The 71,305-nt window shown below is 45.5% G+C and overlaps 1 protein-coding gene across 1 annotated transcript; it reads right to left on the reverse strand.

Moving 5' to 3' along the window:
- Positions 1–39,767: 39,767 nt before the first annotated feature.
- LOC137332688 (TLR adapter interacting with SLC15A4 on the lysosome-like) lies at positions 39,768–45,904 on the reverse strand. The gene is made up of 2 exons (XM_067996635.1): positions 45,657–45,904; positions 39,768–42,376 (listed from the first exon to the last, which is right to left on the reverse strand). The coding sequence occupies exon 2, from the start codon at positions 42,366–42,368 to the stop codon at positions 41,448–41,450; it is 921 nt and encodes a 306-aa protein (XP_067852736.1). The 5' UTR covers positions 42,369–42,376; positions 45,657–45,904; the 3' UTR covers positions 39,768–41,447.
- Between the last annotated feature and the right edge of the window lie 25,401 nt (positions 45,905–71,305).

The raw sequence follows: 71,305 nt of genomic DNA on the forward strand, positions 1-71,305 counted from the left end.
TTTCCCCTCTCTCCCTCCCCCCCTCTCTCCCCCTCTCCCTCCTCTCTCTCTCACCTTCCCTCCCTCTCCCTCTTTCCCTCTCTCCCACTCCCTCTCCCACTCTCTCCCTCCTTCCCTCCCTCTACCTCCTCTCCCTCGCTCTCCCCTCCTCCCCCTCTCTGCCCTCTCTCTCCTCACCCACCCCCCTCCCCCTGTCCCTTGCTCCCTCTCCCCTCCCTCACTCCCTCTCCCCTCCCTCACCCCCTCCCTCTCCATCCCTCTCCCCTCCTCCCTCTCACCCTCCTTCCCTCCTCCCCTTCCTCTCCTTCCCTCTCTCTTCCTCCCCCTCTCCTGCCTTTCCCCGCTCTCCCTCGCCCTCCCCCTCCTCCGACCTTCCCCGCTCTCCCTCGCCCTCCCTCTCCTCCTCCCTTCGCCGCTCCCCCTCGCCCTCCCTCTCCCTCCCTCTCCTCCGCCCTTCCCCGCTCTCCCTCGCCCTCCCTCTCCCCCGCTCAGACCTCAGGTTGAAATTACAGATCGGGTCCTGACGATGTTATCAGACTCAATCTGCAATATTTAAAATGGGACCCCTCCTCCTTCCTGCGGGTGCCCTGCTCACCCACTCAAAAGAGCAGGTTAATATCAGGACACAGCGAGAAGGAAGCAGGATTGGGCGGAGTAAGTGATTGCCCTCGCCCCCCCCCTCCCGGTTTCCGCCAGGTGGGTGCAGTTAAAATCGGGGCCATTGGGTGAGGTAAATGCTGGTACTGTGATTTTAAATCAAACATTTCATTACAAATTGAGATAAAACAAAACATTTTAATACTGAAAATAAGCTTCAAGATGTGTCAAGTTAATGTAATGTGTGAACGAATCATATTGTTGGTGCAATACAATCAAAGGATTTTCTCAGCTTCCTTTTCCAAGTAAATCATTTGTATCAATGTTGCTGAATCCATTCTATATTAATTATTAAATGTAAAACTTAAAACGCACATTGCTTTTGATGCTATAGATGGTAGCCCAGTGCGAAAGTTCTTAGTTTGATCTTGTTCGGGAATCTGTATGGTCCAAGAAATAACTTTATTAAAGGTTTAACAAACACATTGTACAGCACAGTTCAGCTTCTACTGACAGAATTCCATTTTCAGTGCTCTGGCTAGAGCAGTCTGCAAAAAACTGATCATCAAATTGAAACACTATCAGCTACTGATTGCTCAGGGAATGTCTCTAAATTACCTGCCGATGTCCCACCTGGATCCCGCTGTCTTCCACTTTATCCTGCTCTTCTGAGCAGGCAGTGAGGCTATCCACCTGAAGACAACGAGGTTCTACTTTAAATAATTGTAAACAATTTTACAACACCAAGTTATAGTCCAATAATTTTTATTTGAAATCTACAAGCTTTCGGAGGCTTCCTCCTTCCTCAGGTAAATGTGAACAATTTTACAACACCAAGTTATAGTCCAGCAATTTTATTTTAAATTCACAAGCTTTCGGAGGCTACCTCCTTCCTCAGGTGAACATCGTTCACCTGAGGAAGGAGGTAGCCTCCGAAAGCTTGTGAATTTAAAATAAAATTGCTGGACTATAACTTGGTGTTGTAAAATTGTTTACAATTGTCAACCCCAGTCCATCACCGGCATCGCCACATCAGGTAAATATGAGGAAGCCTCCGAAAGCTTGTAGATTTCAAATAAAAATTGTTCGACTATAACTTGGTGTTGTAAAATTGTTTACAATTGTCAACCCCAGTCCATCACCGGCATCTCCACATCATGACTACTTTAAATATGCAGATCATGTTCCGATGACATCATCAGGTCACGACTGCAATTTTAACTCAGACCTCAGCAGGGTTGGCGGGAAAAGGATCTGAGACCACAAGGGGCCAATGAAGGTGAGTAGTTTTACTTTCTTTTGGGAACCCTCCAGGGCCAACAATTAAAATTTAGGCCTCCTCTTGTCCTGTTTGTGGTTTATGAGTACCGTTTTATGACTATGACATAATGGGTACGGTTCTATGGATATGGTAATGTGTTGAGACATGAATGAGGGAAAGAGAAACAGTGAAGGCTGATAGGGTTGAACAGCCACCCAACTAAAGACAAGTAGAGACATATCCTTGCCTAGTAATTGACTTCCTATTGTACAGATGCAATTTTTTTTTATTCATGGGACGTGGGCGTCGCTGGCAAGGCCAGCATTTATTGCCCATCCCTAATTGCCCTTGAGAAGGTGGTGGTGAGCCACCTTCTTGAACCGCTGCAGTCCACGTGGTGAAGGTTCTCCCACAGTGCTGTTAGGAAGGGAGTTCCAGGATTTTGACCCAGCGACGATGAAGGAACGGCGATATATTTCCAAGTCAGGATGGTGTGTGACTTGGAGGGGAACGTGCAGGTGGTGTTGTTCTCATGCGCCTTCCAGGTGGTAGAGGTCGCGGGTTTGGGAGGTGCTGTTGAAGAAGCCTTGGCGAGTTGCTGCAGTGCATCCTGTGGATGGTACTCACTGCAGCCACTGTGCACCGATGGCGGAGGGAGTGAATGTTTAAGGTGGAGGATGAGGTGCCAATCAAGCGGGCTGCTTTGTCCTGGATAGTGTCAAGCTCCTTGAGCGTTGTTGGAGCTGCACTCATCCAGGCAAGTGGAGAGTATTCCATCACACTCCTGACTTGGTCTTGTAGATGGTGGAAAGGCTTTGGGGAGTCAGGAGGTGAGGCGCTCACCACCGAATACCCAGCCTCTGACCTGCTCTTGTAGCCACAGTATTTATATGGCTGGTCCAGTTAAGTTTCTAGTCAATGGTGACCCCCAGGATGTTGATGGTGGGGGATTCGGCGATGGTAATGCCGTTGAATGTCAAGGGGAGGTGGTTAGACTCTCTCTTGTTAGAGATGAACATTGCCTGGCACTTATCTGGCGCGAATGTTACTTGCCACTTATCAGCCCAAGCCTGGATGTTGTGCACGTCTTGCCGCATGCGGGTTCGGACTGCTTCATTATCTGAGGGGTTGCGAATGCAACTGAACACTGTGCAATCATCAGTGAACATCCCCATTTCTGACCTTCTGATGGAGGGAAGGTCATTGATGAAGCAGCTGAAGATGGTTGGGCCTAGAACACTGCCGTGAGCAACTCCTGCAGCAATGTCCTGGGGCTGAGATGATTGGCCTCCAACAACCACTACCATCTTTCTTTGTGCTAGGTATGACTCCAGCCACTGGAGAGTTTTCCCCCTGATTCCCATTGATTTCAATTTTACTAGGGCTCTTTGGTGCCACACTCGGTCAAATGCTGCCTTGATGTCAAGGGCAGTCACTCTCACCTCACCTCTGGAATTCAGCTCTTTTGTCCATGTTTGGACCAAGGTTGTAATGAGGTCTGGAGCCGAGTGGTTCTGGCGGAACCCAAACTGAGCTTATTGGTGAGTAAGTGCCGCTTGATAGCACTGTCGATGGCACCTTCCATCACTTTGCTGATGATTGAGAGTAGACTGATGGGGCGGTAATTGGCCAGATTGCATTTGTCCTGTTTTTGTGAACAGGACATTCCTGGGCATTTTTCCACTTTGTCGGGTAGAGGCCAGTGTTGTAGATGTACTGGAACAGTTTGGCTAGAGGCCCATCTACTACTGGTGCACAAGACTTCAGCGCTACAGCCGGGATGTTGTAGGGGCCCATAGCCTTTGTTGTTTCCAGTGCACTCAGCCATTTCTTGATATCACATGGAGTGATTCGAATTGGCTGAAGACTGGTTTCTGTGATGGTGGGGATCTCGGGAGGAGGCCAAGATGGATCATCCACTCGGCACTTCTGGCTGAAGATGGTTGCAAACGCTTCAGCCTTGTCTTTTGCAATCACGTGCTGGGCTCTGCCATCATTGAGAATGGGGATGTTTGCAGAGCCTCCTCCTCCCATTAGTTGTTTAATTGTCCACCACCATTCACGACTGGATGAGGCAGGACTGCAGAGCTTTGATCTGATCCGTTGGTTGTGGAATCACTTAGTTCTGTCTATAGCATGTTGCTTCCGCTGTTTAGCATGCATGTAGTCCTGTGTTGTAGCTTCACCAGTTGGGCACTTCATTTTTAGGTACGCCTGGTGCTGCTCCTGGCATGCTCTTCTACACTCCTCATTGAACCAGGGTTGATCCCATGGCTTGTTGATAATGGTAGAGTGAGGAATATGCCAGGCCATGAGGTTACAGATTGTGCTGGAATACAATTCTGCTGCTGCTGATGGCCCACAGTGCCTCATGGATGCCCAGTTTTGAGCTGCTAGATCTGTTCTGAATCTATCCCATTTAGCACGGTGGTAGTGCCACACAACATGATGGACAGTGTCCTCAGTGTGAAGACAGGACTTTGTATCCCAAGGATTGTGTAGCGGTAATTGGGTATTACTCAAAGCCCTGAAAAAATATACATAAGATCATTAGTTTTGTAGTTGGTACTTGGTGAACGATAAACGGAGACAGTCAGTCTAGGAAACAAAGAGCAGTCAAATACAGGGAAGTTACACGTCACTAAACAGGACACACTAATCTGTCCAAGATCAAGTTTGATGGGAGAAAACCTAATTGAGGTGAACAAAGACAGAGCGATCTTTGTGTGGGAAATGGCTGTTCCAAAGCCAGTTGGTTTTAAGTGGTGTTTGAATGGCAGACAAAGATTTTTTTTCTCAGAAAATATACTTTATTCATAAAATTTGCAGCAAAACATACAATACAGTTGTCATATCACATTCCAAACGTACACAATACAGATTATACAATTTGCAGGTTACATCAAGTACAGTTCAATGAACACATTGTACATAATTACAGTTCATGACACTCTGGGGTGTCTCATTGCATAATACTCAATACAGATTACTGATTACAGATTCATTACAGGTACATTACAGATTCATTGCAGGTACATTACAGCAATTTGAATGTTACATTCTGCCCGGGGTTGGGGGGGGGGGTTTTCCCTGATTGCAGCCCCTCGGTATACAATGGCAGGAAGGCTCTAAACGGTTGCCTTTCCCCACAGAGCCTTTGCGGCGGCCGCACCCATCCTCAGTGCGTCCCTCAGCACGTAGTCCTGGACCTTGGAATGTGCCAGTCTGCAACACTCGGTCGAGGACAGCTCCTTGTGCTGGAAGACCAGCAAGTTTCGGGCAGACCAAAGGGCGTCTTTCACCGAGTTGATGGTCTTCCAGCAGCAGCTGATGTCCGTCTCAGTGTGCGTCCCCGGGAACAGCCCATAGAGCACAGAATCCTGTGTTATGGAACTGCTCGGGACGAACCTGGACAGATACCACTGCATCTCTCTCCAGACCTTCTTTGCAAAGGCGCATTCCAGAAGGAGATGGGCGACGGTCTCGACTGCACCGCAACCTCCTCTGGGACAGCGCGCGGTGGCGCTGAGAGTCCGGGAGTACATGAAGGATCTGACAGGAAGGGCCCTTCTCACCACCAGCCAAGCTAGGTCTTGGTGCTTGTTTGAAAGTTCTGGTGATGAGGCGTTCTGCCAAATGACATCGACAGTCTGCTCGGGGAACCAACCGACAGGATCCACCATCTCCTTTTCCCTCAGGGTCTCGAGGACGTTACGTGCGGACCACTTGCTGATCGCCTTGTGGTCAAAGGTGTTTTTCTGCATAAACTTTTCGACGAAGGACAGGTGGGGCGGAACGGTCCAACTGGACGGAGCGTTCCGTGGCAGCGTGGCCAGGCCCATCCTTCTCAGCACCGGGGATAGGTAGAACCTCAGCACGTAGTGACACTTCGTGTTTGTGTACCGAGGGTCTATGCACAGCTTGATGCAGCCGCACACAAAGGTGGCCATCAGGATGAGGGCCACGTTGGGCACGCCTTTCCCCCCTTTCTCTGGAGATTTGTACATCATGTCCCTGCGGATACGGTCCATTTTTGATCTCCAGATAAAGCGGAAGATGGCTCGGGTGACTGTCACGGCGCAGGAGCGAGGTATGGGCCAGACCTGCGCCACGTACAGCAACACCGAGAGCACCTCGCACCTGATGACCAGGTTTTTGCCCACGATCGAGAGGGATCGTCGATCCCACAGTCCCAGTTTCTGCTTCACCTTGGAAATACGCTCCTTCCAGTTTTTGTTGCATGCCCCGGCCCCCCCGAACCAGATCCCCAGCACCTTCAGGTAATCCGACCTGACGGTGAAGGGGACAAAGGATCGGTCGGTCCAGTTCCCAAAGAGCATGGCCTCGCTCTTGCTACGATTTACCCTGGCCCCCGAGGCCAGTTCGAAACGGTCGCAGATGCTCATCAATCTGTGGACCGAGAGCTGATCCGAGCAAAAGACGGCGACGTCATCCATGTACAGGGAGGCCTTGACCTGAGTGCCTCCGCTGCCTGGGATCGTCACCCCTCTTATGCCCGCATCCCTCGTGATGGACTCGGCAAAGGGTTCGATGCAGCACACGAGCAAGACGGAGGAGAGAGGGCAGCCCTGCCTGACTCCAGATTTGATCGGAAAGCTTTCTGATTCCCACCCATTGATTGAAACTGCGCGACTGATGTTTGTGTAGAGCAGTTGGATCCAATTGCGGATTCCCTCTCCAAACCCCATTTTGAAGAGTACGTCCATCTTGTACGTGTGGGATATTCTGTCAAAGGCCTTCTCCTGGTCCAGGCTGATCAGGCAGGTGTTCACCCCCTGTCCTGTACGTAGGCGATCGTATCCCTGAGTAGCACCAGGCTATCAGAGATCTTCCTGCCGGGTATGGTGCAGGTCTGATGGGGGTGGATCACCACCTCCAGGGCTGACTTGACCCGATTGGCGATGACCTTGGACAGAATTTTGTAGTCCACGTTAAGTAGTGAGATGGGTCGCCAATTTTTGATTTCTTCCCTCTCCCCCTTCCGCTTGTAGATGAGGGTGATGATGCCTTTCCTCATGGAGTCTGACATGCTGCCTGCCAGGAGCATACTCCCGTACACTTCCAGCAGGTCTGGGCCTATCCAGTCCCACAGAGCCGAGTACAACTCCACCGGTAAGCCGTCGCTTCCGGGAGTCTTACTCTTCTCAAACGAACGGACGGCCTTTGTCAGTTCGTCCAGAGTTAGCGGGTGATCCAGACTCTCCTGCTTGCTGTCGTCTAGAACCTCCGTGATAGACGACAAGAAGGACTGGGAGGCCGCGCTGTCTGTGGGCTTCGCGTCGTACAGTCCGGCATAGAAGGATTTGCAGATCCTCACTATGTCAGGCTGCGAGGACGTGACCGAGCCGTCCTCTTCCTTCAGGCTGCTGATCACAGAGCTCTCTCTGTGCACCTTTTGGAAGAAGAAACGCGAGCAAGACTCGTCCTGCTCCACGAAGCGGAAAATGATCTTGGAGGCCTCGGAGACAAAAAGCGAGGCTTGTTGGTCCTTCACCTCTCTGGGTTCCTCCCCGACATCGATCCCCATTGACTGCAGCAGGAGCAGATTCTGCATGCTTTTCTGGAGTCGGGATGTTTCCCTCTGCCTCTCTCTCGCCTTCTGAACGCCGATGTCACCCAGGCGGAACTACGACCCCCTCTCTGAGGCAGAACAGGACTAGTACCTTAACTCAGGGAATGTGGAACACTTTTCAAAGATCACCTGGACACAGAGACACGGCCAAGAGCTGGAAACAGCAAACGGACTGTTGGGTTAGACTTTAAACTGTTGTTAAAATGGGTCTGAAAGTCGCATCCATTAACGTGCGTAGCGTTAAATGCACTACACGATGTGTGTTGACCTTGGACTACCTGGCCAAGGCCAAGAGCGACCTGCTGTTCTTGCAGGAGTGCCGCACCTCAGCAATTACCGGCAATTGTCGCAGCGGTGGGCCCACGGGCCATCGATCTGGTCGGGAGGCAACGATTGCCGTGCCTCTGGCCTGGGGATTCTGCTGCGGGGAGGCAACTTCACCATCACCGAAGTAAAGGAGGTGGTGGGGGGGTCATCTCCTCGTAGCAGACGTAATGTACAAGAACACTCCACTCCGACTGATCAACGTGTACGCCCCGGCTCTAAACAGTGAACGACTGGTCGTCTTCCAGCAGCTCCTCACTGCTGGCGACGTCCAGGCCGGTCATTCTCAGCAGTGACTTCAGCTGCATCATTGATGCGGCTGGACGATCCGGCAGAGCCGACAACAAACTGGACACCACGTCCAAACTCCTGATGGAAGCGGTGAAAGACGCCAAGCTGGGCGACGTTTTCAGCAACCCTGCAGATGGAGCGGCGCGTCAATACACCTGGTCCAGACCAGACAGGTCCGTCCGTTCCAGGATAGACTTCCTATTTGTGTCCCCGAAGCTCAAGGTCAGATCCACCAAGGTTCTTCTCTGACCACTGCCTCCTCCTGGCTGTCTGTCACGTACAGGACGATCAGAGAGTGGGCAGGGGGACATGGAAGCTGAACGTGAAACTGTTGACCCCGGGAAACATTGAGGAACTGAAGAGGGATTACAAAGGTTGGAGAACCGTAAAGCCCCCCTTTGATTTCCCAATGCACTGGTGGGAAGCCATCAAGGTGAACATCAAGAGTGGCAGACAAAGATATCCAGTCTATGTGTATTTGGTGGGTTTCGGTGGGCGTGTACAAGGTATGAGCAAAGGTAGGATAAAGGGACCACACTTTGGCTGTTAGTGGGTACTGTCTGAAGAGCTCGTGCCTAGACTTGACTGTATCCTGCTTATCACACTGTAACATTGAAATAAATGCTGGACAAGAAACAAGGACCGAGTATGCCTAGCATTTTACCAGACGAATTTAACTTCTTCACTTGAAGAGTCATGCCAAAAACACAAAACTGGGGATGGTCGAGACCGGACTGAAGTGAAGCCTGAATCAGTGGAGCTGACTACAGACGGGGACAGATTCTGGACTTAGACTTCATCCAACCCATCAACCAACCCATGGACAGACAACCAACAAGACGCAGCAGTGAACCACGTACATTTGTGAGTATAATCCGGGAGTGATGGATAAGTAGTTATTATTTAGAAAGTTGTATACTGCTATAAAATGACAATGGCCAGGAAACCACTGTACCAGTTACACAGACCTCAACCTCTATAGGTACCATGGAAAGGGGAGGCTGTTGTAAGGGGTAATTAAAAAGGGGACTGATCACCTCCAAATAAGCCAAATCCAAGAAGGAACAGACTATTGTAGTTTTACGTTAAGCTGTTGTTGCACAGGAAAACTTTAAAAAGGTTAAGCCAAATCCAAGAAGGAACAGACTATTCTCTAGGATGGCAGAAAAAGAAAGGGAAATAATGATGGCTCGATGCCATGGGCAATGGAATGGGCTCAGAAGCATTGTGATGAGGTTGGCTTGTCTGGCCTTGGCTTTGTTTTCTGATTTATTTCTTTCCTGGCACTTCTCTGTAAATTGGTAATAAAGGTTTGCTTGTGTTGTTGGTAATATTAAAACAGCCGATGAAGAGTTGTGGGCTACCCACTCCGACAAAAAGGACAGGGAAGTAATGTGCAAATTAAGGGAAGTAATGTGCAAATTAAGGGAGGAAAGGAGGGCCAGGTAAAGCGAGCAAGAAAACAATAGAAAACTGCAAATCCGAGTAGTGGCACTATCACTTGGGAAAGAGGAGGTCGAATCGGAAACAGGAGGATGATAGTGATGTCCCTCAGTGGGTCCCGGGAGCACAGGAAAAGGCGAGGAGGCACGGCGGGAGAGCAAGGAGGATGAGGGTGCCTCACCCCAATCAAGAGAAACTTACACACCGGGCAACATGGCCGGCAGGACTCGATCTCGGAGTAGACGCAATGGGGAGGGGAGTGCGAATCCAGCACTGGTCACAACCAAATGCGTCCAGACATAGCGGGGCAGGCCAATAGACACCTGACCCTCACAGAGCTATGTGCGCTTAGTGAACAGATACCCCAGTATGACGGGATAGGGGACCCCATCCAAGTGCTAAATAAGGTCCGGGCACTGCAGCGGTCCCATGCCTTGACTAATAAGGATGCATGCCAGTTTCGCAGTTCTCGTACATCAAAGAGCACACTAAATCTGTCCAAACAGTAATCAAAAAGCAAGAACCACTGCTTCTATCAATGGAAACTAAACCACGTGAAAGTGGACTTGTGAAAAGAAAAGCTGTGTCAAAAAAGCAAAGAATAGAAGCAGTTTCAGTTCCAGTGGAGAATCTCCCAATGAAGTCCACAGTCTACATTCCTTTGGATAATGCTGAGCCTGTGGTCAGGCTGAAAAGAGGGATTCTGTGGTTGATGACCATTGCCAAGAAACAGAGGAATGAATATGGTAAAGAAAATGTCGATGTACAATTTACATACTTTCTCTCTTTGAAAACTATGACATTCACTGAGGAGGAGGCTAATTGGGAAGGTCCATATGAGATTATGGATAAAGTAGGAGAAACCAATCTGAAGTTGGCAATTCGAAAACGGGGAAGGAAAACACAATATACATGGTGCCTCGAAGACCATTGCAAACCCTACAAAAAGGGCAGGGTTGCTGCTTAGGGACAGATATAACATTTGGTCTTCCTTTGTTACATGTACACTATGGAGGCAGTTGTCATCCTCACCTTGGCAATGTAACGTGGACTGCAATGAGGAAGGAATAGGCTGTCTGACAACAGCAAAAGTGCAGCATCGGTGCAACATCTCAGAATTCCGACTGAGGAAAAAGATGAGACTGAACAGAATGTGACTGACCGGGATATGGAGACGACCTGCCCTGGAATAGGGAATAATCTGAGTAAAGATGGACTGGAAGTCACTGAGTCAGGCACTGTATTGTATAATGTGTTGTATTCTTGATCTTTACATTTACCCAATGGTTTTGTTTTGCCAACGGATGCTGTCAATAATGGGTTAACAGTTTTTAGAAAGGAACAACTGCTCTCAAAGGCAATTGTGTAAGAAGGTTTTTTGTTCATTTAAATCCAATTCGAAAAGGGGTTAAATGGTATTAGTAAACAATTGGATCCCAAATTTTATTAAAATAAATCTGGAAATTGGATGGGAATATGGTTTGGTGTAAGGTGTGTTATGCCAGAAAGACACAAGCGAAATTACATTATTTCAAGGATGATTCCTGAAGCAGGGGCAATGCTATCACTATCTGTTGATGAAGGACTGGTGAAAATATTCAAAGTGAACTTGATAGACTTTTTGGAAGAGGATATACAATGTTACAAGTTTGTGAACTAAACAAGGACATTAGTGGGAATGTGGGAGTCTAGAAAGCCCAGATAGCTTCTGCTGTTCTAGGAGTGGCTATTCGGCTGTGATGTGCTGTAGAGCTCATCGCTAGCAGGTGGCTTCATCCTGGATGAAGAATCTCCTAACTGCTCTCTACAGGTCGATTGATGGAACTCGGAGAATGGACATGGCATATTCGAAGAGAGGAAGATATTGGATTATCATCTATCTGGTTTGTCAATCAACATGACCTTTTGCTTCACACTAATGGGCATGACCAAAATTGGGGGTAGATTATTGGTGCCTGTTGGGCCCCACAATGTTACAAAAACCCTCAGACAGAAGTCTTGTAAACAGTTGTGGACTTTGCCCATCCAATTCCACACGTTTTCTTGAGTTTTAAATAATGGTACTAATTGTTTGAATTATTTTGTTTGTTGCTTTACATTGAATTAAAGTATTTGAGAGAAGAGAGGGCGTGATAAAAAAAAAGTGAGGTATGTTGAGGGAGAGAAAAACCGTGAAGACTGATATGGTTGAACAGCCACCCAACTAAAGACAAGTCAAGAAATGTCCTTGCCTAGCAATTTACTTCCTATTGTACAGATGCAAATTGGGTATTACTCAAAGTCTGGGAAAAATATACATAAGATAATTAGTTTTGAACTTGCTACTTGATGAACGACATACGGAGACAGTCAGCCTAGGAAACAAAGGTCAGTCAAATACAGGTGAGTCACACGTCACTCTAAACAGGACACAGTAATCTGTGCAAGGTCAAGTTTGACGGGAGAAAACTCACATGTAATTGAGGTGAACAAAGACAGAGCAATCTTTGTGTGGGAAATGGCTGTTCCAAAGCCAGTTGGTTTTAAGTGGTGTTTGAGAGGCAGACAAAGATATCCAGTCTATGTGTATTAGGTGAGTTTCGCTGAGCATGTACAAGGTATGAGCAAAGGTAGGATAAAGGGACCACACTTTGGCTGTTAGGGGGTACTGTCTGAAGAGCTCGTGCCTAGGCTTGACTGTATCCTGCTTATTGCACTGTAACATTGAAATAAAGACAAGTCAAGAAACAAGGACCGAATCTGCCTGTCATTTTACCCGACGGATTTAACTTCATTTAACTTCATAGTGTAGTGGTTATGTTACTGAATTAATAATCCAGAGACATGGACTAATAATCCAGAGAACGTGAGTTCAAATCCCACCATGGAATTTGAATTCTGTTCAAAAAAATCCAAAAATAATAAGCTGGTATCAGTAAAAGTGACCGTGAAGGTGTTGGCTTGTCATAAAAACCCAACTGGTTCACTAATGTCCTTTCGGGAAAGAAACCTGTCATCCTTACCCAGTCTAGCCCACATGGCTCTGGCCACAATCTTCCAATCCTCCTTGGATATGGGCATTGTGCAGGAGGACTGGAGGATTGCAAATGTTACATCCCTGTTCACCACGATGGAATACTTTCCACTTGCCTGGATGAATGCAACTCCAACAACACTCAAGAAGCTCAACACCATCCAGGACAAAGCAGCCCGCTTGATTGGCACCCCATCCACCACCCTAAACATTCACTCCCTTCATCACCGGCGCACAGTGGTTGCAGTGTGTACCATCCACAGGATGCACTGCAGCAACTCGCCAAGGCTTCTTCGACAGCACCTCCCAAACCCACAACCTCTACCACCTAGAAGGACAAGAGCAGCAGGAACATGGGAACAACTCCACCTGCACGTTCCCCTCCAAGTCACACACCATCATGACTTGGAAATATATCGCCGTTCCTTCATCGTCGCTGGGTCAAAATCCTGGAACTCCCTTCCTAACAGCACTGTGGGAGAACCTTCACCACACGGACTGCAGCGGTTCAAGAAGGCGGCTCACCACCACCTTCTCAAGGGCAATTAGGGATGGGCAATAAATGCCGGCCTCGCCAGCGACACCCACATCCCATGAACGAATAAAAAAATGGGGACAGGGTTAAACAATTAAAGGCCTAACGTCAGTGGTGGAGAAACTTTTAGAGACAGTAATCTGGGACAAAATTAATTGGCACTTGGAAAAGTGTGAGCTAATAAATGAAAGTCAGCATGGATTTGTTAAAGGAAAATCATGTTTGACTAACTTGATTGAGTTCTTTGATGAAGTAACGGAGAGGGTTGATGAGGGTAGTGTGGTTGATGTGTGTATGGACTTTCAAAAGGCAGTTGATAAAGTGCCACATAATAGATTTGTTAGCAAAATGAAAGCCCATGGGATTAAAGGGATAGTGGCAGTGTGGATACAAAATTGGCTTAGGGACAGAAAGCAGAGAGTAGTGGTGAATGGTTGTTTTTCAGACTAAAGAAAAGTATATGGTGTTTCCCCAGGGGTCAGTATTAGGACCATTGCTTCTTTTTGATATATATTAATGACCTGGACTTGAGTATAGAGGGTATAATTTCAAAGTTTTCAGATGCCACGAAACTCGGAAATGTAATAAACAATGTGGAGGATAGTAACAGATTTCAGGAGGACATAGACAGACTGGTGAAATGGGCAGGCACATGGCAGATGAAATTTAATGCATAGAAGTGTGAAGTGATGCATTTTGGTAGGAAGAATGAGGAGAGGCAATCTAAACTAAATGGTACAATTTTAAAGGTGGTGCAGGAACAGAGACACCTGGGATGCACACACACAAATCTTTGAAGGTGGCAGGATCAGTTGAGAAGGCTGTTAAAAAAACATATTGAATCCTTGGTTTTATTAATAGAGGTATAGAGTACAAAAGCAAGGAAGTTATGCTAAACCTTTACAAACATAAGAACATAAGAAATAGGAGCAGGAGTAGGCCAATCGGCCCCTCGAGCCTGCTCCGCCATTCAATAAGATCATGGCTGATCTGATCCTAACCTCAAATCTAAATTCATGTCCAATTTCCTGCCCGCTCCCCGTTACCCCTAATTCCCTTTACTTCTAGGAAACTGTCTATTTCTGTTTTAAATTTATTTAATGATGTAGCTTCCACAGCTTCCTGGGGCAGCAAATTCCACAGACCTACTACCCTCTGAGTGAAGAAGTTTCTCCTCATCTCAGTTTTGAAAGAGCAGCCCCTTATTCTAAGATTATGCCCCCTAGTTCTAGTTTCACCCATCCTTGGGAACATCCTTACCGCATCCACCCGATCAAGTCCCTTCACAATCTTATATGTTTCAATAAGATCGCCTCTCATTCTTCTGAACTCCAATGAGTAGAGTCCCAATCTACTCAACCTCTCCTCATATGTCCACCCCCTCATCCCCGGGATTAACCGAGTGAACCTTCTTTGTACTGCCTCGAGAGCAAGTATGTCTTTTCTTAAGTATGGACACCAAAACTGTGCACTTGAAACACTGGTTAGGCCTCAGCTGGAATATTGTGTTCAATTCTGGGCACCACACTTTAGGGAGGATGTCAAGGCCTTACAGAGGGTGCAGAAGAGATTTACTAGAATGGTACCAGGGATGAGGGACATTAGTTATGTGGAGAGACTGGAGAAGCTGGGATTGTTCTTCTTCGAACAGAGAAGGTTAAGGGGAGATTTGATAGAGGTGTTCAAAATCATGAACAGTTTTGATAGAGTAAATAAGGAGAAACTGTTTCTAGTGACAGAAGGGTCGGTAACCAGAGGACACAGATATAAGGTGATCAGCAAAAGAGCCAGAGGCGACATGAGGAAACATTTTTTTACACAGCGAGTTGTAATGATCTGGAATGCACTGCCTGAAAGGATGGTGGAAGCAGATTCAATAGTAACTTTCTGAAGGGAATTGTATAAATACTTGAAGGGAAAAAGTTTACAGGACTATGGGGAAACGCAGGAGAATGGCACTAATTGGATAGCTCTTTCAAAGAGCTGGCACAGGCATGATGGGCTGAATGGCCTCCTCCTGTGCTGCACCTACTATGAAAGTATGATGTGACACCAGTCCCACACCAATGTGGTTAAATCTTAACTGCCTTCTGAAAAGGCCCAGCCAAGCCATTCAGTGTATAAAGTCAGGGCAATTAGGGATGGGCAATGCTGGCCTTACCAATGACACTGACCACTCGAGAATTAATTTTTAAAAATTACATTTAGCCTCTGTTGCTATGCCGTCTAATATAAAATGCCCAAAAGTTGCCATTTATGTGCTTAAGTTATAGCTTCATGCATAGTGCAATAATCATCTCTATCCATCTACCGTTAGCACCTGCCTTTGATAAAACCCGTCTGGTCATTGCTTATGGCTTTAGTTAATATTTCATAGTGAACTTTATGCAAGGTGACATCAGACTTCCTGAAGTTACACTGGAAAGCCCCATGAGATGTTGTAATGTGACAGTCCCTGTTACAGTTTGATATGATGTCTGCCCCCAGCTGTTCTCAGTCATTGTCATGGAACATTTTGTGCTTTGTATCGCTGGCACTTCACTCCTGCTTTTATTGAGAGCAGCCTCCCCATCTCCTGAAATAGTCAGACCTCCCCAATGGGTTTGTGGAGCCCATGCCACTCAGGCACTTTGCTGCCCTCTCCCCTCCCACAAGTGTACTTCCCCTCCCCCTCACTGAGCTATTTTATTAATCCTTCTATTAAGGTGGCTCCAACTTCCCCACACTGAGGAATTTTCCTCCCCCCAACTGAGGTACCTTTCCTACTGACCTCCACTAAGATAGTTTCCTCCTGTCCCCTCACCCTCCTCCCTCTCCCCTCACCACCTCATCCCCTCCCCATTACTCCTCCTTTCAATCTCCTCCTCCCGTCTCATCCTTCTCTCACCCTCCTCCCTCTCCCCTCACCACCTCGTCCCCTCCCACCCGGACCCTCACCCTCCCCATTACTCCTTTCGATCTCCTCCTCCCGTCTCATCCTTCTCTCACCCTCTTCCCTCTCCCCTCACCACCTCATCCCCTCCCACCCACACCCTCACCCTCCCCATTACTCCTCCTTTCCGACTCCTCCTCCCGTCTCATCCTTCTCTCACCCTCTTCCCTCTCCCCTCACCACCTCAGCCCCTCCCACCCACACCCTCACCCTCCCCATTACTCCTCCTTTCCGACTCCTCCTCCCATCTCATCCTTCTCGCACCCTCTTCCCTCTCCCCTCACCACCTCAGCCCCTCCCACCCGCACACTCACCCTCCCCATTACCCCTCCTTTCGATCTCCTCCTCCCGTCTCATCCTTCTCTCACCCTCTTCCCTCTCCCCTCACCACCTCATCCCCTCCCATCCTCACCCTCATCCTTCCCTTCCCTCCTCCTACCAGTCACCTCCTTCCCCTTCCCCCTTCCTTCCCTCCTTCATTCCCTTCCCTCTTCCTGCTCCATCCTTGCCTCATCCCCCTTCCTCCACCTTTTCTCACCCCCTTCCGTTTCCCTCCTTCCCTTCCTCTGCCTTGATCCAATTGCCCCTCTCTTTCTCCCAGCACTTGTTCTTGATTGTCCATCAGCAACGCCATGGGAGATCAACTAGTTTGAGAAGAAAATGTTCCCTTTGTTTTATTTACATACACACAAAAACATTAAAAATACGCTGGTGTTGGGGATATAGTCTTGCCACTCGCACTTGTTACTTCCATTGACAATAATATTTACAGTGCATTGTCACTGCTTCTTCGTTCTGCTCCATTGTTTTTCACCAGAGAATAGGGAGTATGGCGGAGGGGGTAGAGGGTGGGTTAACATCACCACAGCGCCTTTACATCCACGTTCATGTTGCACTCCCGCCGGCTGCCATTTTTACTCCCGGGTTTCGGGAGGCGTGCGAGGCCTCATCAATATTCGATGGTTGAGGTCAGGCGATTTTAACCCCAAGCTGCATGAGTCACCGGCCGAGCTGGGGGAAATAGCCACGAATTGGAACCAGGGCCAGAAGAGGCCGGGTAAGTGATGTCTCTAATTTCTTTAAGGTTTCCGTGTGGAGATCGGGAGGAGCAGGAGTGCTTGTCCGGGCCCCACAAGGAACCTATGGGCCTCCCCTGCCTCAGGCTTCACTTCCCCCCACCCCCCACCGCCCGCCCCCCAGCACTTACCTTGCCCAGGACCACTTCATCGGGTCCCTGGCAGCGGCCTATTGCTGTCCAATTTCCCGTTCGTTCTGTCTTTCCCACCAGCTTTGGGCGGGAGCCTTATTCAAAAATTTAAAATGAGGCCTAGGAGACAAAGTGGTCTGTGCCTCACACCAGTGCGGCCATCTTGCTTACCGTCCCCCTCCCCCCCGTCCAGTCCCCCTCCCCTCCCGTCCAGTCCCCCTCCCCTCACACTCCGCACTCGTGGCCCAAATTAAATCAGGGCCTTAGTATTTAGTATTAATGTGAGTGTCACCTCAACGAGATGCATTATCTCACTCCTAATGTACAATATGTCACAAAGAGTCATGGTGCTGCTTCAGTCTTTTGAAAGGGAACATGACAAATCCAGGGAATTAGATATATACTTAAACAGGAACAATTTGCAGGGCTATGGGGAAAGAGCAGGGGGGTGGGACGAATTGGATAGCTCTTTCAAAGAGCCGGCACAGGCATGATGGGCCGAATAGCCAGTTGCAGTGCTGTATGATTCTAGGAAGAGGATATTTCCCATAATAGGGGGTAAGCTGCTAGTTAGTCGAGTTTGCAATGGGTCACGAGCAATCGTAGTCTCGGGAGCTTTGCTTGATCACCTTAGGGAGTCAGGGAGGAATTCGCCAGAGTTTTTCCTGAATTGTCCGCAGATCTTCTTTCCATCTCTTTTTTTTTGCCTCTCTCAGGAAATAATTCTGCGAGGATGGACAGAGTGTAGGGTTGCACCATTGACTGGTTGGGGCATGGCTATTTGAGCCTGATGGGGATTTTCATTCTCTTCACTTCTTCTCATATGTTCGGAAAAAGGTGGGTTTAAAGCAAATAAGTCGACGGAAAATCAGAATTTCTCACCCATCGGCTTGTGATATAAATTTGTCAGCGGTGAAATGACCATGCCAACCTTCAATTGGGACCCACAGTGTGTAAAGTTATGAGCCCAGGTGGTTAATTTGTAAAATTGATGCTCTACCTGTAGTTTTACTTGAAGCTCGTTACTTTTGACTTCTTCGTTCAATTGAGATTGTCCATATTTGTTTAGGGTTCCTAAATTCAGAATCTGCATTCTCATTCTAAAGTAAGAATGTGCAACACACTGCTCCAGAAAGCCATCAATGCCAATGCTGTTGGAATGCTTAGAAGGGTGACAGACACTTACTTGGTAAGTAAGAGCATGCCGGTTTAGTGTTGGGGGGTGGTGACACTGAGATCCGGTGCTCCCAGCGGGGAGCGGTACTCACAGGGGGGAGTGGTACTCACAGTGGGGAGTGGTACTCACGGGGGGGAGTGGTACGCATGGGAGGAGTGGTACTCACAGTGGGGAGTGGTACTCACAGGGGGGAGTGGTATGCATGGGAGGAGTGGTACTCACAAGAGGGAGCGGTACTCACAGTGGGGAGTGGTACTCACGGGGGGATGGTACTCACGGGGGGGGTGGTACTCACAGGGGGGATGGTACTCACAAGAGGGAGTGGTTCTCACAGGGGGGAGTGGTACTCAGTGGGGAGTGGTACTCACGGGGGGATGGTACTCACAATGGGGAGTGGTACTCACGAGAGTGACTGGTACACACAGGGGGAGCGGTACTCACAGGGGGGGTGGTACTCACAGGGGGGACGGTACTCACAATGGGGAGTGGTTCTCACGGGGGGAGCGGTACTCACGAGAGAGAGTGGTACTCACGAGAGGGAGTGGTACTCACGAGAGGGAGCGGTACTCACAGGGGGGAGCGGTACTCACAGGGGGGAGTGGTACTCACAGTGGGTAGTGGTGCTCACGGGAGGGAGAGGTACGCACAATGGGAGGGGTACTGACAGGGGGGAGTGGTACTCACGGAGGGAGCGGTACTCATGGTGGGGAATGGTATTAACGGAGGGAGCGGTACTCACAGGGGGGAGCGGTACTCACGGAGGGAGCGGTACTCATGGTGGGGAATGGTACTCATAGGGGGAAGTGGTACTCACAGGGGTGAGTGGTACGCATGGGAGGGAGCGGTACTCACAGTGGGGAATGGTACTCATGGTGGGGAATGGTACTCACAGGGGGGAGCGGTACTCATGGTGGGGAATGGTACTCACAGTGGGGAGCAGTACTCACGGTGGGGAATGGTACTCACAGTGGGGAGCGGTACTCACGGTGGGGAATGGTACTCACGGTGGGGAATGGTACTTATGGTGGGGAATGGTACTTATGGTGGGGAATGGTACTCACGGTGGGGAATGGTACTTATGGTGGGGAATGGTACTCACGGTGGGGAATGGTACTCACAGTGGGGAATGGTACTCACGGTGGGGAATGGTACTTATGGTGGGGAATGGTACTCACGGTGGGGAATGGTACTTATGGTGGGGAATGGTACTCACGGTGGGGAATGGTACTTATGGTGGGGAATGGTACTTATGGTGGGGAGCGGTACTTATGGTGGGGAATGGTACTCACGGTGGGGAATGGTACTTATGGTGGGGAATGGTACTCACAGTGGGGAATGGTACTCACGGTGGGGAATGGTACTTATGGTGGGGAATGGTACTCACGGTGGGGAATGGTACTTATGGTGGGGAGTGGTACTCACGGTGGGGAGCGGTACTCACAGTGGGGAGTGGTACTTATGGTGGGGAGCGGTACTCACGGTGGGGAATGGTACTTATGGTGGGGAGCGGTACTCACGGTGGGGAATGGTACTTATGGTGGGGAGTGGTACTCACGGTGGGGAATGGTACTTATGGTGGGGAGTGGTACTCACGGTGGGGAACGGTACTCACAGTGGGGAGTGGTACTGATGGTGGGGAATGGTACTTATGGTGGGGAATGGTACTCACAGTGGGGAATGGTACTGATGGTGGGGAATGGTACTTATGGTGGGGAATGGTACTCACAGTGGGGAATGGTACTGATGGTGGGGAATGGTACTTATGGTGGGGAATGGTACTCACATTGGGGAATGGTACTTATGGTGGGGAGCGGTACTCACGGTGGGGAGCGGTACTCACGGAGGGAGCGGTACTCACGGTGGGGAATGGTACTCAGAGTGGGGAGTGGTACTCACGGAGGGAGCGGTACTCACGGTGGGGAGCGGTACTCACGGAGGGAGCGGTACTCACGGTGGGGAGTGGTACTCACATTGGGGAGTGGTACTGACAGCAGGGAGTAGAAATCTGGAACTCTCTCCCCAAAAGACTGTAGATGCTGGGACAATTGAAGCTTTCAAGACTGAGATCGATAGATTTTTGTTAGGTAAGGGTATCAAGTGATATGGAACAAAGGCAGGTAAATGGAGTTGAAGTACAGATTAGCCATGATCTAATTGAATGGTGGAACAGGCTGGAGGGGCTGAATGGCCTACTCCTGTTCCTATGTTCCTATGTGCTGTGATAAATCATACTTTTTTTCTTAGTGAAACTTCAGGCGCAATGATGCTAAACTGTGCATGTGTGAACTGCATCAATGCTGGGAGCTGTAATGATAATATTAGCACACAATTTGCTGCCACAGTGATACTAAATTATTTGTTTTGGAACATTAAAGATAATGTTTGTAAATATTGATACAAATGTGGAGTTAGTTGATATTTGGCATTGTTCATTCAGGCCCTTTGAGCTGAATTAAGAAATTATAACCATACATCAAGAAAATGCTGTAAGAACAAACATGATCTGTCTATTGTTAAGCTTGGAGGGGGGGCAAATTGTCCCTTGCAAAATACTGTAACAATATGAGGAAATCCTAGTGATCGGTGTTTTCATGGAAAAACGTACAGAATGGCGGAATACAATTCCCAAAACAATGACGAAAATCCCATAAAGTCCCGTAATTCTGGGCAACAAAAATGGAATTTGACTTATTAGGGTAGGAATTCCGAGCGGATTAACACCTCCGTAAAATAGCACCTACAGGAATATAGTAGGAGCACGTAGGGCATTTGTACATGAGGTTTGCTACAGATGAATCATTGGGCTTTATTATAAATTGTGCAATGTGATCCTGAAACTCTTGGAAAAACCCTGCAAAATCCCCTAATCTCATTTAATAAAAAAGTGAATTTGATTTATTCAGTCACTGTGAACCAGTGGCCTGGATTATCAAGAGATTGGCCTGGAAATCCATTCACACCAATGGGCCGGTGTGAAGTGGGTGAGGGGAACGATCCCTGCTCCGACCTTGCGGACGAAATTTGAAAATCGTCCCCTTTCACTCTCGAACATTCCTCCCGCCTCCACCTCCCCCTTCACCACCGCCCCCACCCTGAGACTCGTCAAGTGCTCTTTTTATATGACTTCAAATGATGGTTTTGATCTGCTGAATTTCATGCGAAGTTCTAGCACAAATGTGTGCCACTGCCTTCAGCTGACCGTGAGTGATAAGCAGTCCGTCACTGTTAGATAAGGAATCCTTTTTGATCATTATGATCAAACGGGTCAGAATTATCTCAGGTTGAATTAGACCAAGCTTAGACTAGCTGTGTCTCTTCACTTCCCCTTTTAAAGTCTTTGACTTATTTCACTTGTTACATGAATATTAAACAACTCCCCATGATGACTGGACTTCCTTGAAAACTCCAACTGCTGATTCACCATTGCTTCCATTCAATGATTTCCTTTCAATGCAGTATTACAAATCTGAACATTTTGAAGTTGCTTCAATGGGAGAACTGACGATATTTTATCAATGCAATTAAAGTATTTTTTAATTCCGCTCAAATCGATATGCGTTGTGTTAAATGCTATCAAATCAATGTTTACGGCATTGTTGTCCAATAGAAATTGTTGACTAGCCACAGGTGTGACTGCATCGACACCATTTTTGCTAGATGCACTAATTTTAGTAGAAAATGCTTTACATACAGTACAGGTAAATGGGCTTCACATGTGAAAATTTACTGAACAAACATCTCCCAACATGCAGTAACCAAGGAAGTAAAGCACTCACAATGATCTAAAGACACTCGCACACTCTGCTTTTCATCTTAACATTTTAACAACATACGCACATATGCTGAGCTATATTGTACCGACAATATACATCAACATAAAGCCAATTTTGTTTGGTACATGAATAAACAGAGTCTGTATTTTGAAAGCTACAAATCCCACAGTAAGTCTCAATGACCTGACGGCCTTGTCTTGCTCCACCAACACTAGTTCCCTGTCCTCCTATACAATGAATTTAAAATCCTGCCCTCGTCTCCAAATCCTTCCTTGTTCTTGCCCCACCCTATCTCTCCAAATTCCTCCAGCCTCATATTCCTTCCTGCATCTCTGATTCTGGGATCTTGCACATCCCCCCTCTCCTCTTTGTATCAGCCGTGGCATAGGGGTAGCACTCTTTGCCTCTGAATTAGAAAGTTGTGGGTTTAAGTCCCACTCCAGGGACTTGAGCACACAATCTCGGTTGACACTTCAATGCTGTACTGAGGGAATGCTGTCAGAGGTGCCAGCTTTCAGATGAGACATTAAACCTAGGCCTCATTTACCCTCTCAGGTGGATGTAAGGGATCCCATGGCATTATTTCGAAGAACAGCAGGGAAGGTGTCCTGGTCGATTTATACCTCAACCCACATCACTAAAACAGATTATCTGGTCATTATCACACTGCCATTTGTGAGGCCTTGCTGTGCGCAAATTGGCTGCTTCATTTTCTACATTACAAGAGTGATTACGCTTCAGAAGTACTTCTTTGACTGTAAAGTACTTTGGGATGTCCTGAGGTGGTGAAAAGCACTGTATAAATACAAGTCTTTCTTTCCTTATCCCACCATTGGTGCCAGAATAGCCAGCTGCCTCATCCTTGCCCCTCTCTTTGGCACTCTGACCCTAAACCCTTCCACCTCTCCACATCTTTCTCCATCTTCTCAAAACCCATCCTTTTGACCAAGCATTCAGTCATCTCTCCTAACTCTCCCACCATGGCTCAATATCCACTTCATTTTTCATTTTTTCTCCTCCTCATAGTAAAGCACCTTCAACATTAAAGGTGTTATATAAATGCAAGTTATTGTTGCGATTGTAACTTTGATAACCCAACATTATTCTACAGTGATCAGTATTTCTGAACGTTATTTAAATATGATGTTATAAGTAGAATTGTCAGGTACTTTTTGTTTGACAGTTCTGTTGGATTGACGTTTTGTGGCAATGTTTCAATAAGTCTGGGATACAGCTTTGTTTCCTCCTTTAAATGTTCTTCTCTGTTGCTTGATGACTCACTGGTTGCAGAATGTAACTTTGGACGGAAGTCATGAGTCTGTTTTGAAAGCCTTAAATGTAAGATAAGCTTTCCTCCATCTGCTCCCCAGCAAGTGACCTGTTACCATTAGTACAAATGTTGAAGGTTAAAAATGACTGTTAGTGAGAAGAGCAGATGAGCGTTTAACTTGCTCAGCTGCCATTTGCCTGCCCACAATTTTAATGCAGCTATTAACCTGTTTAAAATAATAGAGTTAACACCTCTGTTTAAATAGAAGACAGGGGAATTCCATATGAGCATTCAGCAATCATCCGATATTATCGCCAAAAGTAATTTCTAACACATTGATAATAACAGATATGGGTGAATTCCAGGTTTGGATTTGAATAGCAGAAGCACTGGTATATATATATAATGCTAGCTTAAATGTCACAGCAACTGTTGTATGTGCAACACTAACTTGAATCTCACAGTGACTGGTGTATATATATAATGCTAGCTTAAATGTCACAGTGACTAGTGTACTTACAACCCTAGAAAGTGATTCCTACCTGTCACTCATACCTTTTCCGTGTCAAGAACATCCCATTCAACCACACTAACCAAATATTGATGTCATAGAGATCCTGCACAGTCCAGCTCTGTCAGGGCACACCCTTATCCACTTTTCACTACAAAATTCAATTGGAAGCAGTTTTCTGAGACATAGAAAAGCAAGTTGTCAATCAGTACACCGAAGGTATATACTGGAATCAAACTTGTAATTATATAATCTGGCTAGGCCCATTTTGGCAGGCTTCACTCCATGTGCAAGAAGGTAAATATTTCAAAATGGCGGCCATGTGCTCATAGGGCGCCTGTGGGAAGAGACTTAATGTTGTTTTCTGTACAGATTGTAAATGGTTGTAGTGGTCCATTCGTCGGTGATAAAATAGCAGAGAATAAGGATGTAAATCTCTACTCTATTTAGAATGGCCAGGGGCTGATATATGGGCAAATGAAGGATAAACGGCAAACCAATAAACACACAAAGATGTCTGACAGCTGCAGCTGTTTTCCAATATACTGCCCTCCTCCCCACCTGGAGACGGGACCATTGATCAACTAAGAAACTGATCACTGGGAAGGAGCCATCTGGAAAAGAATGAAGTCTGAGTTGGTTTTTCTTCTTAGGCGAAATGATCTGGAAGAAACCAGAAGAGACAGGCTACAAACTCTTTTACTTTCTACTACACTGAGGAGACAGTCCAAAGTTTGTTGTTTAATCAAACAATTATGATGTTACACAAGTTCCTCAATTTGCAATCATCAGGTCTTTCCTTCAACCCTTGATCACAGCAGACAAGGCTCAAACTGCAGTCTGAAGGGAGCTGGAACAACAAAGCTATATATCAGCCAATATATATTGCCTATATATCAGCCCTGGCCATTCTTTATAGAGTAGAGATTTACAACCTTATTCTTTGCCATTTTATCACCTACAAATGGACCAGTCAAACCATTAACAATCTGTACAGAAAACAATTCCCACAGGGGCCCTATGAACATGTGGCCACCATTTTGAAATACATTCCTTCTTGCAGTCTAAACGTTTACCTTTCATACTAGAATGTTGCTGACTGAAGCAGCCATTTTATGACAGAACTAGAAGATTCTGTGAACAATGTAACTAACACAAATAATGACAGAGAGAAAAAGAAAGGAGCTGCGAAGGTAATGAAGTAATGTTTTTACACATTCCAAGTGAAAATCAGCTGTATTAGTGGCAAGTAATTAACACTGGTAAATTGAGGGTGAAATTCCTCATGCGGTGCTAGAATCTAAAACCCATCCCCAAAAAAATGTTAGACATGGAGGGTTAAATTATGAGGACAAGTTGCATTAAATTGGCTTGTTTTCCCTTGAGTATAGGAGTTTGAGGGGTGATCTGATCGAGGTGTTTAAAATGTTAAAAGAATTCGATAGGGTAGATACAGAGAAACGATTTCCTCTGGTGGGGGAATCAAGAACGAGGGGACATAATCTTAAAATTAGAGCTTGGCCATTTAGGAATAAAATCAGGAAGCACTTTTTCACACGAAGGGTAGTAGAAATCTGGAACTCTTTCCCCCAAAAAGCTGTGGATGCTGGGACTCAATTGGAGCTTTCAAGACTGAGGTTGATAGGTTTGGGTTTTTGTTGGGTAAGGGTATCAAGGAATATGGAGCAAAGGCGGGTAAATGGAGTTGAGGTGCAGATCAGCCATGATCTAATTGATTGGCGGAGCAGGCCCGAGGGGCTGAATGGCCTACTCCTGTTCCTAATGTTCCTATGTTACCATGTTACGAAATGTGCCTTCAATAGCAGTCAACACCATCACTTACCACCAATGAAAAGTATAAAGGTAGAAATTGCAGGCAATGTCACAACATAAATCACAATGAGAAAAGTGTAGGGAAACAGCATTGAGTTATTCCAAGCAGCATTTCATAAGAACAGGAGTGGGCCATTCAGCCCCTCGATCCTGCTCCACTATTGAACTAGATCATGGCTGATCTGAATTAGTTTCACCAGTATTTTTACCCTAAAGTTATATTTCATGGAACTGATGGACAGCATCAAGTTTTATTACAACGCAATGTATTTTTTTCTGTGTGGAAATGAATCAAGCTAGCACACTGCTTCCCTTTATAAACCCTGAATAAATCCACTGCAGCTCCTGAGATTCATCACATGTTCATAAAGGGTAAACCCAAGGAGAGGTTACTACATTCATATAGTTGCATTTGACTCTGTAATTGCGCAGAGACTCCCTTTACTTCATACCACTTATCTCCCTGTTCTGCTCCTGAGGTGAAGAGCTGATAGGAACCAAAGTTCCTGCCTGTTTTGAGCACAAGGAGTGAGCAGCTAACCTAGTGAGGGTCATCAAGAACATAGTGTACGAAAACTCCTCCACTCACTGCTGTTGGCGCTCAAAGAACAAAAAAGAAAACCTCAATCTTTAAATAATTAGAAAGGCATCATTGAAAACCAGATGGAAATGTAATATTATACAGTGAATAACGTGCACAGGCATCATGCACAGCTGATTCAAGGACTTTCATAGTTGTATTAAGTTACCTTCCAAAGCTAACTCTAGATAAGCAGGTACAACTGATCCAGATATTAAATTCTCGTGTATCAAATCATTTCCCATTCAACCCTGTTCCATAAAATTCCTGACCCAAGCCTAATATTGAAAAGAATTAGAACATTTTTGATTCTAACTGGTATATTTACCCATCTACTTCCTCATGTCTAAACCATCCACACGGTTCTGTTCCACCGCACCGACCGACTGCCATGCCATTTTGTTTTCCCCCCCAAATGCTGGCACTATCACTTCACCCAGCTGGTACAGGATTCCCCATTCGGGAGTACAGTCTACTCCCTACTCCCCACTCCCTATTCCCCACTCGGGAGTAGAGCCTACTCCCTACTCCCCACTCCCTATTCCCCATTCGGGAGTACAGCCTACTCCCTACTCCCCACTCCCTATTCCCCATTCGGGAGTACAGCCTACTCCCTACTCCCCACTCCCTATTCCCCACTCGGGAGTACAGTCTACTCCCTACTCCCCACACCCTATTCCCCACTCGGGAGTACAGTCTACTCCATACTCCCCACACCCTATTCCCCATTCGGGAGTACAGCCTACTCCCTACTCCCCACTCCCTATTCCCCATTCGGGAGTACAGCCTACTCCCTACTCCCCACTCCCTATTCCCCACTCGGGAGTACAGCCTACTCCCTACTCCCCACTCCCTATTCCCCACTCGGGAGTACAGCCTACTCCCTACTCCCCACACCCTATTCCCCATTCGGGAGTACAGCCTACTCCCTACTCCCCACACCCTATTCCCCACTCGGGAGTACAGTCTACTCCCTACTCCCCACTCCCTATTCCCCACTCGGGAGTACAGTCTACTCCATACTCCCCACACCCTATTCCCCACTCGGGAGTACAGTCTACTCCCTACTCCCCACACCCTATTCCCCACTCGGGAGTACAGTCTACTCCCTACTCCCCACTCCCTATTCCCCACTCGGGAGTACAGCCTACTCCCTACTCCCCACTCCCTATTCCCCACTCGGGAGTACAGCCTACTCCCTACTCCCCACTCCCTATTCCCCACTCGGGAGTACAGCCTACTCCCTACTCCCCACTCCCTATTCCCCACTCGGGAGTACAGTCTACTCCCTACTCCCCACACCCTATTCCCCACTCGGGAGTACAGTCTACTCCCTACTCCCCACTCCCTATTCCCCACTCGGGAGTACAGTCTACTCCATACTCCCCACACCCTATTCCCCACTCGGGAGTACAGTCTACTCCCTACTCCCCACACCCTATTCCCCACTCGGGAGTACAGTCTACTCCATACTCCCCACACCCTATTCCCCACTCGGGAGTACAGCCTACTCCCTACTCCCCACTCCCTATTCCCCACTCGGGAGTACAGCCTACTCCCTACTCCCCACTCCCTATTCCCCACTCGGGAGTAGAGCCTACTCCCTACTCCCCACTCCCTATTCCCCACTCGGGAGTACAGCCTACTCCCTACTCCCCACTCCCTATTCCCCACTCGGGAGTACAGTCTACTCCCTACTCCCCACTCCCTATTCCCCACTCGGGAGTACAGCCTACTCCCTACTCCCCACTCCCTATTCCCCACTCGGGAGTACAGTCTACTCCCTACTCCCCACACCCTATTCCCCACTCGGGAGTACAGTCTACTCCCTACTCCCCACTCCCTATTCCCCACTCGGGAGTACAGTCTACTCCCTACTCCCCACTCCCTATTCCCCACTCGGGAGTACAGCCTACTCCCTACTCCCCACTCCCTATTCCCCACTCGGGAGTACAGCCTACTCCCTACTCCCCACTCCCTATTCCCCACTCGGGAGTACAGCCTACTCCCTACTCCCCACTCCCTATTCCCCATTCGGGAGTACAGTCTACTCCCTACTCCCCACTCCCTATTCCCCACTCGGGAGTACAGTCTACTCCCTACTACCCACACAGGAGTTGGGCCTATTCCATACTCCCCACTCCTTACTCTCTACTCCCCACTCCCTACTCCCTACTCCCTACTCCCCACTCCCCACTCACTACGACCCACTCCCCACTCCCCACTCACTACGACCCACTCCCTACTCCCTACTCCCCACTCCCCACTCACTACGACCCACTCCCCACTCCCCACTCACTACGACCCACTCCCTACTCCCCACTCACTAATCCCCACTCCATGCTCCCCACTCCCTAATCCCTACTACCCACTCGTGAGTTGGGCCTACTCCCTACTCCCAACTCCCTACTCCACACTCCCCACTCCCCACTTCCTGCGCCCCACTCTATCCTCCCCACTTCCGCCTCCCCACTACGTACTCACAACACCCTACTCCCTACACCCTATTACCCATTTGGGAGTTGAGTCTATTCCCTTCTCCCCACTCCCTACTCCCCATTCCCCAATCCGTACTCCCTACTACCACTTGGAAGCTGAGCCTACTCCCCGCGCCCCACTCCCTACTCCCGACTCCCCACTCCCTACTCCCGACTCCCCACTCCCTACTCCCCCCTACCTACTCCCCTCTACCTACTCCCCATTCCTCACTCCCTACACCCTACTACCCACTCAGGAGTTGAACCTACTCCCTACTCCCGACTCCCGATTCCCTAATTCCCATACCCTAGATCCTACTACCCACTCCCCACTAATCACTCTGGAGTTGAGGCTACTCCCCACTCCCTACTCCCCACTCCCTACTCCCCACTCCCTACTCCCCACTCCTTACGCCCCATCCCCCACTACCTACTCCCCACTCCCTGCTCCCAACTCCCTACTACCCACTCGGCAGTTGAGCCGACTCCATACTCCCCACTCCCTACTCGCTGCTACCCACTCCCGACTTCCAACTCCCCACTCCTTACTCCCCACTCCCTACTCCCCATTCCCTACTACGTGCTCCCTACAACCCACTTGAGAGATGAGCCTACTGCCTACAACCCACTCCCTACTCCCCACTCCCCACTCCCTAACCCCCACTCCCTACTCCGCACTCCCTACTTCCCATTTCCTATGCCCCACTCCTTACTCCGTACTACCTACACCCGACTCCATACACCCCACCAACACTCCCCACTCCCCACTCTCTGCTCGCCAATCCCAAGTCCCCACTCCCAGCTCCCTATTCTCCATTCCCTCATCCCCAATTCCCACTCCCTACTCCAAATTCCCTACTGCCCACCCCGACTCCCCACCCCCTACTCACCATTCCTTAATCAACATTCCCTACTCCCCATTTCCTACAGACCACTCCTTATTCCCCATACCCTACTCCACACTCCCTACTCTCCGCTCCCTTCTCCGCACTCCTTACTCCCCATTCCCTACTTCCCACTCCCTACTCCCTACTATCCACTCGGGAGTTGAGCATACTCCCTACTTCCCACTCCTTACTCTGCACACCTACTCCCCACTCCGACTCCCCGCTCCCTACTCACCATTCCCTAATCACGACTCCCTACTCCCCATTCCCTACTCCCCACTCCTTAATCCTCACTCCCTTCTACCCACTCCCTATTCCCCATTCCCTACTCCCCATTTCAAACTCCCCACTCCCCACTCCCCTCTCCCTATCCCCACTCCCTACTCCCTATTCCACAATCCCCACTCCCTAATCCCGACACCCCACTCATTACTCACCATGACCTGCTCTCCACTCCTTACACCCACTCTCTACTCCGTACTCCAAACTCCCTACTCCCTATTAGTCACTCGAGAGTTGAGCGTACTCCATAAACCTCACTCCCCACTCCCTATTCCCACTCCCCACTCCCTACACCCCACTCCCTACACCCCACTCCCTACTCCCCACTCCCTACACCCCACTCCCTACTCCCCACTCCCTACACCCCACTCCCTACTCCCCACTCCCTACACCCCACTCCCTACACCCCACTCTCGTCTCCCACTCCCCACTCTCCACTCTCCTCTTCATATTCCCTACTCTCCACTCCCTACTCCCACTCGCCATTCCCTACTCCCCAATCCCTATTCCATACTGCCCACTACCTACTCCCTATTCCTCACTCTCTACTCCCTACACCCTACTCCCTACTCCGTAAGCCCTACTCCTGTCTCACACTCCCTCCGCCCCACTCCCCACTCTCCACTCCCTATTCCCTACACCCCACTCCGTACTCCCAGTTGCCACTCCCTACTCCAGTCTCCCTACCCCCTACTCCCCACTCCCTACTCCCCACTCCCTACTCCCCACTCCCTACTCCCTACTCCCTACTCCCCACTCCCTATTCCCCACTCCCTACTCCCCACTCCCTACCCCCTACTCCCCACTCCCCACTCCCTACTCCCCACTCCCTACTCCCCACTCCCTACTCCCTACTCCCCACTCCCTACTCCCCACTCCCTACTCCCCACTCCCCACTCCCCACTCCCTACCCCCTACTCCCCACTCCCCACTCCCTACTCCCCACTCCCTACTCCCCACTCCCTACTCCCCACTCCCCACTCCCTACTCCCCACTCCCTACTCCCCACTCCCTACCCCCTACTCCCCACTCCCTACTCCCCACTCCCTACTCCCCACTCCCCACTCCCTACTCCCTACTCCCCACTCCCTACTCCCCACTCCCTACTCCCCACTCCCTACTCCCCACTCCCTACTCCCCACTCCCTACCCCCTACTCCCCACTCCCCACTCCCTACTACCCACTCCCCACTCCCTACTCCCCACTCCCTACTCCCTACTCCCCACTCCTTACTCCCCACTCCCTACTCCCCACTCCCTACCCCCTACTCCCCACTCCCTACTCCCCACTCCCTACTCCCCACTCCCCACTCCCTACTCCCTACTCCCCACTCCCTACTCCCCACTCCCTACTCCCCACTCCCTACTCCCCACTCCCTACTCCCCACTCCCTACCCCCTACTCCCCACTCCCCACTCCCTACTACCCACTCCCCACTCCCTACTCCCCACTCCCTACTCCCTACTCCCCACTCCTTACTCCCCACTCCCTACTCCCCACTCCCTACCCCCTACTCCCCACTCCCTACTCCCCACTCCCTACTCCCCACTCCCTACCCCCTACTCCCCACTCCCTACTCCCCACTCCCTACTCCCCACTCCCTCCTCCCTACACCCTACTCCCCACTCCCTACTCCCCACTCCCTACTCCCCACTGCCTACTCCCCACTCCCTCCTCCCTCCTCCCTACTCCCCACTCCCTACTCCCCACTCCCTCCTCCCTACACCCCACTCCCCACTCCCTACTCCCTACTCCCCACTCCCTACTCCCCACTCCCTACTCCCCACTCCCTCCTCCCTACACCCCACTCCCTACCCCCTACTCCCCACTCCCTACTCCCCACTCCCTCCTCCCTACACCCTACTCCCCACTCCCTACTCCTTACTCCCCACTTCCTACTCCCCACTCCCTACTCCCTACACCCCACTCCCTAATCCTAACTCCCTAATCCCTACTCCCTACGCCCTACTCCTGTCTCATACTCCCTACTCCCCAATCCCTACTCCCCAATCCCTACTCCCCACTCCCTACTGCCACTCCCTACTCCCCACTCCCTACTCAGGAAGGTCCCAAGTTTGATCCTCGGTCCTTGCTAAGTTTGCTGATCTCAAGTTTGCTGTGAATGCAGTCCCAAAGTTAGTGATTGAGACAGTCAACATCTAAGAATAGATTAGTTGGGTGATTGATGGAAAGAGAAATAAAGAGATATGGGAACAGGGTGGCACATGGGATTAGGACTACTGCTCATGCAGAGGCTAAGCACCAACATGGACTGGTTGGGTCGAACGGCCTCTTTCCGCATTGTAATCGAATGTAATTCTATGTAACCTGAGTTATTAATGTCCTCACCATATCTGGGCTCAGGAGGAGAAGGAAAAAAACCTTTCTAGTTTCCTGCTGTTGGTCGCTATCTAATGACACTTGCCGAAAAGTATGTGTGTCTCTGTGTCTGTGCGTGTGTGTGTGTGTGTATGCGTGTGTCCGTGTGTGCGCACACACATGTTTGTCTCTGTCTATGTGTGTGTATGTATGTGTGTCCTTTACATATGTGTGTGTGTGTCTGTGTGTGTGTGTGTGTGCATGCGCACACCTGTCTGTCTGTGTGTGTGTATGCGGGTGTCTGTGTGTATGCATGTATCTGCGTGTATATGCAGGTGTCTGTGTATGTGTATGCATGTGTCTATGTGCATGTGTGTGTATGCATGTGTCTGTGTGTGTATATGTATGCCTGCGTGTGTCTCTGTGTGTGCATATGCATGCGTCTGTACATGTATGTGTATTTCTGTGTGTGCATGCATGTGTCTGTGTGTGTATGTGTGTCTGTTTGTTCGTGTCTGTGTGTGTATGCATGTGTCTGTTTACGTGTGTACGTGTGTGCATGTGTGTGCCTATGTGTGTCTGTCTGTGTGTGTGTGTCTGTGTGTATCTGTGTGTGTGTGAGTCTGTGTGTGTGTCTGTGTGTGTGAGTCTATGTGTCTCCGTGTGTGTATGTGTGTGTGTGTGTGTGTGTGTCTATGTGTCTCTGTGTGTCTGTGTGTGTCTGTGTGTCTCTTTGTGTGTGTGTGTGTGTGTGTGTGTAATTAGGTTAAGGATAGGTTTGTGGATCAATAACCTACTGCCGTTCACTGGTTGGGTGCGCTGAAAAATGCAGAATGGGTGAGGTGCCGGGAGGCTGCTGACCCCATGACCCAGATCTAGAATGTCTTCAAACCCACCTCTTTGACCAAGCCTTTGGTCATCTATCCTAATATCTCTATATGTGGCACGATGTCAAATTTTGTCTGATAACACTTCTATGAAGTGCCTTGGGATGTTTTTAACTGCATTAAATGTGTTATATAAATGCAAATTTTTGTTGCTGAGGAAGGGAGAAAACTGAAATAAAATTGTCAGAACTCATAAGTAACAGATTTTTTTTAACTTACTAGTAGTTTTTGAGACCCAGCCAATCAAAATTGGAAATGCTCTTGCACAAATGTTTTTGACCTAAAAGTTCTCAAACTACCACGTTCCTTGCTTACTGCTTTGAAAGAAAAGTCTGTATTTAAAGTGCACCTTATCACTACTCTCAGAAATGTCTCAAAGTGCTTCAGGCACAATGATTTAGTCTGAGGTTCAGTGACTTGTTAGGTTGTCAAACAGGGCCGCCAGCTATCGACTCTTCAGGGCATTGACCCTACCCCACATCTCAGGGAAGGGGACATTTCCATAGTCAAAGTGGACAGCCTGCACCTGTAGAAGCGCAACAGCCTTGATGTGCAGGTGGTGGTTGGACTCACTCTGAGAGGAGGGCCACGAGATCCAGGAAAAGCAGATGAAAAAAGGGCCCATTTTTTTTTGCATATTCCTAAGGGAGCAAAGTACCATCATTTGAAAGATAATTGATCCCCTCTGGGATTGATTAGTTTTCTCACAAGCAATTTTGGGGCCTTCCTAAGGCCCAGTACAGGACCTACACCAGCTCTCAAGAGGCATAGGTACCTGTTAGGTTTTGGGATTTGATGACCATTTTTCCACAGAAAGGATTTGGAAGTGAGTTATATTTGAGTTGTTTCTTTTAAATCAAAATGGGTTCACACGTGCTTAAAATTCTCTTTACAGCCTTGTGCTGTCGCTCCTGAGATAATGGGGTAGAAATTGGTCTGTGTTGCACCCGTTGTTTGGGCGCAAAATGGGCGCAACGCTGCCAAATTTAGCAGCGGGATGGCCTGTGCCCAATCTACGCTCGGGCCACTGCTAAATTTGTGGGGCACATTTTGTCGGCATCCCGGGCAGTCATCTAAAAGAGGCAATAGGCCCCCCTCCACATGTTAATTAAGGGCCTATTAACTGTTGAAGGAGCCCCCTGTCGGATTATTAATGTTGAGCGGAGCAGGCCTGCCTTGCTCAGAATTTTTCAGCACTGAATTTCACCCCCATTCTGTGTTAGTGACGTTGGTTGAGGGATAAATATTGGTCAGGAGACCGTGGAGAACTCCCCTGCTCTTCTTCAAAATAGTGCCATGGAACCTTTTGCATCCACCCGAGAGGGCAGACGGGGCCTCGGTTTAACGTCTCATCCGAAAGACGGCACCTCTGACAGTGCTACACTGGAGTGTCAGCCTGGATTATGTGCTGAAGTCTCCGCAGTGGATTAAAATAATTTATGAGTGTGTGGTTTCCCCATACCATTATCCTTATGTTCTCTGTCCGTCATGTGTCATGAATGATTTTGAGTCAATCACAGCAAAGCAGCAATTATCTTAGATTAGCATCTTATTAAGCAGGAATTGAATCTGGTGACCCTTGGGAAAAGTAACTTTTAACCATTACAGGTGTACTCAACAGAAAGTTTGGAGTCAGTGTGGAAAAAATGAACGAGGTGCTTTTCAGCGACACAATGGTGAGTTTGATGAAGTGGTACTGACAGTCTGCCCTGGTGCCCATCTCCCACCTCACCCCAATTTATATAAAAGAAACCAAGAAGGAGATCACCAGCTGGGCCAATACCACAGGGCAGAAATTGCTTGGGAAATAACAGAGAGCTCACCACGCTCTCCGTCGTTAGTGGCAAAATCGAGGAGCAAGTTCTGGCGTTCGCACACGCCCAGTGAAACGCAGAAACCCGGAACTTGCTCCTCCTGGTTCGCTGGCGATATGACAACTTCGAATTAAAGGGACGTCGCACGCTGCAATTAGAGAAATCATCGAAAAAGTGCAAACTTGCTTATCTGCCCTGCTGGAAAGTAACAAATCACACCCCAAACAGGTACGCTTAAAAATGCAGGTTTAAACTAAGTTTTAACAGTAAGTCTTAACGACTGCCAAACAACTAAAATCAACTTTTAAAAATGTGGAGTCTCATTATTCCTTACTTTTATAGTTTTTGGTCAATAAAATTTTTTTTTTTTTACTTTCTCCTTCTGTCTCTTTTATGATGTGGAGATGCCGGTGATGGACTGGGGTGGACGAAGGAGAAAGCCTCCGAAAGCTTGTGATTTTCAAATAAAACTGTTGGACTATAACCTGGTGTTGTAAGATTCCTTACATTTATTTAATTCAATTATTTCTTACCCCCTCTTTTTTTCGCTGCCTGTAACTGTTTTTACATTGATTTAAAACGTTGTACTCCCTGGTTTAACATTCCAAGCCTGCAGAGGCTGCTGTCAAAAATGCTGCGATCTGATCGGTCGAGGGGAGAGATCGATCCTCTCATTCTCCCAGGGTCCTAGCTTCGCCTAAACTGACGCTGGGCTCTTCTCCGCTTCCTATTCGAGGACGTGGCAGACGGAAAGACCGTGGTAGGTTAGTGGGTTAGTATAAATCTATGGAGCGGCGAGGAGTGTTGGTTCACCGCTCCGAGCAAATTTCTACCCCCATAACCACCGCCTGAAAAAAGTGACAGGAGATCAGGAAGAGCTGCCATGGCACCAGGAACAAAAGCAAGCAGACTCACTTTCAATAAATTACATAGAATTTACATAGAATTTACAGTGCAGAAACAGGCCATTCGGCCCAACTGGTCTATGCCACTTTTTATGCTCCACACAAGCCTCCTCCCACCCCTCTTCATCTAACCCTATCAACACCTCATTCTAATCCTTTCTTCCTCATGTGTTTATCTAGCTTCCCCTTAAATGCATCTATGCAAGTTGCCTCAACTATTCCATGTGGTAGCAAGTTCCACATTCTAACCACTCTCTGGGTAAAGAAGCTTTTCCTGAATTCATTATTGGATTTATTAGTGACTATCTTATATTTATGGCCCCGAGTTTTGGACTCACCCACAAGTGGAAACATCCTCTCTAAGTCTACAATGGGCATGCAAGCCTATGACTGGAGAGACACTAACTGGAGGGACTGTTGTGGAATGGTTTAGCTGGAATATCTCCAGGGAGAAATAGAAACTAAAATGATTATATCTGATCTTACCAGATAAGAAGTGTAGGCCGAGAAATTAGACTTGCGCCCAAAACTGGTGCAAAGTCAGTGGAGCCAATTCAGGCCTCATTTAAATGCCGCCAGTGAACTGCGGAAAACAAACGGGCGCCCCTCCCCCAGTAGCACATCAGTCGGGGAGGGTGGTAAATCGACAGGTTCTCCTGCGGAGCCGGCCTGCATGTCGGGTCGGGGGGCGAAATGATCCTGGGGTGCAGGAGGACTCGAATGTGCCAGCAGTGGGCTGGAGTTTTCCATGGGACCAGAAGGAGCACTCCTGTTTCTCCTGGGCCCACAAAAAATAAAATAAAAATTTCTTGTGCCTTTGGGCCTTGAGCATTGTCTAATGGTCCCTTTGAGTCAATCATAGCCTGGTACCGTGCATATTCCACACATTTGTACCTGGAATTTTGCAGTCGGGGCCCGACAACCAGGGAGGACCTCAATTAGCATATTTAAGCAACCTTATGCTAGTTTCAGGCAGCCAGGCTGCTCGCCCATTTACAGGCCCACCTCAATATCACATCGCCTTGGGCATCAAAAGGGTCGTCTGCGCTAAAGAGCCCTGCAAATACACCTACACCCACTCTGCAGTGACACAATGGGTTGAATTAGTTGTGGGTCTTCATAGTGATCCTCAGGAGAGGGCATTATTGCACAAACCAGACAGGATTCGCGAAGACATGGCAGTAGTGGTGCCAATATAATATGTAATGTGCGTTGGTCAGAAATTCAATGTAAGTAACACCCATGACAAACCCTCAAACATCCTTGTGCATCCCCTTCATGCTCACAACACGTTTGCCTTACGCTGCCTACTGCACATATGTGATGCATGCCCTGTGGCTGCAGCACAGGTAGTGGCAGGTTGAATGAGGCTGGCCGTGAAAGAGATGCATGAGAGGGTGAGTATGAGATAGAGCCATGAGATTGTATGAGGATTGGGTTGAGTGGTAGTGGCAGGATGAGTACTGGCGAGGTGAGTAGGTGCAGGTAAGATGAGGATGAGGTTTGAGTGGGTATGAGGGGTGATGTGACAGAGTAGTGTTGGCAGTGCTGAAGGAGATGTGGGGTGGGGGCAGTGATGTGGCAGACGGAGTGTAGGGGAAAGACTACGTGTGCTCACTTTGGCTGACCTACTGAAGTCATTGGAGCGCCTCCTGCACTGTATGCAGGTGGGCGATATGTTGGTTGTGCTGGTAACCTCCTCTGCCACCTCGAGCCAGGCCTTCCTGGTGGCAGAGGCAGGCCGCTTCCTCCCGCCCGCCGGGAGGAAGATCTCTGTCCTCCCCCTCCTCCTCACCCCATGTATTGATACCTGGAGTGAGGCATCATTAAACTGGGAGCAGCCTTCCTCCTGGGCTGCTCCATGCTGTAATTTTTGCTATTTGTTGCAGCATCTGTCAGTGGAGGACTGCCCCTTTAAATAGAGCTCCTCCAGCTGACAGATCTTACTGCGCATGCGCAGTCCACCCGACGCGCAGATCAGCAGTGGGGAACCCGGAGGAGCAGGTAAGTGGATCCAATTAGTGGATTGTCTGCTACGATTGCATGGGAAGCAGACTAATTTCACCGGGCACGTTACCCATGCGCCCGATAGCCCCCCCGCCGAGAACCCGCAGCCCTGCTAACATCGGGCCCATTGTGTCTACAGCACAGAAACAGGCCATTTGGCCCAACTGATCTATGCCAGTGTTTATGCTCCACACGAGCCTCCTCCCTCCCTACTTCCTCTTGCCCTATCAGCATATTCTTCTATTCCTTTCTCCCTTATGTGTTTATCTAACTTCCCCTTAAATGCTTCTATGCTATTTGCGTCCTTGTGGTAGTGAGTTCCACATTCTTACCACTCTCTGGGTAAAGAAGTTTCTCCTGAATTCCCTATTGGATTTATTAGTGACTATTTTATATTTATGACCTCTAGTTTTGGACTCCCCCACAAGTGGAAACATTTTCTCTACGTCTACCCTATCAAACCCTTTCATTATTTTAAAGACCTCTATCAGCTCACCCTTCAGCCTTCTTATTTCTAGAGAAAAGAGCCCCAGCCTGTTCAGACTTTCCTGATAAGTATATCCTCTCAAATCTGGTATCATCCTTGTGAATCTTTTTTGCATCTTCGCCAATATAATATGGCGCACAGTGCTCCAAATGTGGTTGAACCAAGGTTCTATACAAATTTAACATTACTTCTCTGCTTTTCAATTCTATCCCTCTAGAAATGAACCCAAGTGCTTGGTTTGTCTTTTTTTATGGCCTTATTAACTTGCGTCACTACTTTTAATGATTTGTGTATCTGTACCATGAGATCCCTCTGCCCCTCTGCCCCATTTAGACTTATTATCCAAGCAGCACACAGCCTCCTTATTCTTCCTACCAAAATGCACCATCTCACATTTATCTATATTGAAATTCATTTTCATTTACACACCCATTCTGCAAGTTTATTAATGTCTTCCTGTATTTTGTCACATTCTTCCTTTATGTTAACTGCACCTCCCAATTTGGTGTCGTCCTTAAATTTTGAAATTGTACTTTCCATTCCCGAGTCCAAATCGTTTCTGTAAATGGTGAACAACGATGGTCCCAGCACCGATCCCTGTGGAACACCACTTCCCACCTTTTGCCAGTCTGAGTAGCTACCCTTAAGCCCTACTCTCTGTTTTCTGTTTTGTAGCCAGCTTGCTATCTATTCTGCTACTTGTCCCCTGACTCCACATGCTCTGAAAGAGAATTTCAAAATTGTTGAGAAACATTTAAATTTACTCTTGGAAAATAGGAGGTGAAGGTTTTCTTCATGAGACTGCTAGTGGCTTCAATGGGCAAATAACAGGCATTTAAGAAAGGTCAGCCCGTTGTTCTTACTGCAGTGATATCTGAATGATAAAGCTGACAGGCTTTTTCCTGAACGCTCTTCTGATGCCACAGTGACTGACTTTGTGAGAGGTCAGTGTGGGAGAGAAAATCTCCAAAATCTTTGAAAGTGCCGTTCCATCGGAATTTGACTGGCGATTTGCCAGGATGTTTTCCACTTTTAGAAATTAGGAAGTTTATCTTGCCACTTTTTTATAGTGATAACTAATACAAGTGCTAACTTCACTCTCTACTGAGTGAGTTTAGTCTACACTATAGGAGTCTTCAGCCTTACCAGCAGAAATATGGCCAAACAGGACTCACCTGCAATAACACTCAGTTTGCACTTCTCAAGTGGTTTGATGGCCACTGAACTATTAAAGAAATGGCCAAGGATGTTAATCCTGCTCTAAATATCAGGAAATAAATTAAGCAGAGCACTGAAACTGCACAGCCTGATTAACTGACAACACTGTTTGTCTGATTTTGAAAGACAATTTTATTATCTCTGGTGCTAGACCCAAAGTATTTACTCTCATGTGTAATCAACATTTGAGTTTTGAAATCAGAGATAAAGATTAAATTTACAAACTGTATGCATCATCTACTTGTCAAGGTTGCATTAAAAACACTGGGGCAAACGCAGGCAGATGACATGTGATCAGATGTCATGTAATCAAGTGTCATGGAATCGGATGCCACATGATTGGATGTCACATGACTGAATGTCACGTGATCTGATGTCACATGATCAGACCTCCAGGAATATGTCAAACCAGAGTTGGCAACCCTACCTGTCGTACACAATGTACGCAGTTTGGACTCTCATACTCCACCTGTACAGTAATCAAATATTATCCAGCCTTGCATTCACTCCACAGAAATGGACTATCCAGACTCCAACACAACTGGATCACTACCTGGCACCATCACAGAGACAGTCACTTGGATCTCCACAACCTAAAGCATGGAGGAAGTAGGACTTCCAGTAGAGAAGGTTGGCCTGGAGAGGCCAATAACTTGTAGACTGATGGCAGTGATACATCAGCACTATGTTTACAGTGTTATAACCCCCTAGAGACATCTATCCCAGCTGGTTACCCACACCTAGGAGATAAGTACCTCCATCTCTGACATCCATAAAATACTGGACTAAGTGCTGGCTGAAGTGGAGACCTCATTGACCTCGTTGACCTGAATGAGTAAAATAGAACCAATGACAAAGCTGGGTGCCACCGAGGCTGGATGTTGGAACCCGTGTCAATATCCTTTCCTCTGATACCATGTAGCCCTGGGCACCCCTTGAGTGCCAGCTTAGACCTGGTCTTCCATGCAATGGAGTCTGGAAGCTCCTTAAATATAAGAAAGCTGCAACCTGACCGGCTGAATTGAATCCACCCCTCCAGATAATAAATTAGTGTTTAAGCAACTGTTTTGGCAACCCGTAACCTCTGACCCCACCGAACATGTCGACCAATGTAGGGTATCGTTTGACTGTCAGAAAAATTCCTGAAATGCAGAATTTCACTTCCGCAGTCACCTGAAGTTGTGCAGTAATTAGGTTAACACCTTCACCAAAACAGCGGGGGGCCTTTTAGAAGAATTCATGAAGTATTAGCACACGAATATCCCATAGGGTTATTTCAAAGGTACTAGTAATTCGACTTATCAGATTTTATTTTTGGCTGGAACATTAGGATAAAGTCCAAAACACAATGTATATACCTAACATTGAATTTCACATCATTATCTAATATGCTGGATTTAATTCAGCAGGAAATAGGTTACATTGAAAAATCCAATTTAGTGCAATAAATGTCAAATAATTTTTACAATAAGAAGATTCCTTCCTCACTAATCGACAGATTGAGCAGCTTAATCCTCTTCCAGCACTTAGAACCAAAGGGAATGTTTGTGTTGAATGTTACCTAATGGCATTCTTGAATGTCACTGTACTGTAGGCTTCAAAATTTGTTCAAAAAAAAAATCATACGACAGGCGCTCCAAGGAAAAACAGCTACTTGAGTGAGAAGTGAAGGACATCTAGCATCCAGAAACTGTATTCCAGCCTGAGTCAGCACCTCCAAGGGGGTGAGGAAAATAAGCTAGAGCAAGGAAGAGAGTACAGGGAGGAAGTCAAGAGAATGTTTCTGTGTTATCAAAAAATCATACAATTTTGCTCATAAGCAGGTTTAAAATCGTCGGGCAAGCTCATCAGTTTGCTGGTTTGATATCTGCAAGTTAGGAGTACAGATGTCAGATGAATTGGTTGCACAGGCAACACTGAGAAGGCAGTTTAGAACAATGTCCTTAGCTTTTGTGGGCTCCATGTTTTTCTCATGAGAAATCTGCAGGCTAATTTGATCAATGTTGGTCATCAGGAAGTGGGAGCCCAGTATTTTTGTTGGCGATGCACACTTTGTCATGCTGTCCTCGAGATACTGCTTATACAGTTCTGTAATCTTTTTCTCCATGTAGTTGTTGAGCACAGAATTGGATAACGGCTCTCTCTGAAGGGGGATGCTTTTGTCGCTGAAAATGAAAGTATCTGCTCTTGAATGTTGCAGGACTTCACACCGAGAGCCAGGTAGCGGCGGCCACACAGGTTGGTCCTCCATCTGAAGGATGGGCCAATTGCAGCTTTCGGAATCATCATCCATAAAACAGCAGCTGCTTGCAGGACTATTGGGTGTAACATTATCTCCGGCAATCTGTAAATCTGTGTAACTCTGGCAAGTGGTGGACCAAGATCTGTACCAGTCCAAATCGCTTTCACTGTGTACAGAGTTCTTTGGTATGTCTAAAATGTCAGAGGTCTTTCTTTCAAACATGGGTGCCCTGGTATTCACACCAGTTGCTTCCTCTTCACCTTGCACCTGGAGTGATTCTCCCTTCTCTTGAATGATGCTACCTAAAGTGCCTTGAATGTTTTCTTCTGCATTGTGCTGCTCGTGTTCAATGCCTTCTGTGAATTCAGATGAACTGAAGAGCTCTTCCCAGGAGTTGGTGCTGGTCTTAGGTGTCTTCCTGGAGTTCACACAGTTATGGTTGTGGGTGCACTCCCTTTGGTGGTGGTTGTAACGAATCCCAGTGAGGAAGCCTTCGGCTAACATGACGGATGCTATTGAGACACAAAGCAGTTTAATGTCAATGGTAAATGGGGTGCAAAAATCTACTACATGTCGCAACTTATATCTGTCAGACTTTTTATCTTCTTGGGTGGCACCGAGGGTAATTAAACTTGGTGACAGCATTCCAGGGGTAGGGAGTAAAAAAAATCACACACATGATAAAAAATGACCAGGGGGGTGGATTTTCTTGGAGCTTCTCCTGTTCCGCCAGTGGAACCCCACTTACCTGCATCAATGGGGTTTCCCCCGAACTTCCAACAAAGTGACGGTGGGTCAGCAAGCGGGAGGAGCTTCTGCTGAACTTTAACCCCAGGATCCATACGCCTGACCACTTGGCCCTTGCTAAATGCTGAGTGAGGGCAAGATCAATCTCTACATGGTCGAATAGCAAACTAATATTTGCTGCTCAAGATCAACTTATCAACGTATTCAAATTTGCCACCATCCACGGACGCGCCCTATCAATCACCGCCGCTCCGACAGCACGGCAGATTTGAATCAGCCACATTCAATTGGTTTGAAGTGTGAACACATAGATTACTGATTGGCAAGTTGTGGCAGAAAACCTGCCCAACTGAGGCAAAGGCAATCAAGGCCAGCTCATTGCTGGAACTTTCCAGCAACGTCCTAGAATTTGGTCCACATTTGTAAAAAGAAAGAAAAGAGAAACTTGCATTTATGTTTGCATTGAAACTTGCATTTATGTTTGCATTGAAACTTGCATTTATATAGCACCTTTCAAGACCTCAGGACGTCCCAAAGAGCTTCACAGCCAATGAAGTACGTTTGAAGTGTAGTCACTGTTGTAGTGTAGGAAACTCGGCAGCCAATTTGTGCACAGCAAGATCCCACAAACAGCAATGAGATAATGACCAGATAATCTGTTTTTTAATGATGTTGGGTTGAGGGATAAATATTGGCCAGAACACTGAGGAGAACTCCCCTGCTCTTCTTCGAATAAAGTCATGGGATCTTTTACGTCCACCTGAGAGGGCAGATGAGGCCTCGGTTAAACGTCTCATCCAGTTGAGTCAGCTGACTGAGATCAGGGGAGCAATGGTAACCGATGGGCTCAATGAAGTGACGGAAATTTGAAATGGCACATATTAACATACCAGTGGCTGAGCCAGTAGAAAAGCATCTTTCATACAGATAAAATTCCTATTGAGTTTTACGTACACCCTGACTAGAAACTGCAGCACAAGACTTCAGAACCATGGATGTGGCAAGTCCAATTATTGGGAATCAGGCAGAGCATTACAAATGGGAAAGGCAGCAGGGAGAGGCAGAATATCGAGAATGAAGCGGACAGCGCATCAGAAAGTAAGGCAAGTGAGCAGGTGAGGAGAAGCCAATTACCAGGCCCAGCAGCATCGGGTCTGACAGCACATGTGCTCCTCGCCTAATATTTCATGCAATTTGACACCTACAAAAAGAAAGAAAGAACTTGCATTTATATAGCGCTGACTGTCAATTACTTTAAATGTGTCATTCAAACACAGCAGCCACTTGCGCAAAGCAAGATCCCGTAAACACCAAATAATCGATTTTTTGTTGGTGGTTTTGGTTGGCCAGGAGACCTCCCTACTCTTCTACAAATTGTGCCATGGGAACTTTAACAATCAGCCAACCTGGTGGACAGGGTTTCAATTTAGCAACTCATCCAAAGCACAGCGCCTCTTCACCAACGTAGCATTCCCTCGGTGAGGCAGCATCCTCTTGGGAACCCGCACGTACTCCCACTTCACCCAAGCCTCTTAAAGGATTGATGAAGAGCCAGAGAGCAGGTAGGTGCTGGAAGCCAATGTGTTATCGGACATGGCTCCAGCTACCAAACAATGCTGATTCCATAAATTCTTCTAAAAGAGAAGTAGATAGTTGCTGGAAAGAGGAATATTCATGGGTGAACAGGAGAATGGTATTGGACTAGTTAACTAATGGGGAAAAACACACTGGAGCAAACTTGGGCCGAATGGCTGCTTCTGTCTATAACGTTCTATGATCTTATGACTGTGCACCCAGAGGTTCAAGGTCATCACTATCTCTACAAGGCCACAACACCCAATAGCAGCCTGCCGCCACAGTTGCTCCTCCCACATAGGGACTACTTAGGCATAGCCTCAGATGAGACATTAGGACAAGCACATCTTATAGGTTTACCAAGAGGAAGCACAGTGGTAGGAATTCAAGTATATAACTGATGTAAACAAATACTAATCTTTTTTTATTTCTCCTTAGTGCAGACAGCGCTTGTTGGGAAGGAAATTCTGGGAGGGGGCTGAAATATGGAAGCTGAGCTTGAGTAGAGGGAAATGGCATGTTCTTGGAGGGAACAACGTGCAGGTTTTCATTGCAGAAATAAAGTTATCTGGTGGTAGGACGTGTCCGTTACTGGACGTAGTTCTCGATCACTGAGTCCCGCACCAATCTCCCTGCCCATATATGAGCTCGCTCCATGGCAACCTGTGGGCCTACAGCCCCATAGACTTCTCACCTCCCTGTTGCATGTTCACTCCTCAGTGGATGGCAAACTGGAGCGGCATGCAGTAGGTGATGGTGATTTTGTCTCGTCTGAAGAGCGATCCCCCGCCTGGACCCAGTGAGTTGTGCTGTCACCCCCAGCTTCACCGAAAGTTGTGAAATTCAGCGCGGCACCTCGCCTTAATAAGGATTCCATTCAAATTAGGGTTCTACTTGTCGGTGACGCTGTCTCTTCTAGCCCACAAAAATCGCTGCTCGCAAGATGCGCTGCACTAGAAACTGGGCACGATGGGCCGAATGCTGGATTTTGTGAGCGATGTCCCACCACGGGAAAGCAACAATTCAAATTCTCCAGCAGGGAAAGTGCTCCTCTGGTGGAACCATTTTCCAGCATGGATCAGAGTCTTCCGAAGAGGAGGAGAGAGAAAGAGAGAGAAACTAAAATGGGACACATACAAGCAAATGATTCTGTACTGGAGTTGGCCCATTGCTGTATTGCCAGCTATTTGTTTTCTCTACTGTTAACATCAGGAGATTTTACTTTGTGATTTGAATTGAAATTAGGTGCTGATTTAAACATAAATATGCAATTAATTTGAATTGTCGTACAGATTTGTTTGACTCCATTTGAAAATAAATAGCCCAATGAATACATCAGATACAAGTTTATTCAGACCAATAGGCTCAGTAAACTTGATAAAGTCCTTCATATTACTACTTAATTGAAATTTTTGCCAAAAAAGGTACCAAAAAACCAAAACCTTAAACAACATTGAAAATTGCACTTACTTGATTTCCTAAGTGAAGTTGATACGAAGTTCTGTAATTTTGCCTCTTCCACTCTTCTTGGAAATGGAGTATTAATGAACGTTCAGTCTCAACATAGACATCATTCTTGGCCCTGGTGTACTTATTAATAATCAATTCTTTCCAACAATGGTCAATAATTCAGTTATATGGATCCAAAGAAACTATTGTCTACTCTGTGCTGTTTAAATATGTTCACTGTTTGATAAGTCAACACCCAATAAAAAGACCATTCATGGGTTTGTTGCAACTCTATAATTGCTAAGAACGAAACTGTTCACATGACTTGTTGCAATTAACTTCCTCTTGCTTTGCGAGTGTTCAGTGTTACAACCACTGACACTTTAACCCTTCAGATCCAAGGTCTTTTTCAATGTATCAAAAATTATGGGCTAGATGTTCTGCCCATTGACTGTGAGTGAGAATAGTTACAGTTCAACCAGGTTATCATCTTGTTTGGTGCATCAAAAGTTTTGGCATGTAGACTAGTGATAGTGATGGGGCCTAACATGGTTAGAAACCTCTGAATAAGATTCATAGATCGCCAATATGTCACTCCACTCCATTTTCTGGCAGGAGAATATTATCATGATAGTTAAGATACCTATTTTAGTTAGAAGCACAGATGAAGAAATATTGGAAGAAAGGTATGAAACTCTCACATTTCGATTGTATTGGCATATCATTTTCTGACATCCTTTAATGCTTCTTTTGTTTTTTATTTCTCTTAGTTTCCTCCGTGTCTGTGAGTGTGCTTTAAATATCATTTTTTTATAACAATACAATTCTGAGACTCTCCTATTTAGCGTTCCCCTGGTTGACCCTTTCCTCGGCAAAGGTTTATCCACTTTTATTCTTTCCATTTATCATTTCTGTTTGTTTACTCTGTCTTGGCTGTCATGTGATGCGCTTGGAATCCTATGGTGACTTTCTGCGGTTATTCCAATTTTTGATTTTTGGTGGTCACTGCCAAGCTGACGCCCGGGGTCAGTCTCAAATATTTTGCTCAAGAACCATGGCTTTAGTTGGAGACTTAAACACACAAGGTACCAGAATTGTACAGTTCATCTTCTCTGCCTGGGTGTGTCAGATACTAAGTACTGAATAGGGAGAGCCTGTAATCAGTGAGAGGCATTTCGAATGGTCTTGAAATCTCTTTAGTCATAGAAAGTACTAAAAGGCTGAGAGAAAAGGGGAAGCACACCGCCATTTCCTCAATCAAGGGATTTGATAAAATATTAAGGACCTTCCAACCTCACAAAATCTTTTTGGCATCTTGTGATTTACTGAGGCACATGAATCGCTGGCCTTGAAGGATCAACTCTGCCACCCCCCGATGGAGTTCCCACTAGTGGGGAATATGATCTCCCTGAGGCATGTGTGTCCAACATGGTCCAATCTCCTGCATGTCTTTGCAGTGGGTAATGCTGGTGGTTCTGCTGTGCCTGTTGAAGAATTTTCCCACCTGAGCCGTACTGCAGTGGTTGATGTACAGCTGTTGTCGATTCTCTGGTGATCCCTGTCCATTCATCTACTCATTTCAGTAATCCTGTAATTGACCATCCGGAGCTTGAAAGTTCGACATTGGCAGGTATGTAAGTTTGGTATCATTATGAAGTGAAGGCAACTAAGCTGCTGGAAGTGACAGCCTTTTTATAGATCTCCTGTTGCCTTGTTTCCTCATGGCAGTTTTTGTAACCAGCTGAGTAGGTGCGGTTATGGCATCCTTCATCTTTGTCATTTATAAATATAGTGAAAAGCTGAGGCCCCAGTACAGATCTCTGGGGGACACCACTAGTCACATCCCTACTCTCTGTCTCCTACCTCCTAACCAATTCCCCACCCATACCAATAGATTGCCTCCAATTCCATGCGCTCTCATTTTTGTTAACAGTCTCTTATGTGGAACCTAATGGAATGTCTTCTGGAAGTCCATATAAATAGCATCCATAGACACTCCCTTATCTACCACATTAGTTACCTCCCCAAAAAATTCATCTAGGTTTGTTAGACAGGACTTACCCTCTACAAATCCATGCTGGCTCTCTCTGATTAGCTCATATTTATCCAAGTGCTCAGTCACTCTGTCCCTAATAACAGATTCTAGTAACTTCCCCACAACAGACATTAGACTAATAGGCCTATAATTTCCTAATTTATCTCTCCCACCCTTCTTAAATAGTGAAGTGACATTGGCAATTTTCCAATCCAAGGCGACAATTCCTGAATCAAAAGCATTTTGGAAGATCATGACTAGAGCAGCTATAATTTCCTCACCTACTTCCTTAAATACCACTGAGTCTCTTTGATCAGTTCATGCTTTCTAAGTGCTCAGTCGCTCTGTCCCTGATGATAGATTCTGGTAACTTTCCCACAACTGATATAAAACTAACAGGTCTGTAAGTTTCCTGGTTTCTCCCTCCCTCCTTAACAATGGATTGACATTTGTAATTTCCCAATCCAAAGGCACAATTCCCTTTTTTGAATTTAGATTTAATTTAGAAAATTATGACTAAAGCATTTGCAATTTCCTCACCTATTTATTTTTTAAATAAATGGGGTGGAAACCATCAGATTTGTCTATCTTAAGTCCCCTTATTTTCTCCATTACTATTTTTACTTATATTAAATCCAATAAATTCCTCCTCTTGACTTATTTTTAGGTTCCCTTCACATTTTGTTGTATTCCTCTACTGTGAAAATGGATACAAAGTACCCATTTAACAAGTCTGCCATTTTCTTATTGTCCATTTATAGTCTCACCTGTGTCTGTCTTTAATGTACCCATATTTCCTTCTATCACTTTCTTTCTCTTAATATATTTATAAAAACTTTTACTGGTAGCTTTGATATCCCTTGCTGATGTTTCTCATATTCCCTTTTTGCACCTCTCTTTGTACCCCTTTGTTACTTGTTATAGCTTTCCCAGTCCGCTGGATTTCCACTTTTCCTTGTATTTGCACAAGCTTTTTCTTTTATCTTGATATTGTCTCTTACCTCACTTGTTGACCATGGCTGCTTAAACGCATAAGTGCAGCTCTTACTTTTTTAGCCAATCAGGGGAATGGAATCTTTGAATTTTTAGCAAAGAAGGAGGCCATTTGGTCCATCGTGCCTGTTCTGGCTCTCTGAAAGAGCTATCTCTTTATTCCTATTGCCCTGCACTTTGTCTGTGCCCTTTTTATTATTTTCTTTATCAAATGTTTATCCACTTATCTTTTAAAAGCTATTTGAACATCTCTCTCTACCAGATCTCTCATAACCTTCTTTAAAATTTAAAATGATGTGGGTCCTTGTCAGATTTACAGTGGATGGAGGAGCTACAGCAAAAGAGGTACGTACTCTGTTTATACTGAAAACAAATAAATAAAAATAAGAATAAATATAAGTTATTTAAGTAACAAATAATGTAAAATTAAAGTTAAAGTAGTAAATGTAGAAGTAGGAGAGAAGAGGGGGGGGGAATGGGAGCTAAGACACCTTCAAAGCAAATTTTTTCGAACATTTTTAATTAACTGTTAAAAATTGTACATTGTAGCAGTACAAGGTTTCTCTTACTGAAGAAAGATATTGCCCAAAATGTTAGACTGCCTTTCTCTTCACAGATGCTCCCAGACTTGCTGTATGTTTCCAGATTTCCAACATTTGCAATTTTTTTGTTTTTGCTTTCTGTTTGTATTGTTTAATTTACTGTCACTTCTCTCTTCCAGGAAGGCAGCCTTGAAGAAGGTTTGTTCCTTTCTTCTTTGTGATTTCCACTTGTCTCTTTCACTCAGTTCACAATCATTGTTATTCCTTTCCTTTCTTCTTTGTGACTAAGATTCGCTTTTACAGCCATTTCTCAGCACTTGCCTCCAGTTCTGACTCATCCCACACGGATTCCACCTAAAGGTCCCTCTTTGGATCCATCCATGATATTCAATGCTCCTCTGACCACTGCAACCCTCCCTCGCCACCTTGTGCCACTGCATGCTCTCCACCTCTCTCTTCAACTGCATCGTCTCAATCTATTTCATTGTCCTGTAGGAGCTTTCATCTAATTTGACACTTTAACTGAAAACCTTCTTTTTCCTACCTTTCCCAGTTAACAAGGACCAAAAGCTCAAACAACTCCTGGATGCCAGCCAATCATTCCAATCTCTTTCTCCCTTTTCTTTTTTCTGAACTTATTTCTCCTTTTAACCTCAACCTTTCCTGGATTTTTACCCTTTGACTTTTCCATTTCTGACCACTATTGGTTCTTAGCAGGGGACTCACCTTCAACCCCACCTCAACGACACGATGTTCAGCTCTTCTTCCACTGCCTTTGCCTATGTGCTTTCTTTTGTTTTGGCCAGGACACTCCCTTTTCCCTGAAGCTTACTCTTTCTCCTGTCTTCAACCTTCCTGATGCTCCTGGATTCTCCATGTGGCCTCTTGCTTTCTCTTGATCTCTTGATCTTATCATCAAGAACTGCCAGGATAACATCGGCCATCTTAAAAAGAAAGACTTTCATGATCTCAGGACGTCCCAAAGCGCTTTACAGCCAATGAAGTATTCTACGAAGGGTAGTCACTGTTGTAATGTAGCAAACTTGGCAGCCAATTTGTGCACAGCATGTTCCTACAAACAGCAATGAAATAAATGATAATCTGTTTTAGGTGTTGGTTGAGGGATAAATGTTGGCCAGGACACCAGGGAGAACCCCTCTGCTCTTCTTTGAAATAGTGCCATGGGATCTTTTATGTCACCTGAGAGGGCAGACAGTTTAACGTCTCGTCCAAAAGACAGCACCTATGGCGGTGTAGCACTCCTTCAGTACTGCACTGAAGTGGCAAAAATGCTGAACAAATATTTTGTTTCAGTCTTTACAGTAGAGGACACTAAGAATATCCCAACACTGGACAAACAGGGGACTCTCGGGGGGGAGGAGCTAAATACGATTAAAATCACTCAGGAGATGGTACTCAGTAAAATAATGGGACTCAAGGCGGATAAATCCCCTGGACCTGATGGCTTACATCCTAGGGTCTTGAGGGAAGTGGCAGTAGGGATTGTGGATGCTTTGGTGATAGTTTTCCAAAATTCCCTGGACTCAGGAGAGGTCCCGGCAGATTGGAAAACTGCTAATGTAACACCGTTATTTAAAAAGGGTAGTAGGCAGAAGGCTGGAAATTATAGGCCAGTTAGCTTAACATCTGTGGTGGGTAAAATTTTGGAGTCTATTATTAAGGAGACAGTAACGGAACATTTAGATAAGCATAATTTAATAGGACAAAGTCAGCATGGCTTTATGAAGGGGAAGTCATGTCTGACAAATTTGCTTGAGTTCTTCGAGGATATAACGTATAGGGTGGATAAAGGGGAACCAGTGGACATAGTGTATTTAGACTTCCAGAAGGCATTCGACAAGGTGCCACATAAAAGATTATTACTTAAGATAAAAAATCACGGGATTGGGGGTAATATTCTGGCATGGGTGGAGGATTGGTTATCGAACAGGAAGCAGAGAGTTGGGATAAATGGTTCATTTTCGGACTGGCAACCAGTAACCAGTGGTGTTCCACAGGGGTCGGTGCTGGGTCCCCAACTCTTTACAATCTATATTAACGATTTGGAGGAGGGGACCGAGTGCAACATATCAAAATTTGCAGATGATACAAAGATGGGAGGGAAAGTAGAGAGTGAGGAGGACATAAAAAACCTGCAAGGGGATATAGACAGGCTGGGTGAGTGGGCGGAGATTTGGCAGATGCAATATAATATTGGAAAATGTGAGGTTATGCACTTTGGCAGGAAAAATCAGAGAGCAAGTTATTTTCTTAATGGCGAGAGACTGGAAAGTACTGCAGTACAAAGGGATCTGGGGGTCCTAGTGCAAGAAAATCAAAAAGTTGGTATGCAGGTGCAGCAGGTGATCAAGAAAGCCAACGGAATGTTGGCTTTTATTGCTAGGGGGATAGAATATAAAAACAAGGAGGTATTGCTGCAGTTATATAAGGTATTGGTGAGACCGCACCTGGAATACTGCATACAGTTTTGGTCTCCATACTTAAGAAAAGACATACTTGCTCTCGAGGCAGTACAAAGAAGGTTCACTCGGTTAATCCCGGGGATGAGGGGGCGGACATATGAGGAGAGGTTGAGTAGATTGGGACTCTACTCATTGGAGTTCAGAAGAATGAGAGGCGATCTTATTGAAACATATAAGATTGTGAAGGGTCTTGATCGGGTGGATGCAGTAAGGATGTTCCCAAAGATGGGTGAAACTAGAACTAGGGGGCATAATCTTAGAATAAGGGGCTGCTCTTTCAAAACTGAGATGAGGAGAAACTTCTTCACTCAGAGGGTGGTAGGTCTGAGGAATTTGCTGCCCCAGGAAGCTGTGGAAGCTACATCATTAGATAAATTTAAAACAGAAATAGACAGTTTCCTAGAAGTAAAGGGAATTAGGGGTTATGGGGAGCGGGCAGGAAATTGGACATGAAGCTGAGTTCGGATCGGTCAATGCCCTGTGGGTGGCGGAGAGGGCCCAGGGGCTATGTGGCCGGGTCCTGCTCCGACTTCTTGTGTTCTTTAGATTTGTGGTTGGGATCAGATCAGCCATGATCTTATTGAATGGCGGAGCAGGCTCGAGGGGCCGATTGGCCTACTCCTGCTCCAATTTCTTATGTCTTATGTCCTTATGTCCTTATGTCCTTGATTATGTGCTTAAGTGTCTAGAGTGAGTCTATGAACCCACAACCTTCTGAGTCAGAGGTGAGAGAGCTATCACTGAGCCAAGACTGACACCTTAGTTTCTTAATCTGCATCGCTGACATCTTAGTTTCTGCACTCCCTTTTGTCACTCTAATCTATCTCCCTCTTAACTTGCAGCTCTCTGTTCTCCCAGATCAAACCACTACATCATCAAACCTGCTGACAAAGGAGGCACTAGTTTTATATGGCATCAGGACCTCTAACTGGTTGAGGCTGAATGCCAACTCATGAGTAGCTCCCATGGCACCATGACTCCACTACCAAACAGAAAACCATTATTTCTCAGATTATTACCAATCTCATCTCTCCTGGAGATCTCCCCCCGCCCCCACCCCAGCCATTGCCTCCAACCTGATATTTCCCCAACCCTGCACAGCCCATTTCTGCCTCCTCTCCAAAATACGCAAATCGAAATGTTCAGGTAGACTTATTGTTTCAACTTGCTCCTGTCCTACTGAGCTAATTTCCAGTAATCTTGACTCTTCTTTCCCCCTTGTCCAATCTCTGCCCATTTACATCAGTGATACTTCTGATGTTCTGATGCCCTCTGCTACTTAGGAGATTTCAGGTTCTCCAGTCCCAATCATTCCCTTTTCACTATGGATCTACAGTCAATCTCTCACCAGCCATCTCTCTGCTTCTCCCTTGACTAGCAGCCCAGCCAGCCCCCATTCATCACCACCCTCCTCTGCCTGGCAGAACATGTTCTCACCTTGAACAACATCTCTAATAATTCCGTCTATTAATCCACTCACTTCCTCCAGATTAAAGACGTTGCTATGGAAACCCTCATGGGTGCGAGCTATGCCTGTCTCTTTGTAGGAAATATTGAACACTCTTTGCTCCAACCCGACTCTGAACTCCTCCACAACCTCTTCCTCTGTCCGGTTCTGAGGAAAGACTGTGCCTGAAACACTGGGGATAATTTTGACTTTAGGCGATAGTGTAAAACGGACGATATAAATCCAGCCGCCCGTTATACACTTCTCCTGATTTTCATTTCCGATATCGCCCGTTTTACACTATCACCCAAAGTCAAAATTACCCCCACTGTGCTATCTTTTCTCTCCACAGATTCTGTCTGACTTGCTGCGTGTTTCCAACATTTTCTGTTTTTATTTCAGATTTTCAGCATTTGCTGTATTTTGCTTTCTATTAAGATTATTGTGATAGCAATAAAACTACTCCTGACATTTGGATAGCATTCCTACTATAATGTCATTGCTTGTTACAAATCTTAAAAGAACTAAAATAGAGGAGAGCAGAATTTCAGATGATCGCTGGTAATTTCAAGGCCAGGGCTGTCTTCATGACCCACCCAAATTACTAACACTATACTTCCTGTGGCATGGAGAAGTCACCATGGAGTGTTTGTACTTAAATATAGTAACTACATACCAGTCAGGGAAAGTCCTCAACACATCCAATATGAAACTGCCGCACTTTATAGGATATTGCAGTAAACAACAGAGATTTCTAGCTGTACAGTCCTCACCACTTATACTGTCCACACTTAGCATTAACAGCTGCCTATATCGGGCAAATAGCGCTGATCATTTGCCATTATCCTAGGAGTCAATTACAAAGGCACTGCTTATAACGTATTAAGCATGCCGACTATTTCAGGCAGTTCAAGAAGCACTTACCCTGTACTCACCCATTTCAAAAGCTCTGCTGATTCTGGATGCAATTGCTAACAGTTAGGAGAGGCAGTTGCTAAGTGGAGATTTTCTGTTTTTTAATATGTTGTTACTTACCTGTTTGGTTTTACCTTCCACTGCCTACAGCGGGCAAATCACGGTAACACCGATACACTGGCTATAAGAGGTAGAGACTGTAATGTTAAGATTATAACACACTTATACCTCTTCCAAGGAAGCCGTACTCAAAAAAGCTCATGCAGTGCAATGGTAAACTAAATAACTGTCTAGCTTTCCTACATCTGAGGTGTTCTCTTCAAAAAAAATCCATTCTTTTGCTATAAATTAAACTCAATTACACCCAAATTATATTTAGGATTATGGTTGGTGTTGCTTAAGGCAATGGGAGTTAAAGTTCATTGCTGCTACACACAGCGAGCTTCACCACACTGCGAGCTTCCGTTCTGCTGTGATAAAAGCCGTGAATAGAATCAATGCTCTTCCCAATGGGACAGAAGGAAAATCGAGAGGTCCACTCACCTCATTTAGCTCCTCTGTACATCCCAGTTGATAATAATAGGCCCTTTAATCTTATAAATCAGGTCCTGGGAGATTAAGAGTACAACAAACCTACTTTTGCCACTCTGCTGCCGTATTGTCTTCCGTTTATTGGCCTTCCCTTTAGGCCCATCGGAGGCCAATTCGTAAGATTGATGCAGGGAATTCCTTCACATGGTGGGTGGGGGGCGAGGGGGGAATTGCTAGACCCTCTCCCTCCATTCGCTGACCTCAGGTCGACTACTGCCCTTACCCGGGGCCTACTACCACCTTCCACATGAAGGCCCTACAAAGCAGAGGTAACTGGGGTGGACAGGATGGAAATGAGCTGGGGGCCTGGTTCCCTTCCGCTGGCGATTGCATGTGGTGGGCAGCGAAGGGGTGACCAGCAAGAGTCCCAATTAAGGCTGGGGGAGGGAAATTAAGGGCAGTGAGGCAGTGATAGGCCTCACTGTCAGATTTTGTCACATTCTCGCTATCCCATCCCATTTCAGGCAGGATGACAGAGGAGAATCCAGCCCATTGTGTGTTACATGGTACAACACTCCTGTCATTATAAAACAGAGTATCATCTGACTTACCATGAGCAATGCCAGGATTATAAATGTTTATTAGTTTACTCTTTAGGAATATTGCTATAACTAGATATATTATGTACATACACATCCGACTAAAGGGAATTGGACATATACTTGAAAAGGAAAAACTTGCAGGGCTATGGGAGTGGGAATAATCGGATAGCTCTTTCAAAGAGCCGGCACAAGCATGATGGGCCGAATGGCCTCCTACTGTGATTAAAGATTCTGTGATAAAATCTGTCCTTAAAAAATAATTTCTTTTGCTGTAAAGTAAAGCACTGATAGTGGACCTGAGGTCAGAGAATGGAGGAAAAGGGGCTAGCAGAGTCTCTGTTCCCTCCACATAGGCCGTCATTTACTTACCCATGTAGATCTCAGTCTCTGTCGAGGCCTATGACCACATCGAGATACTGTCCAGGCTATTCTTCAGTAGAATTGGTCCAGGCTGTTTTCAGTATTGTGACCAGCCAGATATGTTACTGATGTGACGTCAACATATATCATGTTCTGGTTTACACTGATTGTAAGGGGTGGAGGGGGGATATTCATGACTGGAATTGCTTCTTACTGAAAATAAGCAAGATAGTGGAGTAGGCACCTGATTGTGAAGCGACCTGTTTTTACAAATTTCTCGAAACCAGCCTTGCAATGTGACTGAAACTGTGTGATAGGGGAGAAGAAGGGCTGTGGTATTTCACAAAGAGCGTGATGTAAAGAGAGCTTCTAATGTTTCTTTTATCGTGCGTCAATGCCTATCACATTTTAAAAGGCTTAAAGTTGTTCAGCGCATTTAGAAGGCCCAAGAGGAAGTGATTGATCCGATGATAGAATAAAGGTGCCACAAACCTCTTGGTCTGGGCTGCCATTGGGCCTATGGAGGTCAGGTCGTTTAATATCAGTCAGCAGTTGACTGCAGCAGGACTATATGTTGAAGATTCACGTCTCTCTGATATGTCAAAAAAAATCTAGAAACTGCTTATATATTAAGCTGCTTTCATTCAGATTCTGGGAGACTGGTGTCCATAAACTGGCTCCCAAAAACCTGTAGGCTCATAAAAAACTGGCTCTACAAGTCTGTCACCGGGTTAAGGCAGCTGGATCTAGTCACCAAAACCTGGCTCATGGACGTGGTCTGCCAGAATCTGAAACAAAACATAAAAACAGCTATAGAGTGCTGTTGCCTGCAGACCTCCAGTTCAGCCTCCCAACCAGCAAAGATGCATAACTCAGGGGAACGCATAAGAAATAACTCACAAAATAAGCACAAATACTGCAATCTAGAAATAGAGACTCATTGGGCCATTATTTGCTGTAGCAGGGCATCTAACAATGTCTGCCCTTAGTTAGACTTGCCCCTGCACGTTTAGTTTTTAAAATTTTTTGCTTGGCAACTTGCTGAAAGTGCAAGCTGATAACGTCACAGTGAGGGAGACAGGGCATCTGGGACCTGAGTGAACAGGGCAAGCAACTGGGTATCTCCTTAACCAATCAGATTGAAGGATTGTGAAATGAACAGCGCAAGGACCTGAGCAGGAAGTGTAAATTAAAGTGGGTGAATTCAATGTCAAATCAGTATAGAAAGAGAAATAAAGAGAGGGAAAGAAAGATTGGATTAAGAGACAGAGAAAAAAAAGAGACAGAAAGGAAAAGTTAAAAACAAATTACATTTTAAATTTTACATTTTTAAAATCTCCAACAATTAAAACCTGAAGGAGTGAGACCCCACACTTGTAATAGTTCATTTTCAGTGTCGAAGAGGTTGACCGGCAGTAATTTTTAAAAAATTCATTCATGGGATGTGGGTGTTGCTGGCGAGGCCGGCATTTATTGCCCATCCCTAATTGCCCTTGAGAAGTTGGTGGTGAGCCGCCTTCTCGAACCGCTGCAGTCCGTGTGGTGAAAGTTCTCCCACAGTGCTGATAGGTAGGAAGTTCCAGGATTTTGACCCAACAATGATGAATAATTAACACATATCACATCATTAAATGGGTACTTGGACTGAAATGGAAAAGACTTAACTTTCCGTGGCATGCTAGTTTGTATCTACCGCACAAATACACGAACTTCACGCTAATCAATGCATTTCAATGGTGAGGCAGACAGTGAGATGCCGTTTTCACGAAGCTAACTCCCTACCTATCAGCACTGTGGGAGAACCTTCACCACACGGGCTGCAGCGGTTCAAGAAGCAACTTTTGAATATTCGCATTTAACCGTGCATCTGCCGCTCGCCTGAAATTGTTGTACCATTCGCGCATAAACAATAGTGAGCGTCATTAACCTCACCGTTATTTTGACAGCAAATTCTGGCCCATTATGGACAGAAGAAACTCCCTCAAGGTGCCAAAGCTCGGGATTCCAGTGCAACAGCGCCACCTATTGCTTTTGCACCAGGAATTGTACAAGCGTCTAAAGCAGAACTCCAAACAAATTCAGTGACTGACATTTCAAAGAGCCAACTGCGATTAGATGACTCTTGAATTTAGCTGGTTGAAGGAAGGTCTCCTGTTTTCACGTTGTCCAAACAGGCAATAGTGTAAACCTCATTGAATTAATCATTCAGTCACATGTGAATTATTCTGGCCCTATTCTTAATTCCAATCTATAGAGTTATCTATAAAATCAAAGGGGAACCAAAATTCCTTTAAGAACATTTTATTTCAGTGTAAAACTGTGGTTTTGAAACATTTCCCCCTCACCCCAAAATATTGACACATCCAAGGGACCCTTAGTTCTGAAAGGCAATAGAGTAGGTTTCCACTCCACATGGCTGGAGTTATCAGACAGAATGGGCAATAGAGGGGCCAAAACTCAGGCAGAGATTCCGCCTAGCAACAAAGGCAAGTGCTTCATTTGCATATGATCTATGTAAAAAAACAGCAAAATATCCCCACCACCTGGACTGGGCCTAAGAGTAGCTGTATATATGATTGAGATCTCACAGACGTTTGTTAAGTTTTTTTTCTATCTTGCAAATTTGTAGTTCTACAGTACATTTTAAATTTTTTTTCTTGGCATTTTTTATGAATTTGTTTTAAAACTGTGATTTTTTTTGGCAGATTTTTTGGCGAGAATATTTTTTATATGTCGCAGTAGGTCATTTTAACGTTGGAATCTAGTCTATTTGAGGTTGTCTGCTAAGTCATCAAGAAGGTAACGGTAATGGAAGCATTTGCAAAACTTCAGGAGAACAAGAAGGGTGATAAAAACGGATTTGACAAAGGGACAGCTAAATTTTTTTTTAAAGACTTGCATTTATATAGCGCCTTTCACAACCTCAAGACGACCCACATTGCTTCACAGCCAATGAAGCACTTTTGAAGTGTAGCCACTGTTGTAATGTAAGAAACGTGGCAGCCAATTTGCGCACATGAATGTGATAATGACCAGATAATCTGTTTTAGTGATGTTGGTTGAGGCATAAATTTGGCCAGGACACCAGCCCTGCTCTACTTTAAAATAGTGCCATGGAATCTTTTATGTCCTCAGAGAGCATCTGAAAGATAGTTCCATCTGACAGTGCCACACTCCCTCAGTATTGCACTGGAGTGTTAATCTAGATTTTATAGTCAATGTCTCATGAAGTGGGACCTGAACCCACAACCTTCTAACTCAGAGATAAGAGTGCTACCATTGAGCCACTGCTGACACTGATACTGACAAGATGGCCTTTCACAAGAGTTCATGGAATGACCAGGCAAGTAAAGTTCCCATGACGGTAGCAAGGTCATGATGGGGAGTGATTTTCAGATGTCCCAAGCACAGTATTTCACAGTTGAAGTGGTATACGATGAGAGAAGGCATGACAGGGAGATTGGGAGGAACCAGAGCCAGACTGCCCACATCTGCCATGATGCTACCAACCATATCTGCAAGCCTTGGTGGACCTATCTGGCAATGGCCAAGGGGAACTGGTCCCAGTTTGACAACAGCTAACCTGCGCCATAAGGATGACACTACCATTGCCAGCCATGGTCACACCGTCTCTTAACTTTTCACCTCCATTCTCACTGAATAGTATATAGTCTACCCACTGTTATCACACCACTGTATTTCCAAAACTACTTGGTCATTGATAGCAGCCATATAATCATCGGTCCTTCCTGCTCCACCTTTGCCACTACCATTTGCTCCTCCTCTGCTGTTCATTGTGACTCATTTCTATAAATTCGGTAACTGCATCCTCCTGATGTCAGCAACTGTTCGTGAGAGGGACACAGGGCACTATGAGGTGCTGTCTTGTATTGGACTGCTGGCACTGCTGCCAGGCTGCTTTTCCAAGATCAACACTGCCAGAAAAGGAACAAATTTAGAATGCTGGTTCCCCAACACACCTTCAAAAACTGAGCTTGCCTTGTAATATACTGTGTGTGATGTTTGTGTGAGGTTGAGAACCAGACTTAAGAGCTGGATGGCACTACTACTGAGATTGGGGGAGGCTTGTAACTTCTCTTTCACCTATTCCCTCCATGTTCGTTATACGCAACGATGCCTAAAATAATGTTGCAATGGAACCTAGAACTTATCATTTCTGAGCCAATCTCCAGTTTGGGTCCGATCTCTTCTATTCTGTGCTATCTTATCATGCAAGCAGAGGAGTAGTTGTGACGTGACAAGTTGAAGGAGCACATACATCATGTAGACATGTGTCCAAATTCAGGCCATCCTGAGTGTAGGTAAGTTACCGTGCATATTGCAGGTCAATTGCTTTACAGTGATTTTATATCTGAATACTCTTGATCTTTTAATCTTGCCACAATCAGGTTTTCTGTTGGTGGAGTACCCATCACCTCCCATTATACAGCGTACATTGGCCTTGGAAGGGGTGCAGCGCAGATTCACCAAGATGATACTGGGGCTCAGAGGGTTAAATTATGAGGGCAAGTTGCATAAGCTTGGCTTGTATTCCCTTAAGTATAGAAGATTGACGGATGATCTGATCGAGGTGTTTAAAATGTTATAAGGATTCAATAGGGTAGATACAGAGAAACTATTTCCTCTGATGAGGAATCAAGAACAAGAGGCCCAATCTTAAAATTAGAGCTAAGCCATTTAGGAGGGAAATCAGGAAACAATTTTTCACACAAAGGGTAGTAGAAATCTAGAATTTGCTCAATCAAAAGGCTGTGGATGCTGGGACAATTGGAGCTTTTTGTTGTGTAAGGGTAACAAGGGATATGGAGCTAAGGTGGGTAAATGGAGTTGAGGTACAGATCAGCCATGAATGGAGGATCAGGCATGAGGGACTGAATGGCCTATTCCTTTTCCTATGACCCGATGTTCCTAATTACTGTGAACATTATGAAAAATACAAACAAGATTACGAAACTGATCAATTTCATTTAATAATATGTAAATAACGAATCAAAACATATCAACTTATTGATAGTGAAGCAATTCCCCTAAAAACCAATAGCAAATCTTCTCTCAAACAAGGCCTTTGACAGTATCGAGTCTCTCCCTAGCTAAGTCATTCACTGAAATTGGTTTCTTCCAGACCAAATTCCCCACAGTAGGCAATCACTCTGAGGCCAGACCCCACACATTAGGTAATCACTCTGAGGCCAGGCCCCACACAGTCAGTAATCACTCCCAGGCCAGGTGCATTATTGCAATTGGTCTCTTCCATATTTGGATTCCTACAGAAGCACCTCACTCATTGCCAAGCTCCCTTGAGCAGTAGCTCTCTCTTGCATCAGATCCTACGCAACAGCAGCAGTCTCCCGCTGTTCCTAAATCTTGCCAAATTTGTCATAGTCAACCTTCAACAGCACCTGTAGTTGAGTAAAACAGTTAGCCTGCAGACAAAGCTTCAAACTTTCATGCTGATGTACTACTAACATGACCGTGTGGCACTGAAACATGTCTCTAGGTACGGCCCAGCTACAATAACTCAATGTGTGATATCAATGCCGCTTACTATCCAGAAACAGAAAACAACACGTCACAGACATACCACCCATCAACAGGGTATCACCTGCAACACTGAACAACCAATCGTTCTGCTACTTTGCATCAAGTGCTCGCTGGGCTGATTTATTCGACAAGATCAACATCACGCAGCATAAAAGTACCTGCACCATCTTGTTTCTGGGTCCCCTATGAATGCAGCGTCCATGGGACTGGCTGATTGAAATACTGATATTGCATCTCTTTCATAGAATCATAGAAAATTTACGGCACAGAAGGAGGCCATTTGGCCCATTATGTCCGTGCCGGCTGAGAAACGAGCCATCCAGCCTAATCCCACTTTCCCCCATTTGGTCCGTAGCCTTGTAGGTCACGGCTCTTCAGGTGCACATCCAGGTATTTTTTAAATGAGTTGAGGGTTTCTGCCTCTACCACCCTCTCAGGCAGTGAGTTCCAGACCCCCACCACCCTCTGGGTGAAAAAACGTTTCCTCATTTCTGCTCTAATCCTTCTACCAATCACTTTAAATCTATGCCCCCTGGTTATTGACCCCTCCGCTAAGGGAAATAGGTCCTTCCTATCCACTCTATCCAGGCCCCTCATAATTTTGTACACCTCAATCAAATCACCCCTCAGCCTCCTCTGTTCCAAGGAAAACAATCCCAGCTAAAATTCTCCAGTCCTGGCAACATCCTCGTAAATCTCCTCTGTACCCTCTCTAGTGCAATCAATGTGGTGACCAGATCGGTACGCAGTACTCAAGCTGTGGCCTAACCAGTGTTTTATACAGTTCCAGCATAACCTCCCTGCCTTTATATTCTGTGCCTCGGCTAATAAAGGAAAGCATTCCATATGCCTTCTTAACCACCTTATCTATCTGTCCTGCTACCTTGAGGGATCTATGGACATGCACTCCAAGGTCCCTCACTTCCTCTGCACCTCTCAGTATCTTCCCATTTATTGTGTATTCCCTTGCCTTGTTTGCTCTCCCTAAATGAATTTCCTCACACTTCTCCGGATTGAGCTCCATTTGCCACTTTTCAGTCCATCTGACCAGTCCATTGATATCTTCCTGCAGTCTACAGCTTTCCTCCTCACTATCAACCATACGGCCTATCTTTGTGTCATCCGCAAATTTCTTAATCATGCCCCCTACGTTTAAGTCCAAATCATTAATGTATACCACAAAAAGCAAAGGACCTAGTACCAAGCCTTGTGGCACCCCACTGGAATCAGCCTTCCAGTCACAAAAACACCCGTCGACCATTACCTTTTGTTTCCCGCCACTGAGCCAATTTTGGATCCAATTTGCCACATTCCCTTGGATCCCATGGGCCTTTACTTTTTTGACCAATCTGCCATGTGGGACCTTGTCAAAAGCCTTGCTAAAATCCATGTAGACTATATCAATTGCACGTTGCTAGGCTTATGTTAATTGGAAAGCCGTGCTCAATTTTCTTGTTTAAACTCAACCCAGCCCTAGGTCTATACATGAGATCAAAAAAATTAAAAAGTGCAACTGAAACAACTGAAACATTTAAAGGAGTGAGCCCTGGCTCAGTGGTAGCATTCCCACCTCTGAGTTAGAAGGTCATTAGTTCAAGCCCCACTCCAGGCAGCCCTGGCGAGCAGGAGACCAGAACTCTGGCCTGTGAATGTTGGCTTGACATCCAGTGGGGTACTCATGTCCAATAGGAGTAGAGTGATGCCCCCACCCAATCTCATTTAGGCAGTCCTCCTGGTAGGGGGTCATGAGTCTGGTTAATGACCAGTCCCTACAAAATAGGTCTCTGTTATGGTAACAACCCAGAGCGCACGATCTGCTGGATTAGACTACACTTGGAGTATTGTGCACAGTTCTGGTCTCCATATTATAGAAAGGATGTGGATGCATTGGAGAAAGTGCAAAAAAGATTCACAGGGTGATACCAGGACTAAGAGGATATACTTATCAGATCTTTAAGATTTTGATAGAGTAGATGTAGAGAAAATGTTTCTACTTGTGGGGGAGTCCAAAACTAGAGGTCATAAATATAAAATAGTTGCTAATAAATCCAATAGGGAATTCAGGAGAAACTTCTTTACCCAAAGAGTGGTAAGAATGTGGAACGCGCTACCACAAGGAGTAGTTGAAGCAAACAGATGAATTAATGGCACAGAGATAAATGGGTTTGATCTAATAGCCATTACAGAAACGTGGTTGCAAGGTGACCAAGGTTGGGAACTAAATATTCCAGGGTACTTGACGTTTCGAAAAGACAGACAAAATGGAAACAGTGGGGAGGTAGCCCTGAGAATAAAGGATGACATAAGGACAGTAGTGAGAAAGGATCTTGGCTCGGAAGATCAGGAAGTAGAATCAGTATGGGTGGAGATAAGGAAAACAAGGGGCAGAAAACATTGGTGGGAGTAGTTTATAGGCCCCCAAACAGTATCTATACTGTTGGACAGAGTATTAATCAAGAAATAATAGGAGCTTGTAACAAAGGTAATGCAATAATCATGGGGGACTTTAATCTTCATATAGACTGGGCAAATCAAATTGGCAAAAGTAGTTTGGAGGATGAGTTCATGGAATGCATTTGAGACAGTTTCCTAGAACAATACATCATGGAACCAACCAGGGAACAGGCTATTTTAGATCTTATCTTGTGTAATGAGACAGGGTTAATTAGTAATTTCATAGCAAGGGTTCCATTAGGGAAGAGTGATCATAATATGATAGAATTTCACATTGAGTTCAAGAGTGATATACTTAAGTCTGAAACTAGGTTCTTAAACTTAAATGAAGCCAATTACATAGATATGAGGGGGGAGTTGGCTAAGGCAGATTAGGAAATTAGAGTAAAGGGTATGGTGGTAGATAAGCAAAGGCAAACATTTTTTTAAAATTCCATAATTCTCAACAAATATACATTCCTTTGATAAATAAAAATTCCAAAGGAAAACTGATCCAACCATGGCTAACTAAAGAAGTTAAGGATAGTATTAGATTAAAAAGAGGCTTTTAATGTGGCCAGAAAGAGTAGTAAGCCTGAGGATTTGGAGAGTTTTAGAAACCAGCAAAGAATCACCAAAAAATTGATAAAGAGGGAGAAAATAGAATCTGAGAGTAAACCAGCAAGAAATATAAAAACAGATTGTAAGAGCTTCTACAAGTATGTAAAAAGGAAGAGGGTATCGAAAGTAAACATGGTTCCTTAGGGGCTGAGACAGGGAAAATTATAATGAGGAATAAGGAAATGGCAGAGACGTTAAACAAATATTTTGTATCTGTCTTCACAGTAGAAGATTCAAACAAATATCAGAAATAGCGGGGAACCAAGGATCTAATGAGAGTGAGGAACTTGAAGTAATTAATATTAGTAAAGAAAAAGTACTGGAGAAATTAATGGGACTAAAAGCTGACAAATCCCCTGGACCTGATGGCCTACATTCAAGGATTCTAAAAGTTGGCTACAGAGATAGTGGATGCATTGGTTGTGATCTTCTAAAATTCCCTAGATTTTAGAACAGTCCCAGTGGATTGGAAGGTAGCAGATGTAACACTGCTATTCAAGAAAGGAGGGAGAAAACAGGGAACTACAGACCAGTTAGCCTGACATCAGTCATCGGGAAAGTGCTTGAATCCATTATTAAGGAAGTAGTAATGGCACTTAGAAAATCATAATATGATTAGGCAGAGTCAACATGGTTTTATAAAAGGGAAATCGTGTTTGACAAAACTACTGGAGTTTTTTCAGGATGTAACTAGTTGGGTAGATAAAAGGGAACCAGTGGATGTAGTATATTTGGATTTTCAAAAGGCATTCAATAAGGTGCCACATAAAAGGTTGTTACACAAGGTTAGGACTCATGGGGTTGGGGGTAATATATTAGCATGGATAGAGGATTGGTTAACGGACTGAAAACAGAGAATAGGAATAAACGTGTCATTTTCAGGTTGGCAGGTTGTAACTAGTGGGGTGCCCCAAGGATCAGTGCTTGGGCCTCAGCTATTTACAATCTATATTAATGACTTAGATGAAGGGACCGAGTGTAATGTATCCAAGTTTGCTGATGATACAAAACTAGGTGGGACAGTAAGCTGTGAGGAGGACACAAAAAATCTACAAAGGGATATCGACAGGTTAAGTGAATGGGCAGGAAGGTGGCAGATGGAGTGAAATGTGAGGTTAGTCACTTTGGTAGGAAGAATAGAAAACCAGAATATTTTTTAAATAGTGATAAACTATTAAATGTTGGTGTTCAGAGGGATTTGGGTGTCCTTGTACATGAAACACAGAAAGTTAACATGCAGGTTCAGCAAGCAATTAGGAAGGCAAATGGTATGTTGGCCTTTATTGCAAGAGGGTTAGAGTACAAGAGTAAGGAAGTCTTGCTGCAATTGTGCAGGGCTTTGGTGAGACCACACCTGGAGTACTGTGTACAGTTTTGGTTTCTGTACCTAAGGAAGAATATACTTGCCTTAGAGGCAATCTAGTAAACAAAGGTTCACTAGATTGATTCCTGGGATGAGATGGTTGTCCTATGAGAAGAGATTGAGTAGAATGGGCCTATACTCTCTGGAGTTTAGAAGAATGAGAGGTGATCTCATTGAAACATATAAAATTCTAAGACGGCTTGACAGGGTAGATGCTGAGAGGCTGTTTCTCCTGCTGGAGAGTCTAGAATTAGGGGTCATAGTCTCAGGATAAGGGGTCGGCCATTTAGGAACGAAATGAGGAAAATTTCTTCACTCAGAATGTTGTGAATCTTTGGAATTCTCTACCCCAGAGGGCTGTGGATGCTCAGTCGTTAAGTATATTCAAGACTGAGATCAATAGATTTTTGGACTCTAAGGGAATCAAGGGATTATGGGGATCGGGCGGGAAAGTGGAGTTGAGGTCGAAGATCAGCCATTATCTTATTGAATGGAAGAGCAGGCCCGAGGGGCCATATGGCCTACTCCTGCTCCTATTTCTTATGTTCTTATGTTGTTTTTATAGCATAGATGCATTTAAGCTGGATAAGCACATTGGGGAGAAAGGAATAGAAGGATATGTTGATAGGGTTAGCTGAAATAGGAAGGGAGGAGGCTCATTTGAAGCATAAATGCTGGCATAGACCAGTTGGGTCGAATGGCCTGGTTCTGTGCTGTAGTTTTGATGTAACTCAATGTAACAAAGCATATCCTGCAGAGGGCCTCATCAGACCTCCCTGTATTGAACTAATGCTGTCAGGGAACACGATGAATTGTCTGAGTACAACCATTTCACGATTTGAAATGCACACAACATGAAATCAGGCTTTTAACCAAAATGGAAAATTGAAGAACTTCCATGAAATAACCTAATATGAATTTGCCATAGGACAGATCTACTTAGACATAGAATAGATTAGCTCTTTCTTAGTGTATGTTGAATTAAAAAAGGTATCTGTTATCTATCTGTCTGAAACACTGGCATTAATATATAAGATGGAGGCAAAAATAATTTAGAAGACTTTTATTTTTAAAATATAGATTCAGTGCGGTTCAGTGTGCTGTAAGAGTGTACCTGCTCCAGGTCCCTCAGTGCTGGATGATGACAGCTACATGAATGTTCAGTCATCCATGATTCCTGATATCAGGCCAGGGATCAACCTATTTTTACATTTGATCCTGGCCTTAAAGCACAACATCTTCTACTTAATAAAAACAGAAAATGCTGGTATCACTCAGTAAGTCAGGCAGCATCTGTGGAGAGAGAAAGGTAGGGGTTAACGTTTCAGGTCGATCCCCTTTCCTCTGAACCTATGTTTCTCTCTTCAGAGATGCTGCCTGACCTGCTGAGTGTTTCCAATATTTTCTCTTTTTATTTCAGATTTATAGCGTCTGCAGTATTTTGATTTTTTTAACCATCTACTTAATGTGTGTGTGCCAAAGATTATTGGGGGGATTTCTTTTGTCCACTTGTATTACGCTGCCAATAGCCAAAACTATGTGGAGAAAACAGGTGTCAGCCATTGCTCAGTGTTAACACTCTCACCTTCTTCTAAGTCAGAATGGTTGTGGGTTCAAGTCCCACTACAGAGACCTGAGTACAAAATCTAGGCTGACACTTCAATACAGTGCAGTCAGAGGTGCTGTCTTTCAGATGAGATGTTAAACCAAGGCTCTGTCTGCCCTCTTAGGTTGCCATTAAAGATCCCATGATACTATTTCAACAAAGAGCAGCTGAGTTTTCCTTGGTGTCCTGCCCAATATTTATCCCTCAACCAATATCACAAAAACATTATCTGGTATCATGTATCGCATTGCTATTTGCAGGACCTTACTGTGTGCAAATTGGCTGCTGTGTTTTATATATTACAAGAGTGACTACACTTCAAAAGTACTTCTTTGGTTGTAAAGTGCTTTGGGATGTCCTGAGGTTGTGAAAGTTGCTATAGAAATGCAAGTTCTTTCTTTTTTTCTTTCGTAACAGGATTTTGTCACACAAGATTGATGTTTTTCCTTTTCTTTTAAGCGATACACAGGAAGATCCCTGACATCACATCCTTTATCTGCTGGACAGCTGAAGTTCCTCCTTTTTTCCCATTTACTTTTCTCTCTCTCATTAGGCCCTCTGTTGTCATCAACCATTCAGCAGCAAAGAAGGCAGGACAGTAAGCTACCCCCAAGTCTATACCAATCCTACGGTGCAATTGGAGATTCGGCAGAGATGACTCACCTTCTAGTTTTCCCTCCTTTTTTTATGGACTTGTTTCACTCCTGCTTAGTCCCTTCTATCAGCGGACAGAAAAGATTACAAACTCGCGGGGGGTAATTTTGACTTTGGGCGACAGTGTAAAATGGGCTATATGGATTCAGCCGCCCGTTATGACATCTCTCCTAATTTTCATTTTCATTGAAGTCAAAATCGTGTGGATGACTAGCAAAGAAGCTGGCATTTTACACTTGAGGACAATGTCGTGTGACTGTATTATTGCTATTTCTATTATTACTAAGTTCCCCCGTTGTAACGTTTACTTATGCAGTCATTCTTTAAAGAAAAAACAAGCATTTTTCTATAATAATCTTCTATATGGTTGGTTTTAATCCAAAACAGTAAACGATTCAAGCCGAAATGTTAAATTAGCTGCTCCGATAAAGTGTTCAATTACCCAGATTTTGACTTGGAACAGTAGAGAAATTACTAATGAAGAATGCATATTTGTAGAAATGGTAGAGTGTTTTTTCCTTACTCTTGAACTTAATCATTCTCCTGTATACCCAAGAGAGGTAATACACATGAGAAATACAGGCGCGCGTTGCGTAGTATTTTCTGACTATTTGAATGAACAGTCGGTAAATCACGCACGTCTAAATTTCCATGTGCACTGCCAACAGATGAGACTCCTCACTGGCAGCAAAAGGTTGGAAAATTGTCCCTTATAAGGGATAGTCGGATGCATTTCTGGGAAGAAAAAGGATTGAAGACTATGGCGAGGAGATGTGTAGTTGATAGCAAAAGGGATGTGGCTGATTTAGCCTGATGGTCTTTTCCTGTTCCTGATACTTCTGCTGCTCTTCTTGTCTGGAACTCTACAAAAACTGCTTGGTTGAATTGGCAATGCTATTCCCAATATGTGCCCATAGCACTATTTCTCAGAAGAGCAGGAGAGTTCTCCCCAGTGTCCTGGCCAATATTTATACCTCAACCAAAGTCACTAATGCAGATTATATGGTCATTATCACATTGCAAATTGGCTGCCCCATTTCCTACACTACAACAGTGACTACACTTCAAAAGTATTTAATTGGCTGTAAAGCACTTTGGGACGTCGTGAGGTCATGAAAGGCGCTATATAAATGCAAACTCACTCTTTCATGATAATCATTCAATAATCCTGATTCTCAGTTATTGACCAGTACCATTGAGTTACGAGTACCAACCTGTTATTTACTGAATGCAAATCACAAAGAGTGAAAAATTGTAGGCAATCAGGAGATGTATTGGTATTTTTCATTGACATGCACAGGAATTTATCAAGTTGAGAACTAGCATATAATAGAAAAGAAAGAATTTGCATTTACGTGGTTGAGTAGATTTTCAACTTGCCGCTCGGGAATAAAACTAAAATCAATGGAAATGAAAATTGTACAGTTTCTATAATGGGCGGCCAATCCGCAACATTGGATTCGTACCCGAGCGGCAAGTTCAAAATCTACCCCAGATCTTTCATGTCCTCAGGACATTCCCAAGCGTTTTACAACTGATGGTTTACCACCAATCTCACTGCTGTTATGTATGCCAACACAGCAGCTATTATGGGCATAGCAAGGTCTCACAAACAGCAAATGAATGAATAATCAAATATCTGTTTTTGGTGTTTTGTTGAAGAAGGAATGTTGTTCAGGGCACCAGAGAACTGGCTGCTCTTTGAATGGTGGTGTGGGATCTTTTATGCCCATCTGAGCAGGTGGGTGGGGCCTTGGTTTAATATTGCATCTAAAAGATGACTCCCTCGGTGCTGCACTGAAATGTCGTAAGATAAAACATTGAAAACACTTCAAAGGTACAGTAAACGCCATCTATTCAATTGTTTTTCAGAGACGTACAAAGGTATTATAGAGAGAGTGTTTCCTATGACCTTGAATTTCCTCGTGCTTTCAGCCGCTACACCATTGTAACTTCATCGGAAGTGCAGCTGAAACCCATTGATACATCTGATCATACCAGGGATGTAGCGAGAGAAAATTCTTTAAACAGAGTTTGATAGATTACTCAACATTCTCAGTCCTTAACTGTAATCGTCGTTGGAATGTCTAAAGCCTCACAGTGTTACAGATAAAAAATCTAATCTTGCCTAAATCCACCTCAAAGCAGTTTGTGCTCAATGGCATCAAGGTCATTGCAACTTATTGGACCAAGCAGATACATGGCACATGCCTGGAACCTGCAATACAGAAGAAAACTGGCTTACAGTTATCCTGCAACTGGTGTCAAGGGACACCAGAAAGCAGTGTCGAAGTTTACTCCCTCTGAGAAAGAGTTCATATTAGTTATATTGTGCCTGAGGGAGTGGATTTCAGCTCATTTTTTAAAGCAACTCCGGTTCCTGAAATGCAATGTAACAGAAGTGCGTGACCAATCGGATTGTAAGTATGTCCAGTTCAGCAGTGCCTGGCGGAGGCCTCAGTGGAAAATATGTAAAATAAAAAATCTGTTTCTTTTCCTCCTATTGGAGACTGTGATGGATGCGGTTTGATGGATCAGCAGAAGGAACAAATGGGGGTCAATGTACACATTTCAGAAAGTGTGTATCGTGCCAAGAATCCACAGGTTAGTCTCCAGGCAAACTCCTAAAGTTGTATTTCCCGGACTTCATGTTACCGGTACTCACCAAAACAAACAAGTTTGGTCGAAAATCTTAATGTGGATCGATTTTTTGAAACATTATAATGGAACACAGTAACTTTTTTCTTTCTGTGTTGCTTTCAGGTGGAGCCTGTGACTCATGTCAGTGTTAGTTGGAACCAAGGCCAATGTTTAATAAGAAATGCTGTAGAGAATGAGGGTAGCTCAAACATTCCAGAGTTAATCTTTTATCTCTATAGCCAGGAGACCTGAAAAGATTAACTGGTATGTCGCCTTGATTTCAACCTGGCATCTGTAATGTCTTGAATAACACAAACTTTACATGAAGGCTATGCTATAAATTGTGGAAGGAGATGCTAGCCTAGGGGTGAATGATTTTGGCCCTTAGGGTTTCAATTATTCAAACAACTTGTGCAAATTAAACTCTTGTATTTGACTAACAAACTCAAGCTCTGAGAGTAAAATACATTGGTCCAGTGGTTGGTTCACACCCCACTTTGAGTACAAACAGGCACGTCAAAACTGGTCAGCGAGAGGACCACTCAAAATTGGTCCACTTGTGTCATCAGGACACCAGGGACGAGTACAAGGTATTGCGCCAGTCATGCCCCAAGACAAAGATTGCCAGGTGGGGAGGCTGACATGGACCTTCCACGAGCTGAGACCCGCAGAGGACAATAGTTTTAATAAGGGGCCAGGGGGAGCACTCCTGCTGCTTCTGGCTCCACATTCAGGTAAGACAGACCTCTTTTACCGATCTTTTTAATGGCAGCCTCCAGCGGCCCTTTAAAGATCGCCAGTTTGGCTGCTGTTTGCCTGAGAAAACTGACTGCAGCATGTCAGTCATGATGCAATATTGGAAAGGGGCCTGAAATAGGCGGTA

Source organism: Heptranchias perlo, chromosome 15 (genome assembly GCF_035084215.1).
Source record: "Heptranchias perlo isolate sHepPer1 chromosome 15, sHepPer1.hap1, whole genome shotgun sequence".
NCBI lineage: Eukaryota > Metazoa > Chordata > Chondrichthyes > Hexanchiformes > Hexanchidae > Heptranchias > Heptranchias perlo.

Excerpts from the sequence above, each read along its gene's own strand:
- LOC137332688 (XM_067996635.1), bottom strand. The coding sequence starts at position 42,368 with ATGTTAGCCGAAGGCTTCCTCACTGGGATTCGTTACAACCACCACCAA.